This window comes from Hordeum vulgare, chromosome 2H (assembly GCF_904849725.1).
Source record: "Hordeum vulgare subsp. vulgare chromosome 2H, MorexV3_pseudomolecules_assembly, whole genome shotgun sequence".
NCBI classification, from domain to species: Eukaryota; Viridiplantae; Streptophyta; class Magnoliopsida; order Poales; family Poaceae; genus Hordeum; species Hordeum vulgare.
Genome location: NC_058519.1, coordinates 658,944,419 through 659,016,507, shown reverse-complemented (window position 1 = coordinate 659,016,507; position 72,089 = coordinate 658,944,419). Strand labels below are relative to the sequence as shown.

At 45.3% G+C, this 72,089-nt stretch overlaps 2 protein-coding genes and 2 pseudogenes across 3 annotated transcripts; 3 read left to right on the top strand and 1 right to left on the bottom strand.

Moving 5' to 3' along the window:
- Positions 1 to 23,430: 23,430 nt before the first annotated feature.
- Positions 23,431 to 25,485, top strand: LOC123428524. Its single transcript, XM_045112749.1, has 3 exons — positions 23,431 to 24,546; positions 24,681 to 24,866; positions 24,951 to 25,485. The coding sequence occupies exons 1-3, from the start codon at positions 24,025 to 24,027 to the stop codon at positions 25,251 to 25,253; spliced, it is 1,011 nt and encodes a 336-aa protein (XP_044968684.1). The 5' UTR covers positions 23,431 to 24,024; the 3' UTR covers positions 25,254 to 25,485.
- Positions 25,486 to 35,326: 9,841 nt separating this feature from the next.
- Positions 35,327 to 37,539, top strand: LOC123428953 (annotated as a pseudogene).
- A 13,170-nt stretch (positions 37,540 to 50,709) lies between these two features.
- Positions 50,710 to 53,599, top strand: LOC123428952 (annotated as a pseudogene). Its single transcript, XR_006622605.1, has 4 exons — positions 50,710 to 50,725; positions 51,581 to 52,135; positions 52,484 to 52,722; positions 52,817 to 53,599. The product of XR_006622605.1 is annotated as an uncharacterized LOC123428952 (transcript).
- Positions 53,600 to 61,589: 7,990 nt separating this feature from the next.
- Positions 61,590 to 66,570, bottom strand: LOC123428520 (probable receptor-like protein kinase At1g49730). Its single transcript, XM_045112742.1, has 9 exons — positions 66,441 to 66,570; positions 65,371 to 65,922; positions 64,976 to 65,266; positions 64,253 to 64,514; positions 64,117 to 64,169; positions 63,944 to 64,011; positions 62,617 to 62,706; positions 62,438 to 62,522; positions 61,590 to 62,323 (listed from the first exon to the last, which is right to left on the bottom strand). The coding sequence occupies exons 1-9, from the start codon at positions 66,550 to 66,552 to the stop codon at positions 61,782 to 61,784; spliced, it is 2,055 nt and encodes a 684-aa protein (XP_044968677.1). The 5' UTR covers positions 66,553 to 66,570; the 3' UTR covers positions 61,590 to 61,781.
- Positions 66,571 to 72,089: the final 5,519 nt, after the last annotated feature.

Sequence of the window (72,089 nt, the reverse complement as noted above, 5' to 3'; positions counted from 1 at the left end):
AAGTCTTCTGTGGCTTGAACAACACTTTCCATAATTTCTCGTGGGTAATGCGGAAAAAGTTCCACACAGTGGCCGGATCGTCCGGAATGTAAGTCCACATCAGGGTGGTCCGATGTTGACATGGGAGGAGGCAGCGGTGTAGCATTACCTGGACTACATTGGTGAGCTCGATCTTATTCTCCATTCATATGGAGAAGTTCTTTGTTAGCGCCATCACCTCTACGACCTCTCTCCATTCTAGGGCTTTTCCGTCCAGGACACAAGTCGGGCGAGGGTACCAATTCTGAATGCAGGAGGATCTGGCCCTTCCTCGTCATGTGGCTCGGTGATATAAAACCACTCTTTCTCCCATGCCTTAACGGTGTCTATGAATGTACCATTCTGCCATTGGACCCAGGCAAGCTTGCTAAACATTGCTCCCGTGTAGTCTGCCTGCTCCCCATTGACCACCTTCGGCTTAATGTTGAGGACCTTTAGCCATAGGCCGAAGGGTGGATCTGCAAGAACGCCTCACATACAATGATGAAGGCTGAGATGCGCAAGAAGGAATTTGTGGGAAGATCATGGAAATCTAACCCATAATAAAACATTATGCCCCGAACGAAGGGGTGGATGGGGAAAGCTAGGCCCCAAAGAAAATGGGGAATGAAAACCACCCTCTCTCCGTATTTTGGCATGGGGATGACTTGGCCCTTCTCTGGAGCATGGTGGGCTATGTTTTCTGGCAGATAGCGGGTGCTCTTCAGCTCCTGGATATCCTTTTCGGTGCTGCAGGAGACCTCCCACTTACCTTTCGAGACCGAGATGGCCACGGCCGGACTATGAGAAAGGTTTGAGGAAGTGGAGTGAAGAAGAGAACTTGAGGGATGGACCTTTGGAGGCTGGGAATGGCAACGGTGTTGCGAGATCTGAAGTGCTTGAGGAGGCCGTGGTGACGGTTTTTCCTTTTATAAACTGCTGAAATACCAAGAGCCCCGCTACTGCATCGTGAACTTCACCATTTCCAAATAAAATTGTGCGGTTATACGCGCTTGGGATAACCCAAATCATAAACCATATCCCTAGAAAAGAGGGACATGATCTCTGTTATGAGACGTGTCAGTAAAGATTGTCTCGAACCACGTTTTCATAATAGGTCATTAGCCTTGACCAGCCTTGACCTTTCGTTACAAAGGGTGTGAGGAAAAAACATTATTTGCGGTCGAGCGGTTGGCTTGGAAATTGAATTTCATCTTTATATATATGTATATATTGTTTGAAAGAGGGAAAGTCATCGATAACCGAACTATTATCGGTTGAGTATAAGAAGGGGAGAACTCACCCCGCAAACCAAAGACTTTGGACACATAGAGCAACTAGAGGTCAAGACTACGATGTTCAAGGCGAGTTCGGGGGTACCGAGGGAGTCTGTGACTAAGGGGTCCTCGGGCCACTTGCTTATTTCCATGGGCCGGATTCCTGGGCCGTTCTATCATCACTATTGGACTACAGATAAATCAAGTGATGATGTATTCAAGATGGACCCTTCCGAAGACTTAGCGTGAACTACATGGTTAGGTAGTAATCGGCATATTCCTTCCTTGATGTATAGACAACATTGTGTAACCCTAGTAACCCTGGTATCTATATAATCAGAGGGTTTTAGTCTGTAAGGCAGATTAAGCTCATTACTCCTAGGGTTTAGACCACAACATACGATCTCGAGGTAGATCAAATTTGTACTTTGTACCACACCATCATTATAACAAGAGTGGGACGTAGGGTTTTACCTCCATCAAGAGGGCCCAAACCTGGGTAAACATCGTCCCCCTTGTCTCTTGTTAACCATCGATCCAAGATCCACAGTTCAGACCCCCACTCAAAATCATGTGGTTTTGACAACTTCCAAGAAATAGCGCCACCATCATGAGTGAATACATATCCTCTCGTGACCTTTATCTCATCAGCATGAGAGATCCAGTTTGAGTCACTATACCCTTCAAGTACCTTTGGGTACCCAGTGTAGTGAATTCCATAACTCGTAGTGCCCTTTAAATAGCACACAACTTTTTCTAGAGCTTTCCAATGATCATCTCCTGGTTTTAAGACAAACCGACTCAATTTGCTACAAGCAAAAGAGATGTCGGGTCTCATAGCGCTCGCTAAATACATAAGCAAGCCAATTATCTGAGAGTATTTTAATTGGTCTCTAGCAATTCTTTGATTCTTTTTAAGCAACACGTTAGCATCATAAGGTGTTGGAGAGGGCTTGCAGTCCCTATAACCAAAGCGACTCAAGATCTTTTCCACATAGTAAGATCGAAGCAATGTAATCCCACCATCATCATTTCTCAATAGTTTGATATTCAGAATAACATCAGCTACTCCTAAATCCTTCATATCAAAATAACGAGATAGGAAATCCTTGACCTCCTTAATAACATTCATATTTGTTCCAAAAATCAATATATCATCAACATATAAGCGAAGGATAACTCCCTCACCCCCACCATGGAGATACTACATAAATTTGTCACCTTTGTTTACAACAAATCCTGGAGCAGGTAAAGTTCTTTCAAACTTCTCATGCCACTGCTTAAGTCCATACAAAGAATTCAACAATTTGCACACCTTTCCTTCGTGACCGTCCAATCTAAACCCATCTGGTTGTTCCATGTAAATTTCCTTGTGGAACTCTCCATTTAGGAAAGCAGTCTTAACATCCATTTGATGAACAAAAAGACCATGTGAAGCAGCTAGTGGAAGTAGCAATCAAAGAAGTCTTCACCTTCCTTTTGGGTATAACCCTTGGCCATGAGACGTGCCTTGTACTTTTCAATAGTACCATCAGGCCTAAGCTTCTTCTTGACTATCCATTTGCACCCTATAGGTTTGCAACCATAAGGACGATGAGTCATCTCCCAAGTTTCATTTGCCAAGATGTAATCCAGCTCACTATGGACTGCTTCCTTCGAGTATTCAACATCTTTAGATGCACATGCCTCTCAAATAGAACTGAGAGTGTCATCTATGAGGTATACAAGAAAATAATCACCAAAGGACTTTGTAGTCCTCCGTCCCTTGATCCTTTTAGGAGTCTCATTATTGTTCTCCACGGGATCTTCAAGATGTTGTGTATGAATGTTAGGTTCAGAAATGCTAACTACATCTTGACTCGATGAACTAGGCTACTCCTAATTTAATGAGCTACACATATCCTTCATGGTAAAGATATCTTCAAAGAAAGTCGCATCATTCGACTCCACGATTGTACCGATGTGCATGTCTGATACCACCGATTTTGCAATCAAGAATCTATAACCAATCTTATGAAAAGCATAGCCGAGGAAAACACAGTCCATAGTTTTTGGACCAAGCTTGCGCTTCTTTGGAATTGGTATATTGACTTTGCCAAGCAGCCCCAAGTTCGTAGATAAGAGAGTTTTAACCTTTTTCTTCTATCATTCCTCGAATGGACTTATCTCTCTGCTCTTTGTGGGACTCGGTTTAGGACATGAAATGCAGTCAATATCGCCTCCCGCCACCATGCCTTGGAGAGACACGATGTTTCTAACATGGTGTTAACCAAATCAGTTAGAGTACTGTTCTTTCTTTCGCCTACCCCATTTTACCGAGGTGAATACGGAGACGTCCTCTAATGGATTATACCATGTTCCACACAAAGGGAAACAAAATCATTGGAAAAATACTCTCCACTATGATCAGACCTAAGCCTCTTGATTTTTCGATCAAGTTGGTTTTCCACTTCAGCTTTATAGATCTTGAAGAACTTTAAAGCCTCATCTTTTGATTTTAAAAGATACACATGACAGTATCTAGTAGAGTCATCGATTAACGTCAAAAAATATTTCTTTCCACCTTTCATCAAAACACCATTCATTTTGCAAAGATCTGAATGTCTGAGTTCTAGTGGCGCAAGATTTCTTGTTTCCACAATTGTATGAGACTTACGAGGTTGCTTAGCTAGCACACAAATTTGGCACTTATATCCCTTGACAACGGTGAAGTTGGGGATTAAGTTCAACTTGGCTAGTCACGTCAGACAACCAAAATTAAAATGCCAAAGATGTGAATGCCAGACATTTGATTCACTATTGTTGCAAAACTTGATTAACAACTATACTATAAACATTTGACAATGATCTTCTAAACAAGCCTCGTGACTCATAACCTTTACCAACAAAAGTTCCGTACTTGGATATTACAAATTTATTGGACTCAAAGACAAGCTTGTAACCATCTCTACACAAAATAGATCTGATAACAAGTTTTTTATTGACGAAGGGGACATAATGCTCGTTCTTCAGCCACACGATCTTCCCCGAAGTAAACTTCGGATCGACCGTGCCAACACCACAAATAGAATCACTTGAACGTTGCCCATCAGCATGGAAGTAGTCCATGTGGCCTGAGAAGAAGAAAACATGGAAATATCACCACATACATGCACATTAGCACCCGTATCAATCAGTCAATCAAGGAAATGACATACTGAGAGAATAGTGGGAAGTATACCGTACCCAACATCCTTCATCTCAGTGTCACCAATCACAACATTGGTGATCTTATCGCCTTTCCCATGTTGACCCTTGTCATAACGGTTACGACAACTAGGTGCCCAATGATCAAGATCTCCGCAAACATGACAAACACATTTCTTTATGCCAGTCTTCTTCTTGAAGTTGGTGTGCTGCGAAGTCTTGTTCTTACCATCAAACTTTCCCTTGTTCTTGAACTTGTGGGGCCGGAAGTTTTTCTTCTATACGAGATTGGCAATGGAACCTCCCTCAATACCTCGAGCATGTATGTCTTTTGCTCTCGCATTTTATTCAACATCAAGAGTACCAGTGAGATCCGAAACGGGAAACTCTTGCCTCTAATGCTTTAGAGAGGTAGCAAAGTTCCTCCATGAGGGAGGAAGCTTAGTGATGATACCTCCGACAACAAACTTATCTGGTAACGTCCAATTGAAGTGCTCAAGTTCTCTAGGAAATGATTGTATCTCATGAGCTTGCTCAACCATGGAGCGCTCGTCAGTCATCTTGTAATCATAGAATTGTTCCATGATATACAGCTCACTGTCGGCATCCAAGACCCCAAACTTGGCATCTAGTGCATCCCACATATCTTTTCCATTGTCAATTGATGCATAAGCATCAACTATGTTCTCATCAAGAACATTCAAGAGAGCGGTCTTAAACAAGGTATGAGTTTACTGAAAAGCTTGTTCCTGCTACGGATCAAGAATTCCTTCAGGTTTGCCAAGAGTGGCTTCATAGCAGCTCATGGTTTGAAACCATAGAACGACCCTCACAAGCCACCTCTTATAGTGCACACCCTCAAACATAGGAGGCCTCATGGAAGCAGCAAAACTACTCGGGGTAAATTTCCTATAATAAGATTTTTGAATTGTTGGATATATGTGCGATTTACCACATAATTTTATTAACAAAAATAATACATAAATCTTGATTGTCATATCAGTTACAAGACAAGTCATGCAATCGTACAGAGAGTATGCAAATAGCATATGAAATGGTGAGTATGAACGGAACATATCTAGAATAGAAACTAGAACATACTTGAAGTGGTGAGTATGCCGGCACACATAATTACAAGAATAAATAAGGATCAGTCAAACCTCTGAAAGAATTTCGAAAACAAAATCACAACTTTGAAGATAATTATTCCGTTGTTGGTCCATCATAGTCACACCCATTGCATTTTTTTTTATAATTGTATAACATGGATATAAAAAAGCAAGAAAACCTAAAAGAAAAGGGAAATGTTTCAAAGTCACCGAACATCACATTGGCCGCACATGTGGCAATTGGACTGAAATATCTGTTTCTACTGCGTGCTTATGATTACCCTCACGAAAGTCATTGACTCACTGTGCACCACTCGCCTTCTATCTCTCTCTCTTTTTCAAGCCTCCTCACTTCGGCCGCGGCACCATCGCCCCTCTTCTTCTTGTTTGTGCGCCAGCACCGTCGTGCTGGTTCGGCAATTTGGTCGACCACTCATGGAAGTCCTTTTTTCTCTAGCGATAAACAACCGAGGTTGCGCGATTGTTTAGGAAATCGACTCGTCACGCCGGTCGCTTCATTGACCTTGAGCATGGCCGTTTGGTCGAGTTCTAGAATCTTTCGAGGAGGTGACAATATGTTGTGAGCTGGATGCCCAGGCAACAGGCTGCAGGGGATTCTCCAAGCCGTGTTGCAGCCTGGAGCAGTGGCGATGACCACAACGACAACCATGTAGCAACCTCAAAACGGTTATGAAAACGTAATGAGAGTGACATCTGCGACGTTCGTGATGTTGCGACAATGGCTGCAACAATGACCATGTTGCAACCTATATGAAACAAATTGACGATGCACTAGATAACATCAACATCTGGACAACCGCAACATTGGCCATGTTGCAAATCTACTGAGCACAACATGGTTCATGTTGCAAATCTACCGAGCACAACATGGTTAATGTTGCAAATCACTTGTTGTGTAAATCTCCGAGCTAACATGAACCATGTTGCAAACCTCTGAGCGCAACATTAATCATGTTACAAACCTCGTGAGTTGGATCGCTAGTCTTCCCTACATTGGATTTTTTAACACAGTACAGACGCAGGCGCTCATACATACACACATAAACTCACTCATATGAACGCATGCACACATACCCTACCCTATGAGTACCTTCAAGAGATTGGACCGGTACATCATCTTGAGATTAACAAAGTCGTTGCAGACACATTTGCAATCGACGAGAAGGACTCCTTCCACTTAAGCACATCGCTATATAGTCTCATATAAATTCAGAAAAATACGAACATCAACGTCAAGTCTGTGACTTGGTAGGCTGGGGATACCAGGATACTTGAACCGAGATAAGCTGAGAATAATATTGTCTTCCTAACTATCCAACCAGAGATTGGTTTGCATCCTAAAGTGGATTTGGTGGCTAAAGACACACCTACTTATTTCAAATCATCAAGAGGCTGATGCGTAGCATCGCCCTTAATTTAACTGATTAGTCATTCAATTTGATTACTTAATCCAATGGTCGATAATTAATACGAGCAGATCTTCTCCCTTATGACAAACTCTCATAGCTTCAAAATGCATTTTGAACACAACATCCAATTGATGGAAATTCTTATTTGAAGCATTAAGTGTCAAAATTTCCACCCTTCGCACATGCAACGGATGAGCGACCGAGATATTGGACAAGCACATTTCAATAGGTCAAAATAGGTCAAAAAGTAAGCGACTCATAGAATGGCAGAGGCAAATCGAGCTCTTGCACATTTTTGTTAACCCATGAACATGATCTATGTATGTAGACGCATGGATCCGTACATCTCGATCGAAAAAGAACCAATAAAAAGAGAATCGGACAATATCTTTCTTAAAACAAAGCAAAAGGAAAAGAAAGAGAGTAGAAAGCATACTCCCAGTTTAAGGAACCTTCTACTAGGTTCTTGTCTGGTTTTATCGGTATTGGGGACTTCCAAGACCGTTTTCCTTTTTTCTGTGAGTCTCTTACAAGGTTTTCTTTTCCCATTTTTTCTTGGGTTTTAAATGCAAAGTTCAAAATATGTTCAAAATATTTCATGTCTTCTTCCTTTTAAAACTATTTGAATTTGAAACTCAAAATTCAAAAATATGTGGATTTTTAAAAAAGTTCTTGAAATCAAAAAATAAAATTGTTTAAAAAGGTCTTAAAGTTAAAGAAATATGTGTGGTAATTTCATAAAATTGTTCGTAATTTGTAACAAAATGTTCTCGACTTTTATAAAATAAATATAGTTTTTAAATAAAAAAGTTTGCATACTATTTTAAAAACAAAAGTAAAAAATAAAAACTGTTACAAGCAGTACAATGGGAATGAAATCTCAGCGCTACTGGGGATCTACAATACTATGGAAAAGGGTAGGCCGAGCATTTGATAGGCACCATATTCATTTAACGATCTATGAAATACTCCAACAAAGGCAGGACTAGTGTTGTTACGCACCCATCAGCAAGCATCCCTCCCTTAGGATATACTAAAGAAATATAAGAGCGTTTAGATAACTAAAATAATGATCTAAACGCTCTTATATTTCTTTACAAACGAAGTACATAAGAAGCAGCCTACCCTTTCACGTAGGAGGGGTACTGTTATTTATTCCTAGGTCAATGGATAGAGAAAACCCTATTTGTCGCTCTGTGCGAAGCAGTGTCGGGGCTTCGCACATAGCGGGAGGGGAGTCGATATCAAATGAGCTAACGCATTTAGCGGGGTTGCAGCACCCGGTTTTGAAAACCTTCAAGAGATTTTTACCCGGTTTTGGGAAAATTTTAGAAGGTTTCCTGAACCTGTTTTTTTATTAGTATTTTCTATTTGTTTGTTTTTTTTTATGTTTCTGTGCGAAAAATTCATTCAGATTTAAAAATAATGTTTTTTTCACTTTCAAAATACATTCTCTATTTAAACAAATGTTCTATATTTTCGAAAAAATGTTCTATATTTTCGAAAAAATGTTTTAGGTTTCAAAATTTGTTCTTGGTTTCAAAATTTCTTCTTAAAATACAAAAAAGGTTCGTTCTTTAAAATTGTTCAGGATTTTTGGAATTCGTTCAGGATTTTTCAAAATTGTTTTCAGTTTCAAAATTTCTCCTGAAAATTCAAAAAATGTTCGTGCCTCCAAATTTGATTGGGTTTTTTTCAAAATGTTATTCTCAAGATTTAAAAAATGTTTAAGCTTTAAGAATTGTGTTCGTGCTTCCAAATGTTTTACGATTTTTCAGAATTCTTCTCTGTTCCAAATTTAAAAAAAATGTGTTTTACAAATTTGTTCGCGCTTCCAAATTTGTTCGGGGTTTCTCAAAATTTTCTCCTTTTTAAAATTTTGATCTCATGATTCAAAAAAAGTTCATGCGTTAAAAATTTATTTGCGCTTCGAAATTTGTTTACGATCTTTCAAAATTGTTATTAAAATTCCAAAAATGTTTTTGCTTCAAATACAAAAAGAAACTTAAAAAGGATATAATAAACGAAAAAAAAATTGTTCTCATTTCCAAAAAGAATTCTCATGATTCAAAAAATGTTCATGATTTTAAAAATTGTTCACTCTTCCAAATTGGTTCGGGGGTTCCAAAATTGTTCTCCGTTTCAAAATGTTGTTCTCAAGATTCAAAAAAATACGTGCTTTAAAAAATTGTTCGCGGTCCCAAATATTTTCAGTATTTTCCAAAATTGTTGTTGGTTTTAAAAAAAATCTAAAAATTTAAAAAATGTTTGTGCTTTGAAAAATTATTCGCCTTTGAAATTTGTTCTCTTGTTTAGACAACGTTCATGTTTTCAAAAAATAATTTGAGAGATTCGACGTTTGTTTGGTTTGATAAAAAAATAAAAAAGGAAAACGGGAAGAAAAACAAGACAAAAAAGAAAAAAGTAAATAAGCAGAAAATAAAAAAAGAAACAGAAATGAAAAGACAAAAAAAGAAACTATCAAAATTTTCTGGAAAAAAAAGCGGGGCCGGACCAGCCAGGGGTCCTATGTGTATTGGAGCGCACCCCTGACGCAGCGATTCAACACAGAAAGTTCACGATGGATAGCGCTATAACACGTATCTGTGAATTCCTGGGCCAAGCGAAACACACAAGACCGGATTAGATTTTTATTTTCTGAGTTCTTATATTCGCATTTTCTTAGGTTTTATTTTGATTTTCCCTTTGCTAGTTTATTTATTAGGTTTATTTTATGTTTATCCAAATTAATACATTTATTTTGTTTCATGTTCAAATGAAGAAAATCATTTCAATTTTCGACCTTTTCTAAATTACGTGAACATTCTATTGAAATGCGGGTACACTTTATAAACCGTTGAACATTCCTTATTTTAGGAACAGTTTTCACAATTTACGAAAAATATTCAAATACGAACTTTGTTTAATAATTGAATAAAATTTCGATAATTCGAATAATGTTTGAATATATTGAACATTTTCGAAAATACAGAACATTTTCTTAATATACCGACATTTAAAACAAATGATCATTTTTTGCAACTCCTCAACATTTTTCAAAGTTATGAATAGTTTTGAAAAAGTGATCTATTTGAAATTTAGAACATCTCTTAGAAAAACGAAAAATGTTTTTCGAATCTGAAGAACAATTTTTGAAAATCTTGAACATTTTTCGAATTTATGATCCATGTTTGAAAACAACAATTCTTTGAAACATAGAATATTTTCTAAAAGAAAAAAATGTTTTTTGAAAATTTAAAACAATTTTCAAACAAAAACTTAATTTCAAAATTGAACATATGTTGATATTCCAAACATTTTTTGAAATTCCCAAATATTTTGATCAAATAGACATTTGATTAAAATACTGCACGTTTTTTTGTAAATTCCAAACATTTTTGGAAATTATAAATCTTTTTCTAAACCGGCCAATACGTGAAATGAAGAACATTTCTTAGAAAAGAAAATTCATTTTTCAAATATGAAGAAGAATTTTCAACCATGAACTAATTTTAAGAAAGATAAAACAAACTTGGAAACAGTAATAAAAAAGAAACAGAAAAATAAAAAAATAAAAAGAAAAAAACATAAATAAAAAAGAAAACGGCTAAGGGAACCTCCTAGAAACCGGTGGCTAACCGGCCCAAATATCGTGTGTGGGGGGGGGGGGGGGTTCAGGGAGCGGCAGATTACGGGGAATAGTGTATTTCATGATAGTGAGCTCCTATGCGGCGCTGCAGACGTCCGTTAATGATCCGGCGCCTGCAGAGCTGGCATGGGCCGGTTCACTAGCGTGCTGTTCAGTTTTTTTTATCTGTTATTTTTCTGTTGATCGAGTAGAAAAAATGCCCAGATTTCTATTTGATTCGAAAATAGAAATATTAAATCAAAAAAGATGTAGATATTTCAATAAAAAGGTTCATCCATTTGTAAAAAAAGTTTCATCAATCTGAAAAAATGTTCAGCTTATTAATATTAGCTCTACTGTGACCAGCTTACCATATACGTCAACTTTATAGGTTGGACCAATGAACGTATTCTCTTGCAATTTGTTTGTGGTACCGCTTAATAAGTTGGATCAAACGCTTACCTTCACAGAACTATCAGCCGCACCAGAAACAATCAACCAACCATCATGAGTAAATCAAGCATATAAATCCTCTGCCTATGATCCTGATATGTGTGAAAGCATTTCTTCTTATGCATTGCATACCCTATATTTTCATGTTTTTACTGAAACAAAACCCAGACACCAAAAATTTCGCCAAATGGGTGCCCACAGCCGTCCTGAATCCTGATCGCTCATAGATAGCCACCAAACATCTACCTGCCTTTCTCTAGGCATCAGCGCAGCCAAGGCGTACACCGCCACGAACTCACAGTCTGACCACGCTCGAGGGCGCTTGCGCACGCCGCTCTTCCATTGACGCAAGCACCAGCCACACACCACGTCGCTAATCACTGATGAACTTCTTGGTTGTTTGCAGGAGTGTTGCGTCGAGATGGACAATTCATATATAGCTGTCAATTAACCAAAGAGTACAAATTATCACTGATGAGCAACATATAGGCAAAAATACATCGGTTCATGCAGGTGCTTGCAGTGAAGATTCTGAATTCTGAAACCATGTAGCTACTACACCCATGGCTTTATCATCTTAACAATCATAGTACCATCCGAATTCACATGTCCAAACAATGTATATACTCCAGTTAGTGCCTTTCTTGTCGATGCACTGGTCGTGGTCGCGGTCGCGTCTCGTTGCAGCCTCACAAGGGTCCTCCCCCTCGCAGTCGCAAGGCTGCTATCCTTTCGCGTCTCCACCAAGTTCAGAGCCGCTGCGGGATCGGCGTCGGCTGGACTTGGTTAAGCTGTGTAGTGAGAAATAAAGTAAATGTTCTTTTTTTTTTTGCTTTGGAGAAGATCCTTTTGTTTGCTACCGTAAATCGGATGTTACTGAAAACACAACTGAACAAATCAATTACCTCACAACCATGTTTTATCTTCAGGGCCTGCTGAGCTTCTAGGAGGAGGACGAAGCGAGCTTATGAGGTGAGTGGCCGTGCTCGGGATCGACGCTGACGGCGTCGAGTTTGAGTTTGGACTCGTGCCTTGGCTGAGCTTGTTGGTACAGGTCATACCCTCCTTCGTCGCACCAACACACCGACGCCAGGCACGTCGTTGTCGTCCGCTCCATTGTTGCATCTGCTATCGATGCGAGATGAAGACGACAGGGGGGTGACCAGATGAGTGAAAGAAAGAGGAGAAGAGTCGAGGAGATTGGCGGGAGAAGAGGCGTCGCAGCAGACGGGGAAGCAGATCTGCCTCCACGGGAAGGGGAGAGCTGGAACGCGGGGTTTTGGGTTAGCACTAATTTTGTGGTGGGATTGGGCGGGAGGTTTGCGTTAATTGAGGGTGGGATCAAGTGCCCGCCGAATGAATATTTCGTCTCCTCGATGGCAGAGTTTTCTTCCGCTGCTTAAATTTGCTAAACACACTTTTATTTAGGGTCAGTTGTTATCTTCACGGTTAGATTTAAATGAGTCAGTGGATCGTGAGGCTCCAATTGTTTTCGTTTGCTCAGTGTACACTAGATGTGATGAACTTAGCGATGATATGTTTGCTTATTTAATAGTAGTAGTACATAAATAGTACTGTCACAGCATCAGCATGCAAGGAAGCAAGAATGTTTTGATCTTCCTCGGTCGCAAAAGGAAAAATAAGTGTATGCGGGTGATTTTACTTTACATATTCAGGTTCATAGGACAGCCACACTATTAAGATGGGTTGCATCTGGAAAACACAGTGGGAATCAACTCGATGTACACCAAAAAATTATCCACTAAAATCATAGTCATTTTACCGAGGAAAAGAGCTCTAATTCCCATTGGTACCACGTTTCTGGTTACCACAAAACTTTCGGGGCAAGGTCCAGCTTCCGGGGAGGTCAGAAAGATTGCACATTGTGTGCAAAGTCTAGAAATCTCAGAACATGTCCGGTGCTTCCAGGGGTTTGAACTTTCGGGGTGCTCGAAACTTTCGCAGGCTGCAACTTTTGTGGCTAGGTTTGGCCAGCTTCCACGACATCCAAAGCTTACATATTTGTTTGAACTCTTTGGAAATCCCAGAACCTGCCAGAATTTCCGGGGTCGCATAATACACAAGATAATGGTTGGATTTGAGGTAAGGCTATAAATAGTCGTCTTCTTCCCATGAAGAACTTGACGACTCCATTCCCCTCCCCTCCATTTTTAGAACTTGATTTCTTGGAGATCTTCCTCCCTAGCCACCCAAAGATCTTAACGTTTTGGGTAGTGAAGAGGTACGCATTCACCAAAGCAAAGTTCATTCCCCCCTTTTCCCGTGATGCTTCTTGTTAGTCTTGGAGGTTAAAGACTCTTAGGCGGTAGGGCTGCTCCATCGAGGAATCAGTTGTTGTGATTCATCATGAAAAGTTTGTCAAGGTTTGAAGGCCGCTCCATGGTCTATCACTAGTGGCTAAAAATCACATTCATTGTGTTTCTCAAAGAGAACAGGGTGAGCCTTCGTGGTAACAACCATCCCTCCAACGGTGACTAGAGTCTCTTCAAGTGAACCTTAGGATATATCCTCGTCTCCGGAGTTTCGGGTATCCCTAACCCTAACTCCTTATTATTTGTCGTCACTTTGTCATATTGTTCATAACTTGCTATATTATATTGTGTTGTTTAGTTTCTACATACTATTGTTACCATCCTTGTTAGAAATTGGACCCCCTTTGTAATTTTTAGGCACACATTTATATTCTTTGTTTTTTTTCTAAAGTTAAGAATTAATTATTAAAATTTGTAAGTATATATCCAGCCACCACCCCTGTAGGTCCATCTCGATCTGTTCAACTGGCAGTCTCTGATAGACCATGATGCTACACCTATGACACATTTTACAAAAACATTGTTTTAGACTAGCCATAGTGGGAAGTAACTAAGTAGTAACATCAACGCCACGTAGGTAAAAAATCTGACGTGGCAAGTAATTAATACGGAGAGAGATGGTGGTAGTAACATAGCTAGTTACCATCACATCATATATTTCAATGCATTATGTGTCTATAACCTAATAAATGCTAGTTTGCATGACACCACATGTATGTTACTCCCCACTATGGAGGTAGTAACATAGAGTAGTAACAACATTATGTTACTACTCCTAGTTACTCCCCATTATGAGCAGCCTTAGAGAAAAGACGCAGTCGAGCCCGAGTAGGGCGCTAGCCTAGTCTGACTTTGAATTAACAAAGCCATCAACCAGCCAGGATCCAACTGTAGAGTACAACAAAGAGCTAGAACAATACAAGCAGCATGATATAGAGGCGCTCGAAAGCGGCTAACAAAGCCTCAAGCACTTCACGCAGGACAGATATACAATGGGAGACAAGCTGAAGAAATTGAGGTCCTCCACCGCGACTACACATAGTCGGAAGCAATGTTGGCTCCGCCAAGGGAATGAAGTTGTACATATATGGCCTGCCATCACCAGACCCTAAGGACCTCGGCACGACACAACCATCCAACCCCGTCTTCGAAGGAGGCCACAATCTCCTCGCCTGGACCGCAATGTGAAGAACGCGGAGTTCCCCATGAGCACGGATGACAGCCTTCGTGTAATCCCAAGAAGCGGATCAGAGCACCCAGATGTGCCTTGAGACTTGCCCGACGCCAGCCTTGTGCGGCAACAATGAGGGAGGAGGGGCTACACCAGCGGGGGGGAGGGGAGCGCCCCCGAATCGCCCACGCGGGCGACGTGGGAGGGAGGGGAACTATTTTTTTGGGGTATCATCGCCCATCCTTACAAGACCATTGTTACAGATGGATGTATCAATTTATGATTGGAGATTAGAAGGAGAATGGCCCGTGAGTGAAAATTAAGGGGTTGTGGTAATTGATGCGAGTGTTTCCCGTAAGGCCAATCCGAAGATAATTGTCCGTGAATGTATCATTTTTGTCGACTGGCAGGTGTATACATGCAGCGTGAGTATTGGTCAAGGGAGGGAAAGTTCAAGTGCACTGTGGTGTGGGTGTGTTGGCAGGAATGGTTTTAGACTTTTAGGGTGTGTTTGGTTGCTGTCATGGGCTGGAATGTCACGGGTCGGACCCGTTCCTAGTCCTCGTTCCTGCGTTTGGTTTACCAACCGGAACAGAACCCACTCATTCCACTTTAGGGAATATTCCACTCAGATCCGGAACGTGCTAGCACCAGGAAACCGACGGAATCACACGGAACGAGCCTCTCCTCTCGCGCAACCCAATCCTCGTCTCCTCCTTCCCCAGTTGCGCCGCTCGAGCTCCTCCTTCCCCAGGTGCGCCGCCGGCCCTCTCTCCCTCTCTGCCGCGCCGTCGGCCCTCTCCCTGCCGCGCCGCTAGCCCTCTCCCTCCCTCTCTGCTGCGTCGCCGCGCCACCGGCCCCCTCCCTCTCTGTTGCGTTGCCGCGCCGCGCCGCTGGCCTCCTCCCTCTCTGCTGTCGCGCCGCGCCGCCGGCCCCCTCCCTCTCTGCTGCTGCGTCGCCGGCTCCCTCCCTCCCTCTCTGCTGATTCCTGCCATGTCTTGATCTGCAGGTAGAAGGTGAAGAAGGTGCTACTCCGGCGCGGCGACATATATTGTTGTGTTGTTTATCATCAAAATACAAACGAAATGCTGCTGAAATTTCAAATTTTTGTTATTTCATTCTTTATTCCATGCCTCCCAACCAAACACTGAAACGGTACCATCCCGTTTCACTTTTTTGCTCGTACCAAACACAGGAACGGAACCAACCCATTCCTCTGAAATGGAACCATTCCATTCCATGACAGTTGGTTCTCCAACCAAACACACCCTTAGTGACACGAGGCCTTGCGTGGTAGCAGGTGGGAAGAATAGAAAACCAATCAATCAGCTGGACAACGTGGCTTGAGATTCCACTTCCACCCCTGCTGACAGTGCAATGCGCTCTCTCGTTTCTTTTATTCTATTTATTCCGCCTTTTGATTTCGTTATATATATTCAGTGCTCGATGGTGATAGCTGCCAACTCTGTAATTCGGTGGTAGTACTGTTAAGCACATTTGTTCCATGCGGTGGTTGTTGCTCGTATCCTCTGCTCCTAATTCAAGTCTAAAACCCATTCTGTCGGTTCCTTCCTCTTCTATTCTAATGACTGTTTTGAAGTCTGAATCTACGCTAATCCTGCCCGGTTGTTGTTGGTCAAAACCGTGCATACATCGATGATTAGTGAACGTGGTAGCAAAAATACCCCAGCATATACTCTGAGATCATGACGCTTACTTCTGCTGTTTTGCTAATCATCAAGTGCCTGAATTTGTTCTCCCGAGCCAGTCGATTTTGACAAAAATCGAAGACAGGAGCGGCGCGACTAGCGGCAGTGAGGAGCGTCGATCCCGGCGAGTCCGAAACAGGAACTCGTTGGAAATGGGGGCGTCGCTGCGAGCGTTAGCTAGTTGCAGCATCGTCGGAGTTGACATGGAATAGTAATGATTGGTATTGAGTATACGTGTTATGTGTATATTGTGTATTTAGCTCATCTTTTAGTATTGTATAGTTGAGGTCGTGGTCCATCTTGTATATCATATATATCTGCAGTTGCATCTGATCAATACATCGTGTAATTCCATCATCATACGTGGTATCAGTTTTTTGGTTTCAACCTAGCTTTCGCCCGCCGCCGCATCTCTCTTCAGATCGCGCCGCCACCACCCGCCGGCGCCACCGTGTGTCTCTCCAGATTGGGCCGCCACCACCCACCTCATGTCATCCACGACCAGCTCCAACCCGTTCGCCGACGCCAACCCACCCGACGCCGCTGACATCCGCAACCTCAACATCCACGAGCGGGTTCCTGTCCGTCTTGCCCAAACCGACTCCTCCTACTACGTTTGGAAGTCCTATTTCTTCCTTGTGTTTCGGGAGTACAACCTCCTCGGCCACGTGGGTGGCTCCGTCGACTCCAACCTCGTGCCCAACCATCATGAGTGGTCCACCATCGACGCTACGCTTATCCGCTAGTTCTTCATCACCATCTCGCCTGACCTCTTTCATACGGTCGTGCATGATGGTGACGATGTCTGTGTCGTCTGGACCAAGTTGAACGGGCTCTTCACCGACAATCACCTTCAGCGTCGCGTTTTTCTGCAACAAGAGTTCTTTGGGTGCCACCAGGACAACTCTTCCGTCGATGATTACTGTCTCTGACTCAAGACTCTTGCACACGAGCTCTTCAATATTGGTGCGAAAATTGATGACGATACCCTTCTCAGCACGCTCACAGCCGGCCTCAACGAGAACTTCGGCAATGCCACGGCCAACCTCTCCCTCATCATCGAGCCCTCCTTCGCCAAGTTTGTGGCCTATCTCCGGCTTGAGGAACGCCAGATGAAGCACGTGAAGAGTCGGGCCATGCATGTCGCTCTCACCGCCGGCACCACCCGCGATGGCCCTCCTCCATCGTCGGTTGCTCCACAACAGCAGCGGGACCCCGCACCCTCGCTGCAACCGCCATTGCTGCCCCTGCCGCAAACAGCCTACGGAGCGTCCCCGCCACCTCCCGTGCCCAACAACGGGCGGCGTCGCCGCGGTCGTCGTCAGCAGCAGCAGGCGGGTGGCGTACCCCGTCCGCAACAGCAACAACAACAGCCCACCCCGCCATGGGTCGGTGGCTACAACCCCTGGATGGGTGTCGTGCACGCATACTCGATGTCGGTCCGTCAGGCACCGGCGCAGTCGTTCCCCGTGCCGTGAACCCCGGCGCATCAGGCGTATTTCGCTGCGCCGTAGCCGTACGCGGGGTACGCCCCTGCACTACCCCAGCTCACCGGTGCCTACAAATTTCCCATGGCGACTCCTCCACCGTCGGCCGCGCTTCCTCCAGCACCATGGGATCCGTCAATCCTCGGTGCGCTGCACAACACGCCTTCGCCCAACACTTATACCGGTGGCGGTGATTGGTACCTGGACATTGGGGCTACTACTCACATGTTCGCGGATACTTCTAATCTTACCTCCTTCTCTCCCAACAACACCACCACCCATATCACTGTCGGTGACGGCTCCACCCTCCCGATCACTCATATCGGGCACACTTCGTTTCCCTCCACTTCCACGCCATCGTCTTTACCTAACATTCTTGTTTCACCCGACCTCATTAAAAATCTTGTTTCTGTTCGCTATCTCGCTCGTGAAAATCCTGTGACTATTGAGTTTGACCAGTTTGGTTTTTGTGTCAAGGACGCTCGAACCAGGATGGTACTCCACCGGTGTGATAGCCCCGACGAGGATCTCTATTCGATCCACCCGAAGTCCTCCACCACCACTGCTCCAGTTGCTCTCTTCGCCGGCGTCAATCTTTGGCATGCTCATCTGGGTCATCATACAATTGGTGTGGTTGGGGAGGGTTGCCGTTGTCGGAGAAGAACATAGGATGGGGAGGTGGGTTTAGAGAAATGACCTGGGCAGCCACAACACATTGTTCAACGACGGTTCAGGGGATGGCTTGGAGGTGAGGCACAAACAGAAGCGCCACCGGCCAAGGAGGGTGAGAGCAAACAATCCGGCCGACGGTGTTTGGCGGCACGGGAAATGAAGAAATGGAGTCGTGGGCAGGCTACGGTGTCACTTGAATGAAGATCAGATTCGATGGGCCAAACAAGCACGATTAAAGTTGTCCTCACAAACTTTTGTCTTATAACCACATCAATCCTTCACTATTTGTGCCTACGTTGGAGGGGCCACCGTCTGCTTTTGCCCGAACGTAATTCCGCCCTGAATTTGATGGTCCGCGTTGAAGATGCCCTAAGCTAAACATATATGCTACTTGTCAGCTGAAAATAGTGGACAGACGGATATAATTTCTCCATGCCACTGTCTTGGACAGACAAGGTGTAGGTACAATCTGGCCAAACGGGCCGTGCCTGGCGGGCCGGCACGGCTGCCCGCGGGCCAGGCACGAGTCAGGCCCAGCCCGACACGGGCTAATCATGCCTGGGCCAGGCACGAGCACGCCATGGGCCGTGCCCGGACCGCCACCCCAAGCCCACGTGCCGGCACGGCACGACATCCCGCCAGCACGGCTGCATCAGGCGATGGGGGAGCGTCTGGCAGGGGCGCGAGCTGGCCTGGGGCGGCCGACCGTTGCGCGGGGCGGGGCGCGGCCGAGCCCGACCGTTGGCGCCAGCTGGCTGGGTGGGTGGTGGCGCCTGGTGCGGGGTAGCCGTTGGGAGGGATTAGGGATGGGTTTAGGAGGGATTTGGAGGGTTTTTTATACATAATTCATATTTTCGAATATGTGACCGTTGGAGGGTCAAATTAGTCCAAAAATTGATTTTCCCCCTATAAATAGGGGTGCCTAGCTCACATATTTCACACACTCAAACATGGACAACCAAGACAATTTGCAAGACAATACCAACTTCACAATAGCTGATTTTGGTCTTGATGACTTTGATATTACCATGCCTCCACCCATGCCTTCACCCATGCCTCCACCCATGCAACCACCCTATACCGACCATCCCTCTCTCGACGCCCTTCCCGATTACCAAGCCGATGGTCAAGGAAATTCTAGTAGTGGGACGGGTTCCTCCACCAGCATGGGTGTGAGAAGAACTCGTCGTAGAACCTCCGAGGTGTAGGAATTTTTTGATGAATAAATATCCATGGTGGGCGGTGGGCGGAAGGTGTCCGCACGGTGCAAAAGGTGCCAGAAGGAGCTAACCGGAGATGCCAAGGGAGGAATCGGACACCCGAAGAGGCATTTGGCTTCCCACAAGAAGGCAGATGCATCGAGCGCGTCAACCTCGGTCGTGCAAACTCATCTCAAGTTCAACACCGACGGTACGGTAAGCAATTTCGTTTACGATCCCCAACGAGCGCGAGAAGGTCTATGTCGTTTTATTGCTTCTAATGATTTACCACTTGACATTGGTGAATCTGACGGTTTCGTAGAACTTATTCAATCTTGTCATATTCCTAATTATAGACCAGTTTCTAGACAAACTACAAGTAGGGATCTTAAAAAGCTTTACCACACTGGTAAAGATAAAATAAAAGAAGAATTTTCTACGTGCACTTTTTTTGTGTTGTTAACATCTGATATATGGACTGGTCGTGCAAAGCAAGACTATATTAGTGTGGTAACACATTATGTTAACGAACATTAGCAGCTACAAAAAAGAGTCATAGGATTTGAACTAATAGATGTATCACATAATGGTCCAAACATTGCCGAAGCTATACTAAAAGTTGTAAATGATTTTTCTCTTGCAGACAAAGTTTTCGCAATAACTTTGGATAATGCTTCAGCAAACACGAATGCAATGAACACTCTGACTCCTATATTCTCCACATATGCTGCATCTTTTTTAATGCATCAACGTTGTGCTTGCCATATCATTAATCTTATTGCTAAAGGTGCTTTAGATATATGTGAACCATACGTTGAATGCATACGCACTGCAATATCTTATCTTTCGCATTCAACTCAACGAATTGCAAACTATAGGATATTGCATTGCCATAGGTGCAACTCCTCATAAGTATAATTCAGACATGCTTGTGAGATGGAACTCTACATATTTGATGCTTAAGGCAGTTATTCGAGATAGAGTTTCGTTCAATGGTTTTATTAATGCAAATTATGGGGTTGAACCTCTAATCACCGATGAAACTTGGCATATTATTACAACATTGTCTGCATTTCTTGAGTTGTTCTATGATGCAACAATTACTTTGTCTGGGGTTTATTATCCCACATCTCCTTTGATGGTGCATACCATATTAGACATTGCTAGTCATTTGAAAGCATATGAAGGTGATGGATTATTACTTAATGTTGTTGCTGACATGAAAATAAAGTATTTAAAATATTAGAAATATGTTCCACTTTTGTATGCATTTGCATTTATCTTGGATCTCACAGCTAAACTTGAAGGGTATCGTAGTGCACTCAATGTACTATCTGCATCCCTAAACTCCTAAGTTTAGATTATACTGATGACTTTAACATGGCTCGTGACAAGCTATATGAAGTTTATGCTAAGTATGAGCAAAAATATTCCGGAGTTCGAATGCAGCGACCTCCACCAGCACCTACTACAGGTAAAAAGAGAGGAGCATGGAGCAAGATCTTTGCTTCTTCTTCGTCGTCCTCCTCTACCGCCGGAAGCTCTTCTACTTCAGCATCTTCGATTCAAGTTGTCGGGGAGTTATCGAAGTACCTCAACAGTGACAAAGTCATGTTCGATTTAGATAGTGAGGAAGAGTTCAACATACTGCAGTGGTGGTAAGAACACAAACGTACATTTCCGGTGCTTTCCATATTAGCACGCGACGTGTTATCGGTGCCCGTCTCTACGGTGTCATCAGAGTCTGCTTTCAGCCTTGCTGGAAGAATAATTGAGGATAGAAGAACTAGTCTCACCCCTGATATGGTGAGAACACTGATGTCCGTGAAAGATGGGGAGCTATCAAGAAGGAGAGCCCAACACACTGCAGAAAACATGGAACTAATAGGCATGTTTGAGGACATGTGCTTTGACGAAGACTCGGCATCGTACCTATCGGTAGGTTAGTCATTAGTCGTGTAGTGTACTCCTTTTCTATTTCTTTTGTAATTTTCTTATCTTTTTGTAATTTTCTTTCCTTTTTGTAATTCTAGAACATGGCTTTGTACTCTTTTACTTCCCAGGGATGGAAGATTTTAATGAGGCAGTCACTAATAAAGCTCAAGATTTCTCCCACATGCCACATTGTCTATCGTGTCTATCGTGTCTATCGCGCCTATCGTGCCTACCGTGCCTATCGTGCCTATTTTTTGGCTATAAAAAGGGATGCCAAGTTTCTCATTTCTAACTTCATCTCATTTCTAACTCCATCTCATTCTAGATTCTACACACACAAACATGGCTGGTGTAAATTCAGGAAGGCGTCGGCACATAATTTGGAATCCTATATTCTACGATGAATAAAGAGCTATAGATGAGGATGGTATCCCCCAGATTTATGCAAAGTGCAAACAATGCGGTAAGAAGATGTTCGTCAAGCAAAATGCGAAAACCGACCACCTGCGTAGGCACGTAACGGCACACGAGAGGGCGAATGCGGACGCGGCAACGCGGCGGCTCTAGGTGCAGGTGCAGGCAATGCAAGGCAAGGTTGAAGGATTTCTATAAAATCCAAAGCATGTCATGTAATGTAGTATTTTTTTATTTTTTTTCCCTTTCTCTATCTTTTCTTCTTTTTCTATTTCTACTTTTCTAAAAAATGACTTGTACTCTTTTACTTTTTTGGGATGGAAGGTTTTAATGAGGTAGGCGCTAATAAAACTCTAGAATTATTCCATATAAGACTGTGTCAAAAGGTATATACATTTTTAATTTTTTTCAAATCTGTAAAAAAAACGTGTCGCGGGCCGCCATGCCTTAGCGTGCCGCGGGCCGGCCCGAATATACCACGTGCCGTGCTTGGGCCCGGGAGGCCGGCACGCGGGCCGGCATGACACGACTCGTATATTAATCGGGCCCAGACAGGCCGTGCCGTGCCTGGCCGGGCCAGCCCGTTTGGCCAGGTTTGTGTAGGTATGACTGTATATGCAGGAGGCCTTGCAATGGTTGGTTGTGGAGCTGGAGATTCCATCCTTGTTGGTGGCTTCTTGTTTCTTTCTGCTACACGGAGTTTTGGAATGCTTTTCCGGTAGGCGTTGCCGTTTCTTTTTCATCCATCCGTTCATGTGGATTGCTCACCAACCAGCTACCTAGGTAATTCTGTACTAGTACTAGTATTATCAAAGCTCATACCACATATGTTCCATGTGGTGGTTGGTGCTGGGTGGATCAAATATACGCTGACCGGCCATGCTCCTGCTCCCAACTCCAAAACCGATTCCGTCGGTCCATTTCTCTTCCGCTCTGTTCTGTTCTGCTATGTGATCTGAGCCCTCAAATCATGGCATCGCTGTTGGTTAACCGTGCGCGTCGAACGATTATCTAGTGTGAAAAATATTTTTATATTATATTTTTATATTATGAAAAGGATGTATACCTGGACATATATCGGGTGGGGCCTGGCTTCGAGCCGGATCAAAAAATGTCTGGTGCTGAAAATTCAAGCCCAAGCCTGGTCCGACCATCGTGCGTAATAAATCAAGCCAAGACTGGCCCAAGCCCGAAATTATCCGATGCAGCCCGGTTCGGCTACGGTCAAAATTTGGCTTTACGTAAACCCGAGGCTCACCCGACCCGATGATCGGGCTCGATTTCCAAGCCCAAGCCCGGCCTGATGACATGATCAGGCCCGGCCCGGCCCGGGATTTTCGGGCCGGGTCGGGCCAGGTCATCCATGACCAGGTATAGACGGAGGGAGTACCACTTCTCATGTCAACTTGAGATTCAGGCCAGAGCCAAAAGAGGCTGTGAACAGTGGAGCGAGTGAGGGAGCTGCATCAGAGCATCAGCACCACCGGCATCTGCATGGAAGGAGACAGGCAGCCGCTGTCTATGGGCGCGTGAGCTGAGCTGGTGCGCACGCAATTGGGCGTCGGTGTCCGTCCACCTCCAATGCCAGCCCCGCACCCCCTGTCCCGTCTTCCTCCTCCCGCCGCAACCGCAACCGACGAATCCTCTCCCATCCCACATGGCCTCCCCCAATCTCTTTCCCTCTCACATGCACCTACCATAACTAATTAGCACCACTAATTAACCTCCCTCTCGGCCCTCGCCATCTCACTAATCATAGATTAAGTGAGTGAAAGTGAAGCCTCAACGCACCACGAGACGAGCCTCCCGGTAATAAGTCCACTGCACCGACGGTTTCATCCAATCCAACTACCGCGCACCCAGCCTCCTTTTCTTTAGTGAGCTGCCGTGCTACTTCACCACCCACACCTCCTCCCTCCTCCACTCTGCCCCGCTCCGCTCGCCCAAGCAAGCAGATCCAAGCAGAGTGAGCAGGTCGCCGGAGCCAAGAAAAGGCGGCCAGGATGCACGCCAAGACGGACTCGGAGGTGACCAGCCTGGCGCCCTCCTCGCCGGCGCGCTCCCCGCCGCGGGCGGCCGCCAACAACAACGCCGGCTCCGGCGGGGGCGTCATGCGCGGCGCGGTGTACTACGTGCAGAGCCCGTCGCGGGACTCGCACGACGGGGAGACCACCACCAAGGGGGCCACCTCGGTGCACTCCACCCCCGCGCTCAGCCCCATGGCGTCCCCCCGCCACTCCCACTCCTCCGTCGGCCGCGACTCCTCCTCCAGCCGCTTCTCCCGCGGCCACCACCACAAGGACAAGTCCGCCGGCCGCAAGGGCGCGCCGGCCGGGAAGGGGTGGCAGGAGATCGGGGTCATCGAGGAGGAGGGGTTGCTCGACGAGGAGGACCAGCGCCGCCCCATGCCCAAGCGCTGCAAGTACTGCCTCATCTTCGTCGGCGGCTTCGCCGTCCTCTTCACCTTCTTCGCCCTCGTGCTCTGGGGCGCCAGCCGCTCCCAGAAGCCGCAGATCGCCATGAAGGTACCTTCCTCACTTCTTGCTTGCTTGCTCGCTCGATCTGTTCATGGACATGAGTTCTTGCTCTTGGTTGATGCGTTTGGATCTGGAGCTGACGGTTGATTCTGGTGGAATGAAACAAAACGAAACAAAAACAGAGCATCACGTTCGAGAACTTCATCATCCAGGCGGGCACGGACGCGTCGCTGGTGCCGACGGACATGGCCACCACCAACGCCACCGTCAAGTTCACCTACAAGAACACCGGCACCTTCTTCGGCATCCACGTCACCGCCGACCCATTCACGCTCTCCTACTCCCAGCTCAACCTCGCCGCCGGAGACGTAAGCATTCCTTCCCCTCCCATCTGGATCTGCTTCTCCAGATCCAAGAAGAACCTGACCAACCAAAGATGTGTACGTGTGCAGCTGAAGAAGTTCTACCAGGGGCGGAGCGGGCGGCGGACGGCGAGCGTGAACGTGAAGGGGAACAAGGTGCCGCTGTACGGCAGCGGGCCGACGCTGATGGCGCAGCCGGCGGGGGGCAAGGGCGGCGCCGGCAAGGTGATCCCGGTGCCGATGGTGCTGCGGACGACGGTGCGGTCGCAGGCCTACGTGCTGGGCGCGTTGGTGAAGCCCAGGTTCACCAAGGAGGTGGAGTGCAAGGTGGTGATGAACCCCGCCAAGCTCAACAAGCCCGTCTCACTCGAGAAGGCATGCAAATACTCATGATCCAGACGTTCGTTCGTTGGTTGATGATTGATCGGTTGATTGAGTAATCGAATCAGTTGGTTGATCAGTTGAGTAAATTATTTTCTTCTTCTTCTTTTGCTCCTGTGCATTTTTCTCACGTATGGCTTCTTTTTGTGTACCTATATATGTGACCACTATAAATTATTAAGTTTTGTAATCGCCGTGGTGGCTGTGACAGTGATGGACCAACGACAGTGGAGTGATTCTTTTACGGCGTTGCATTTGATCCTTACTTACTTATTTGTTCATGTAATTATATGTGGTTTGCCAATGCAAAGCAAACCAATGGTCACAACTATTTGTTGCGAGTTTTTCCTCCTTTTCTATCCAACATGTTGTTATTCCATTTGCAGTCATCAAGAGAGAAAAAACATGTTGCTACGTTTATTAACCAGAAATGCTAGTAATAACTCTTCAAGCTTGATGGACTCTGCACCGGGGGAATGCAGCTCTTGACGATACCATTTCTGTTAAGCAAGCTTTCAGTCATGCGGACCTGCTCAACCTTCGTCGCCCCTAGGACTTGTTTGTTTGAGCTACTGTTTTGGTCCAACCTTGATCAAGGATGGCCCTGTCGTCGATTATGTTCATCGTCATCCTTCATGAGCAGCCGTTGTTCGTCTTCAGTCTTCAGACTAAACACTGTAGGCATGATGGAGAAATGCTTCCTGAAGTCCAGAGATAAAGACATAGCCTCCAACTTCGAAGTAAAGATCATCTGAAAGAAATGGGTTGGTCCTGCCACCTCATGAAAGTGTCCGTAGTTCCACCGTTTAGGATGATCATGCACCAGCACATCCATCAATGGTGGCAACACCTCCTTATCCTTCACCAATGGTGGCACCACCTCCTTACCCTTGTCCATCTGCATTAGGAACATCATGCAGTTTAAAGGTTAGCATCATTCCGATCGGCCTAACGCTCCTATATTTACCCACACTTTTTTACCAAGCACCGCACTCGAACCCTCTCTTATTTTCATCTTTCTCTCTGTTTCACCATCACTCCCTTACCATGAAATCTAACCCCAACTCTTTCCCCTAAGACATGAGATGGAGGGCATTCTTCCTCGGGTACCGCGCTAAGTTCGAAGACAATGAAAGTGTGCTCGAACTTCACTGGCATGGACAAAGTGCACAAGGAGGCCGATGTTGTGGTGAAGAAGACGATGGCGAAGGAGCTGAAGACGTTGATTCCTGACCTAGTGAAGGGTGCCATGTGAGTCGGCATCCTTCGTTGGGCCATGAATCAGCCCAACTCCGGCAACGCTCGACAGAGGGCCAAGTGGGCCAAGTACAGGGAATACAAGCATCCAAATGACAACTGTGCCGCGGTGTACTGGACGACAATAATTTTCGTCGATCCGGCGGAGGAGGAGGACGATGTGCAGATGGTAGCTAGGGCGTGAGTGGCAGGCAACCGTGCAAGAATAATCGTTCTTGACGGTGACAATGAGGAAGAAGATAAAGATGAAGAAGATAACGTAGAGGAAGAAAAGAAGAAGCCTACGCCCCATCGCCGCTCGACGCGACTCCAGGGTCGCCGCGGCTAGACAAGTATGTTGTACCCCAAATCCCCACCCACGATGTAATCGACAAATTAGCCAAGAACTAAAGATTAGGGTGGTGTTGAATCCAATCCCCCCACCGTCGATGTGTTCAATTCCCTCCCTAACCCCAAATCTTGTGCTTCAAATAAATCTAGCCCGAGTCAATTGAGGTAATGTAGAGAGGCAAGAGGACATACCGCCATGGCCGATGCACTCTGATCGAGGTAAACAGTCGCTACGGTGGTCGTCACCGTCTTGGATCTCCGTGTTGTCGCTCCGGTGTTCGTCGCCGCTGGTGTGACTGGGCAAGAGGGGAGAGAGCGGTGAGGAAGGAAGGTCGCTTCAGAAAACAACGTGATGTCTCGAGACTGCTTCCACACATGCAGCCGCCCAGTCCCACATGCCTAGGATTGCACTGCGTGGGTCTGGCTCCACAAAAACGGCCCATTTGAGTATTCCTATGGATGTAGACCCAAAAGAGCTTTAATGTTCGTGCTATGCATGCTAACCAGTCAATGCAGCCAACCAAATGACCCATTTTCTTTTTGCACAAGCTTGGCCGAAGTATATGCCGACAACCAAATGCGTCCATAGTGTATCCAGGGCATCTTCAAGTCCCTTGCAGCCCCGGTCTGCGTTGTGTCATTGTTTCTCTCGGACGCGATCTCCTTGCACAAATTGGTGTGTTTTACACAAGCGGTGACCTAGGTCCATTCCTTTGCAGGGAACCTACGGCCTTTTTCTTATGTTCTTCCTCTTTTTTGCCAGATGTGCCTGGTTTTACAGGTTTTCCCTTCTTCCTGGACTTTGATTTTATTTTTACCTTGATCACCTATACATAAATTTTGTCCCCCCCTTATATTGTACGATATATATCCTACCTTCCATGACAAGAAAACATATCACTTGGGAATTCAAATTAGGGGCACACAAATTAGGGGGTTATAAACTAGGAAAAAGTCCATTTCAAACCTTAAACTTGTAGAGGTTGGACGGTTTAAACCCTAAACTCGAAATCCCTGTTGTCGTTTATACCCTAAATTTATGAATCCTGGTCTATTCCAAATCCTGGACCATTTTTCCACTACAGAAGAAAAAACTCAAACGAAATAATTGCCTTGTCCCACTGACTAAGATGGCCACATGTCATATGTATCTTCTACCTCACCTCTCTCTATCCAATCTTGGACCGTCGGAAATTTCGTCCGCCATCGCCCTTGCACCTGCTCTCTCCACTCCCATTTAGCCACCAGGATATAGCCTAGTTCCGGATGCCCCCTTTCTCGATCTACTTGTTGTGGCGGATGATGGTCGAAGGTGCCCACCATAACCGCTCGCTCAATTTCTTCTCTGAAATCTTGGCATGGGTATGTTGTGTAATTTCATCCGCCATCGAGATCGAGCCCCATCATCACATGTTGATGCTTCACCGCCCATGTCACAGTCGCTCCATGTCCACCACCTTAATGTTGATGGGCCACCCCTACACCTGCGCCTGCGCCTAGAGCTGCAGGTCGGTGAGTAGGGCATGTAGAGTGCACGTCGCCCTCTTTGCCGCTCCTCTCCTTGCACACTCTTTTTGCAGGGCGGCGGGAGGGGCAGCAGCAGGCCGACTATCTTGTCGGTGGCCTTGCGGAGGCGGCGCTGGAGCCGCTCGGGGTAGGATGTGGCCAACAGTCGCACCTCACCACTACGCTCTGTCGCCGAGGGATCCGTTGCGTCCACGTCGGGTGCCGGCGTGATCTCCTACACCATGTTGCACATCTATTTGCATCTGTCAAATTGAGGAAGAAGGATCAAACACGTAGGGTCCACGTGGCACTGAGAGTAGCCTGCTATCCCAGCGTGAGTTTTCGCATTCCTAGTGCACCAAACATGTCTAGGGTTCGATTTAGACCGGGATTCACAAGTTTAGGGTACAAACGGCAGGGATTTCGAGTTCAGGGTTTAAACCGCCTAACCTCTACGAGTTTAAGGTTTAAAATGGACGTTTTCCTATAAACTAATCGATTCCGAACATATCATGTTAGCCTTGACTTGAGCTCGATAGAAGCTCGAGCGATCCAAGTTAGTATTTCAAATTTATGCTACGATCGGCCATGCCTCGAGCACGGTAGAATCTAGAGCGAGTCTAAGTTGGTTTTCGATCTCGGATTGAGAAAGATTAGTAACTAAATAGAATCAACATTTACTCATATATAACATTGTAAGATCGACGATACTCAGATGGGTCGAACTTGGATCCACCAAGTGAGCCTCCACTAGAAAGACATAATGTTCAAGTATATGAAAATAGAGTAACTTTAAGAAATATTGAGTAAGCTAAACCTTAGTTCGACAAAATTACAAAGATGCATATATAAACAAGCCTTATATAAACATTCATGCTCGAGACTCGTAAGCTCGCGAGCTTGATTTCAGGCTCGAGCTCAGCTCGTTTAGGGCTCAGGTTGAGCTCGAACTGTTGGGGAATGTTGCATGGGAAACAAAAAATTCCCTACGTACACGAAGATCTATCATAGTGATGTTTATCTACGAGAGGGAGATCGGATCCACATACCCTTGTAGATCGCTAAGTGGGAAGCGTTAAGAAACGCGGTTCATGTAGTGGAACAACTTCGTGATTCAAATCACCGTCGTCCCATGATCCGTTCCGATCTAGCACCGAACGGACGACACCTCCGTGTTCAGCACACGTACAGCTCGATGACGATCTCCACCTTCTTGATCCAACAAGAGAGACGGGGAAGTAGATGAGTTCTCCGGCAGCGTGGCGGCGCACCGGTGATGGTGATGATCTATTCCTACAAGGCTCCGCCCGAGCTCCGCAGAAAACCGATCTAGAGGAAGAACTACGAAGTAGAGGTTTAGGGTTGCACGTGACAAAGTTGTGTCGCAAAAACCCTAAAACCTCTAGTATATATAGGAGGAGGGGAGGGGCTAGCCTTGGGGCTCAAGAGAGCCCCTGGGGCGTCGGCCGAGTGGAGGAGGAGGGACTCCCACTCCAATTCGGTTTGGGAAGGAGGAGTCCCTTCCTTCCTTCCCACCTCCCTCTTTTTTTTCTCCTTTGATTTTTCCCTTAGCCCAAATAGCCCTATTGGGCTGGCCTCACCAGCCCACCAAGGGCTGGTGCGCCACCCATGGGCTATTAGGTTCTCTCCCGGGTGGGTGGCCCCCTCCTGGTAAAAACCCGGAACCCATTCGTCACTCCTGGTACACAGCCGGCAATGCCCAAAATCTTTCCGGAGGCCAAATGAAACAATCCTATATATCAATCTTCGTTTCCGGACCATTCCAGAAACCCTCGTGACGTCCATGATCTCATCCAGGACTCCGAACAAACCTTCGGTCACCAACACCTATAACTCAACTATACCGAAACGTCACCGAACCTTAAGTGTGCAGACCCTCCGGGTTCGAGAACTATGCAGACATGACCTGAGACACTCCCCGGTCAATATCCAACAACAGGACCTGGATGTCCATATTGGATCCTACATATTCTACGAAGATCTTATCGGTTGAACCTCTGTGCCAAGGATTCATATAATCCCGTATACCATTCCCTTTGTCCTTCGGTATGTTACTTGCCCGAGATTCGATCATTGGTATCCCTATACCTATTTCAATCTCGTTACCGGCAAGTCTCTTTACTTGTTCTGTAATACAAGATCCCGTGACTAACACTTTATTCACATTGCTTGCAAGGCTTGTATGTGATGTTGTATTACCGAGTGGGCCCCGAGATACCTCTCCGTCACACGGAGTGACAAATCCCAGTCTTGATCCATGCTAACTCAACGGACACCTTCGGAGATACCTGTAGATCACCTTCATAGTCACCCAGTAACGTAACGACGTTTGATAGACACAAGGCATTCCTCCGGTGTCAGTGAGTTACATGATCTCATGGTCAGAGGAATGAATACTTGACACGCGGAAAACAATAGCAAGAAAATGACACGATCACATGCTATGTTTATAGTTTGGGTCTTGTCCATCACATCATTCTCCCAGTGATGTGATCCAGTCATCAAGTTACAATACTTGCATATGGTCAGAAAACATTAACCATCCTTGATCAACTAGCTCGTCAACTAGAGGCTTACTAGGGACATAGTTTTGTCTATATATCCACACATGCATTTATGTTTTCATTCAATACAATTATAGCATGGATAATAAACGATTATCTTAAAACAGGAAATATAATAATAACTATTTTATCATTGCCTCTAGGGCATATTTCAACACGAACCCACCCCAAATCGAGCATAACTCGAATGGCTCAAACATATCATACGACAATATACTAAGGGTGGGTGCTCATAAGGCTTTTCAAAATGACTAAGGTGAGTTAACCTTGTGCAAATTTGGTATTATGCAATATCTTCAAGGGTCAAGTGGAACCTTTGAGATCTAAAAGTTATAGTTTGAGATAACAACTTAATTAGACTAACCTTGATTTGTCTTTTACTTTTATAATGTATATGTTGTTTATTTTTGTGTCATTTCGGTAACCGTATGTACTTTGCTTTCTTAATCAATAAAGTATGTTCTTTTTCTCAAAAGGTTCTATAATCTTTAAGTGCAATATGCAACTTTGTAAATTAGTTTATGAATTACAAAGCCTCAGTCATTTTGAAAAGCCTTATATGCAACTTTGCCGGCGAGGTTGGTTTCTATGGGATTGATGTCGAGTCAGTTAAGGAGAGGCTAAGTGATTGGTATCTTCGGAACGAGCTACATCTACGGGCAGTTTGTTATGTATCTTACGTAAAGAATGGTTTGGCATCACTTAATTATATATTAGTGAGGGCGCAGGCCCCACCCTGAAATTCGGGTTGGGGTAGTTTTAGGATTTTTGCTCTGGAATATATAGGTACAAAGTTTATACTGGTTGCATTGTTTTTTCAGATGAAAAAATGTAATGAAAATCTCTATAACCAAGATTGGAATATGGTGGATTCAAGGACAGACTACTGGTTCACAATTTATGCAATCTGGAAGTTTCATTTTATTCACAATTTATGCAATATAAAGTCGATAGTCTTGTACTCAAGAATTCTTAGACAATTTATTTGCAAGATATATATATTCTAAGACTCTAACAAGATTTATAAATCTCCAGTGATATTATGAGAAAAGATACAAACATACACACAATGTGATAAATATTGGCTTGTTGTGATTTACAACAAAATACAATAAAACTTTAGAGTATTTTAGACTTCCGAAAGTAAAATAATAAATGTGTGCACTATAATATAGTTCCATTTTAGCACCAGAATATATATTTATAGTGAAAAATATTAAAATGGCATATAAGTATGTATGTAATATAAATTAGTGTGTTAACATTGTTCATTCTTCTTATTATACATAAGACTATAGTACGTATTCGAGATATTATATTGAATTGCGTATAGCAATAAAAAATAAAATATCGTTAGCACGAGATGAGTTATTACAAAGTAAAAATGTTAGGTATAAATATGTGATGTATGTTGGGCAATAAGCCGTGGCGGGGCTTAGTCGTGTGCGCGTACGCGCGCGTTGGGCGCGCGTTGGGCGCGTCGGGTCCCTGCCACGGCAAGACTCGGGTAAGTGCGTCCATGCCGAGGGTAGGTGTGCGTGTGTTAGGCGTGCGTGTGTGCATGCGTCGGGTAGCCTGCGCGATTGTAGGGTTGAGATGGTCGCGTGTGCCGGTACTTGGCTGTGTCGTCCGCGTGAGTTCGTGGCGGGAGCACGAGCCTGGGAGGTGTGGTGTGCGACGAGTGGGGGCATGGGTGCGGCAAGACGCGTGCGGGCGCGAGCGTATAAAGCCCACCCCCCGGCCGTTGTAATCGTTGTACCAATAGCTATGTTTTTTGATGTCTCTCTCGTGTTCTTGAGATCTGGATGTATCACAGACTTTGTTAATATAGTTAAATCATATGTTGTTCGTCTGTTGTTGTCTTGATGTGATGAATTGAATCTTTCTCTTTCAAATTTTGTTACGTTAGATTGAATATTGGATTTGTGATCACTTGATATATAGTTTGGTACTCAACTTGCGGATTCCGGTTGTAACAACGGGGTAAGCTATGTATAGGGGTTGATACACATTCTTGTTCTACTTTCTCCGATAAAAATCTTGTGGTACTCTTTAAAGTTCTTTGTGTTGGATTGAATATCATGAATCTCAAATTGTTTTATGCAGGTCGAATAATTAATCTACGGATACTTGTGGTGACATTGGAGTTCTAGATGACATTAGGGTTGATTTATATGTATCATAGGTGTTATTCAAGTACGAACTCTACAATTTTCTGTGACACTTATAGGAATAACACAATAGATCGATCAGAAATAATAGCTCTGAGGTGGTTCTACTACCTACAACAATTTCATCTTATGTTGTCCGCTATTTACCAACTTTGGAGTGATTCTTTGTCGCATGTTGAGGATGGTCATATGGTTCTCTTACGTTAGCATTGTTGAGAGATTGTACTGATGAAAATATGAACCCTAGGCCTTATTTCCAAGCATTTATATAACGTTTTGCTTACTATTTGCCACTTGCGACCTTGCTGTTTTTTATATTTTCACATTACAAAAATTAATATCTACTATTCATACTACACTTGTATCGTCATCTCTTTACCGAACTAATGCACCTATACAATTTATCATTGTATTGGGTGTGTTGGGGACACAAGAGATTTCTTGTATTTAATTGCAGGGTTGTTTGAGAGAGACCATCTTCATCCTACACCTCCCACGGATTGATAAATCTTAGGTCATTCACTTGAGAGAAGTTTGATGTTGTTCTATAAAATTCTGCACTTAAAGGCCTAACAATATCTATAAGAATAAAGTTGCATACTAGACATCACACACCAACCAAAGAAGATACATAAGCAAGATTTCTTTAATTTTCTTCTTTCTAAAGGAACATTACCAACTTTTACCCAAGCCATTTCCATCACTTCCTTGGCCCCAACATTGGCTGACCAGGGACCAATTTTAATAACCACACCACATGATGTGAGAGTCATTCTGCCATTATAGGATGCTTTTTCCACATCTCGTGATTAGGGAATTGCATCACATAGGTATCAGGACCTATAGAGTGAGCAATATAGTGCCACATATCTTTATCTTTACCTACTAATAGAGGGAGGAGTGTTTCTTCCCTTCATCATCCAAATTGCATCTGAAGTTGTAAAATATTACCCATCAATACAACCTATAAGTCAATAAAAATATTTCACACATAAGACTCTCTTCCTGGGCCGGCCCATGTAGTAAGAAACTCCTATACTGTGCTCTGAAATTGCATCGAATGTGCTTTTTAAAATGTTTGCAAATGGCATAAGATTTTCATGAATTAAAAAATATTCATGATTTTAGAAAATGTTCATGATTTCTAATATGTTCATGAGTTTAAAAAATGTTCATGATTTTCAAAAATTGTCACTATTTCACGAAAATGAGAGTAATAGTGTATCTCGGTAATGCAGCAAAATGTGGTCGTGGCCATTGAAGATTATGATAAAAAAATCCATTGCAACGCACGGGGTGTTTTGCTTATTAGTACCTATGTTATCAGAGAAAGCATCCTCTAGCTCCTTGACACTGGCATCTCCCTCAACAACAGTGATAACCACAGTGTGGTAGCTCTCTTTTTTAGTTGTTTAGTAGTACAAGAATCAGGAATGTAAACAAAAGTACAAAACCTTGGCCCTTGGCCTGAAACGCACACATAGGGGCAACGCATTCCCATGGCAAAAAGCAGTGCAAACCGACGCCAAGTGACCCATCTTACTACATCTCCCACAAAATGCTTGTAGAGAGCTAGCAGGAGTATGGCTAGTGGATTTGCAAATCAAGCATAGGTCATATGTATTTGATTTGCAAATATGATTGGACGAGCCTGCATGCGGTGCAGGGTTGTAATTTTGCTTCTTATACTGTAGTTGTTAACCGTAATTCGAATCCTACACTAACTCTTGCATGTATGTACTGAGCCGCAGACGGACACGTGCTGCCGTACGCGTTTAATTCCAACAACAAATACGTGTTTTTTCTATTATAAAACCTAATAGGGTGGTTGCTAAAAGTAGTGGGACTAAAACTTGCTAGGCTCACCCATGCTTGGATCCAAATATTAAAGAGACTAAAATCAAGTTAATGAGTATTTATTATCCTTCAAACTCTTCAATCCAGAACTCGCCTGTGTTAAATGAGAGGAGTTAAATGAGGAGAGAGAGGACTAATCCATATTTTAGTAGGGGTACCCCTGACTAAAAAAAATTAGTCTCAAGACTAGTTTTAGCCCCTCTTTAATCAGGGGTGCTTGAAACTTTAGCCTCTTAAAGAGACTATTTTTAGTCAGACTAGTTTTAGTCCCTTGGATCCAATCACCCTCTAAGCAATCGCTAACCCCAACCCAAACACGACTACGGCGTCGGCGTTCAAGGACAAGTCGTCGGAGCAACAAGACCCAGAGGGACAAGACATGGACGTGGCCAAATCAAGCTCCATCCCCGAGCAGCAAGAGGGCGAGATGGACGGCAGCAAATCCCACCCCGTGGTCTCCGAGCAGCAGACTAACACCTACACGACGACTCACGATGATGACGAGGAGGAGGACGAGCTGTCCGACGACTCGGAGGAGGATGAAACTCCGGGAGTCGGGGCGGAATCCATCTCCAAGCCGCAGATCCAGAAGCTCCGCAGTGATTTGCAGGCGGCGTTGGATTACCTGAGACTCGACATCGAGCCGGCAGCGCCGCTCCGGGAGACGATAACGGAGGACGGCGATGATGACAAGCCGAAGCCGGCGCCGGTGATCCCCGGCCTCCTAGAGCAGTTCAAGGATCTGTGCCGCCGCATGAGCAGGCTGAGATGGAAGCTGGTGCCTTTCAAGCAGAGGTACGAGGAGGAGCAGTCTAGGCCGGTCACTTACGAGGGTCTGGACGAGGAAGAGAAGGCGAGGAAGATTATGGAGGAGGAGGAGAAGTTCTTCGACAGCTACCGCCAAAGTACCGAGTTCTCTTCCCGCCGCGTCACCTTGGACAAGGAGAGTAAGCCCCTGTTTGGAACCATCCAGATTATATAATCCAATTTTTATAATCTATTATGTCTTTAAACAGGACATATTATATTGTAGATTGTAAAAACTAGATGAACAGATTATTAAAAACTCATAATCTACTCTACACCAGCTAAAATCAGATTATGGATTGCTAATGACCCATTATCCTTGTAAAGTTGAAGATAATTACATTCCTACTACCGTCACCCTCCTTTAAAAAAAAGGACAGACAGGTCATTATGCAATGTAAAACCTGGATTACAGTTTATATAATCTGGCCTCCAAACATGTCCACCTAGATTATTTTTATAAAACCAGATTATATAATCTATCTTCATAATTCAGATTATCATAATCTATCGTGGTCCCAAACATGGCCTAAGTCGACGCTAAACACCATAATAGTATATGTGCAACTAATTAATTAGATTCTAAAAAAATAATAAAAAAATTGTTCTAATAGCTTTGCAACATAATGTATGCAACCAACATTTATATTGTATTTTTTTAAACACAATATAAATGCAGACGCTCAATGGTTAAAGTGGATTGGTTTGGTTTATTGTGGAGCTACATTGAGCCCCATGTACTTTACCCATTGCACGCGCGGACTCCCCCTACCCTACAATGCCGAGACGGAGGAGGGGATCAGTGTGCAGGTCTACTCTTTCAAGATCACCGAGATCATGAGCGGCCTGCGGTAGCCGCTCCACGTGTATGGCGTCGTCGCCGCGCAAGACAACTCGGACCGCAAGCGCAACATCATCTTTGATCGGCCGAGGCACGAATGCCAGACGCTCACCGCAGATGTATGCTCGCTCTACTCCGTTTTCAACCTATTTATTCTCCTCGTTGTTGCGTGTGTCTTTGTTGATACGTCGATCGGTTTCACGTTTCCAATCAAGGATGTGTAGTAACGATGTTGTTGTTGTTGTTGTTGCTGTTTTTGCCTGAGGATCCCTTTTTGCGCTTGTGCGACCCGTCTCGAGCGATTATGGCTCTGAGCCCCGTCGACTTTGAGGTCCAGCTGAAACTCAAGGGCGCTACAGAGTGTGAAGACAGATCACTGATGAACTGTAGAGAACACTACATCGGTTGTAGCAGTGCCGATTGCTTAGAAACCGTCACCTTTGAAAACTACCTCTGCACGGCGGAGCTAAGCGTGGAGGAAATTTCCGGCTCTATCCAGGCCACTTTCTTGGGCATCCGCGTAGCAGAGCCGGTGCATGCCCTTTCGAACACGGAGGCCGGGTCACCTGCTCCTCGCCGATTCACGAAGTTGTGGTCATGGATCCTCAAGGCGCCATCAGGGAGGTTATCGACCCCCATCCACCCAAGTCGTGTTGCTCGACTCTCGTGAGTGCGTTCCCGGGAGAATGCCAATGGGCAAAGCCGGTTACCTCAATCTGTCAAGGCGCGTTGTTTCTGTTCAAGTGCGCAAAGAGAACTCCCGGCAATACAAAGAAGGCCTCAAAGTTGTCTTTGAAGCCTACTCGGCGTCGGGCGGTGTTGCGGCGCAAGCTCATGTCAAAATCAGGCCCAGGATTTGCAACATAAGTAAGCACAATTGCGACCTTGGTGGGTCTATGGTGGAGATTAAAGTTGCTTGGTCGGCCATTGTTAGGACCGGCTGATGTTAGTAAATGTTCGATGTTTGTTTTTGTTCCAAGTATCTGTGTATCCCATTCCAACTATTTTGCGCATAAAATTACGTTGTTTCGAGTTATGTTTTTTTTTTGAAAGAAAGGGGTTTTCCCCCTGCCCCATTTTATTGAAGCAGAGCAAAACAAAACAAACACCGCATCGAAAATGATATGTCTTTGACCGTGCAAATCATCCTCCTACCACCTTTTAAAAAAGGAGACAAGAAATCATCGCCCAGCTACAAATTTAAACCATCGAACATCTCTTTTATATTACAGCCACACAAAGAAGAGAAGAACTAGCTTCGATCCCTACTCCAGGCAATCCTCAGAAGCTCTCCCCGACGCCTCTCCGGCACCGTGACAAAGTTCTTCAGTATATCCACTTGAGCAGCGTCGCAAAGAGCCGACCATTGTTGCAAAATCCCTCTTAACTTGACAAGGACGCAACCTAGACCTCTCCAAGTGCGCCCCTGGAAGCAAAATTCATTTCTTAAAGTCCAAACACTCCATAAGGAGGCAGCAATAATCATATTGAGCAAATTTTTCTTCTTATTCAGTTTTCAAAGGGAAGCTACATCATGAAAACAAATCATTCTATTGCAATGAAAAAAATCAGATATAGTTGTCCAAATAACACCAACATTAATGCACTCAAAGAAAATGTGTTGTATAGATTCTGGTTCATTGCAAAACAAACACGTCAAATCATCAAGATGTTTCCTTTTAGCAACATTGTCTCTGGTTAGTATTTTATTATACAAACATAGCCAAAGGAACACATGAATATTTTGAGGGCTCAAAGTTTTCCACAAGCTATCTCCAAAAGGAGAAACCACACCACCAAAGTTTATAAACTTGTAGAAGGAACGTACAGAGTAGACCCCATTGGATTCTAACTCCCAGATTGGTTTATCATGTAAATCAGTTATGCAAAAACCTTTAATAAAGTCAATGAGATTATTCCAATCATCCATGCCATTATTGTCTACACACCTTCTAAAGGACAACCTAAGATATGTCCCATTCCAAACCTGGGAAACTGTACACTCCTGTTGATTACATATCTCAAATAGCTTCCAAAATCTCACTTTCACAGAACAATCTCCAGCCCAGATGTCATGCCAAAAACTAATATTATCACCATTACCAATTTTCCATCTATATAAGGTTCTAGTGGCATTCAAAGCCCAGGTTACACTCTTCCAAAAGGGAGAGCCTCCCTGGTGTCTAGACCAAAGTATATTTGGGTTAGACACATTGTACTTATATCTCAGAATCTTCTTCCAATCACTGTCTACATCATTAAAAAATCTCTTCCCCCATGAAGCTAGCAATGCCATATTAAATTCTCTAATGTTGGGTATCCCCAAACCACCAAACTCTTTCTTCCTAGAAACCAGGCCCCAATGGGCTAGGTGATACTTATGTTGTTCCCCCATGTTACCCCATAAGAAGTGAGACATCTGGGAATTAATAGCTTTAATATCCCATTTTGGAAATTTCATAACTGCCATTAGATAGGCCGGAATACTCACAATACAAGCACACAACAGGATAATCTTGCCTCTATATGTTAAGTATCTACCCTACCAGCCAGATATACCTTTAATGATTCTGTCAATCAAAGGTTGGAGGTCCTCTTTTCTCAATTTATCATAATGTAAAGGGACTCCCAAGTATTTAATAGGAAAAGATCCCAAATTGCAACAGAAAATCTGGGCAAAAACCCTAGCTCTATCCTCAGCCACGTTAATAGTAATGAGATCACTTTTATGAAAGTTGATTTTCATCCCCGACAAATTTTCAAAACAGGATAAGATTCATTTAAAATTTCTAGCTTTATCATATGAATCCTCTAGAAAGAGGAGAGTATCATCTGCATATTGGAGACTAACAACTCCCCCCGGAATGATATAGTAGGAAGCTTTAATAAGCATTTTAGAAAATACATCAGCAACCAGATTGAACAGTATAGGGGAGATAGGATCACCTTGTTTAAGACCTTTACCTCCAACAAAGTAAGGACCATTAGTATCATTGATCCGCACACTAAAGGTGCTTTGAAGTAGCAGGCATTTAATCCAAGAGATCCACTTAGTACCAAAACCACGGGACTCCAGCATCTCAAACAGAAATTCCCAACTAACTATATCATATGCTTTCTCATAGTCTAATTTGAGCACAAGCCCAGGCATCTCAGATTTTTTAACCTCGTGGATTACTTCATGAGCTAACACCACACTCTCAAGGATATATATCCCTTTAATAAAATCAGTTTGATTAGGAGATATTAATCTATCACTAATAGGAGACAATCTGTTGGTAAGAATCTTAGAGAAAATTTTAACCGCACAGTTACTCAAGCTGATTGGTCTAAATTTCTTCATAGTATTGGCTCCAGGCTCTTTAGGAATCAAAACAATCAACGCAAAATTGAGTCTATGAATATCTAAACTACCAGCTTCAAACTCTTTAACCAGAGCCATAAAGTCAGTTTTTAAAAGCTCCCAAAATGTTTGATAAAATAGAAAGGAATACCCATCACGGCCAGGAGCACCATTACCATAAGAGTCAAAGATGGCATCTTTTACTTCCAACTCAGAGATATTTTTCTGAAGATTCTCATTTTCTACTTCAGAAATCAATTCCTCCTCCTTCCAAAAGGAAGGCCCCAAATGAATGTTATGTCTCTCTTCATGGCTAAATAAATCTTTATAAAAAGAAGTCGCCACATCTATCATCTCCCCCGTGGTGTGCACAGTCCCATGATCTCCAACTAACTCTGTTAAGTGATTCTTGCGATGCCTATGATTAGCCAAAGCGTGGAAATACGCATTATTCTTGTCACCATCTTTAATTCTACGATCTCTAGATCTCTGCCACAAGGCAGTCTCTTCTTTCCTCATAATACTTTCTAGTTCCACTTTGATTTCTTTCATCCTAGTTTTATCCTCCGCAGAACTGCGATCATTCTCAGCAAACACATCTAAAATGTCAAACTCTTGAATCAGGTATTTCTTTTTCCTCTTAATGGCAGAGTCGACATTGATACTCCAACCTTTAATCTTTTTTCTAAGACGTTTAGATTTACACATCCAAACTTCTATAACACCTCTCACAGAAACTAGGGCTTTCCACGAGTTCTCAACTATGTTTTTAAAATTAGGTTGATCTAACCACCACTTCTCAAATCTGAATAATTTTGGAGATGTATTTCTCCTAGCCAATGTATCAATCAGAAGAGGGGTGTGGTCACTTCCAATTCTCGGTAGGGCTTTCAAAGTCGATAAAGGAAAAAGAGTATCCCAGGAAGGGGATACAAAGACTCTATCAATAGTAGCATAAATGGGATCCTCCTGGTTGTTGCTCCAGGTAAATTTCCTATTAGCAACATTAATCTCCATAAGACCCCATTTATTGACCCAATCATTGAAAAGAAAAGCAATAGATTGGTTAATATTGCCACTGCTCTTATCAGCAGCAGATCTGATGAGATTAAAATCTCCTCCCACAATAACTGGATAAGAAACTATGCCAAGCACTTCATGAAGCTCATCAATAAATACGGTCTTCCTATCATTATAGGCAGTCCCATACACAGCAACAAAATGCCAGACACAATTATCAGTTTTGTTCCTAATAGTAGTTAGCACACAGAATTCTCTATCAATAAAACCAATAATCTCAAATATATCATTATCGATGCCCACAAGGACACCACCAACTGAACCATGCGCAGGTAAGTGATGCGACATCATATTCCTATTACCCGCAATTTTTTTCAAACTATTATTATCTATAACTTCTCTTTTGGTTTCAAAGAAACCAACAAAATCCACTGCGTTATCTCTAATAAACTAGATCACTGATGGCGCGCGTTGCTGCGCCCGTCTATTTATAGAATGAAATGGTATTAATTTTGATAAATATATTATCACATGGAATATATTGAATTTTCCTAAACATAATAATACATTACTCGGTAATCCAAGGAATCTCATATATACTCTATGAAAGCAAGGTTACATATACAAATTGTCATGGTGTAACAACACACACAACATTGTAAAATAGAACTAATAAGTAAAGACAATAGACAATAATAAATAAATTGTATACACGGTGCATAAAAAAATCTTCACATGCCTCTACCAAAGGGCCAAACGTTAGAAACAAAGAAGAATTATGTCAGCCTAATGCACTTAGCCGTTGCTTGCGGGGGGCATCACATTCATAGGAACAAGAGTCCTAACAAGGATTAAATTAGTTGCAATATCAAATAACGATATACTCCCTCCGTACGGAAATACTTGTCCTAAAAATGCATATAATGAATGTATCTACAATTAAAATAAGTCTAGATACATCCATCTCTAGGACAAGTATTTCCGGACAGAGGTAGTACTAAGTACTATCATAGGAGCAGCAACGCGTATATGTGGTACTCATATTTTTCAATTTTTTTCGCTGGCTTTTTGTTAAAGAGCAACCAGCGTGAAAGCTATATGTAAGAAAGTGGTAGACGGGCAATTCGATTTTATACATGAAAACTCTTACCAAAAAAAACCTGCATGAAAAATGGTGTCGCTCACTTGCATGAATTAAGTAAGGTCCAAATTGAAATGTCCACCAATCAGCAACCACCTATATTGCATACAGTAAAAAAGAACTTCCCGGTCAAGAGAAGTAGCTGATATAGCAAGTAACGTTATGTATAAGATGAAAGACAGAGAGTATTGATAACAGAAATAAATGCAAATTATGTGTAAGATGTCAGTACACCTAGCACGTATCCAGTGCGCCGTACTTGAGCTGCTCAAGCTAGATATCATTACTTAGTTACGCATTAGTACAGAAATACATTTCACCAAAGATTCAATCAAATTTTATTTCATGAGTATGTACATACATAGAAGAGGAAACTTGAATCCTCGTTGAAAACATAACATCTGTTGAATTGGCAATAATCAGGTTTACTGCAACACTACTGAAAAAGTTGAGCATTAACAGTCTACCCTTGATTGGCATGCTCGTTTCTTGTATTTATTTCATTTGACACAGAACTATTGCAAGTTTGAAGTTTGAACTATCGCTACCACTGTTGTGAAACCTTGTTCGACAACTAAAAAATAATTTCATAAATTTAGACCCCAGCTAGATTAGGTGGTTTTATCTCTAGGAAAGACAAATACAGGAATATGTAGCAAACATTGCTTTCTTTGCTTTCTTTTGCATACCTTGGAACTGTAATAAACAAAACGAGTATTTATGAGGATGAGGAAAAATAAAATGAACATATCTTTGTGTTCTTGAGTCCAGCTTATAAGGTTCAATCATATTCGCTGCACGGTGTACGTGCCATCACATGGTAAAAATTAGATACTAAGTCTATACTCAGGTACTTGTGAATTAGAGAGCAAAAACTATCTAACGTAATTTATAATCTTCATGTTATACTACTGCAACTCATAATTGAAAAAAGACCACATGATTTGGATAAAGATAATCTATAGAATGTGTAAAAGTAAATTTCCTTCATAAACATTTCCATTTCCACATATCAGAACATTTTGACCTGCAACTGGCTCTATCAGTTCACGAGAAAATTCACAGACTCGATGAAATATTGTACGAGGGTGAGTGCATGATTTGAGAGAAACAAAGCTTGTAAATTTGTATGGAAATGATTGTCTGGTTACCTTGGAGATGCGGAATTGACATCAACATCCAAAGGAGGAGAGGATATATTGCATAATGACAGATCTCTCAACAGGTGCACATTATTTTGAAGGTTATAATATATGCTCCGCTTATAGATATCAATGCAAGATTTCATTGCTCTGGACGACAGCAGTGTCCTCAAGCAGCACTATGTCAGACTCGATGGTCATCACCTGCTCCACAAACTCCGTTGTGCTGGATGAACCTGCCAACAATAAGAAATCACCAAAATGAGCCGACACCACCGTTGTCATGGGAAACCGGCAAACAGACACACGACGACCGACAAATAGACGACGAACCTCACGAGTCACGACGATGACCTTGGTGAACGATGGTGTACCATCCTTCGGATCCGGCTGGAGTTGGATGGTGTAGCCTCCCTTGGCAATCTACTCCTGGTTTGCCTTGGGGTTGCCACGAAGAGGTTGGGCAAGACGGAGGTGATCTTGATCTCCTTCCTCTCATTTGCTTCCACAACCAAATCAAACCTACACAATACGAACATGGGGAGAAACATAAAAATCATTGTAATGTGCTGCAGCTGCTGCCAACACACAAACACACAAAAAGGCATAATATATGAACATGATTTCGTAACCTCTGCTAGTAGCTGCTCATTAACAAACTACACTTTTGATAACCTAAATATACCATGATTTTGTACCAACCTCTGTAAAGATGATAATTGACGTCAGGATCAATTGCAAAAAAAATGAAAATAAAAAGGTATTTAAATAACAGAGGGAGAATGAAAAGAGAAAAATATATTATTTCCATGGTACATCACATACGACAGTTGGGCACACATATTCCTCGTTCACCTATGCTCACACAATCTTGATGTAACAAGTATAGCTCCTCTATCCAACAGTGGCTGCTGACCACTGCGTCCATAGGTGGGGTATATGTTGTCCTGTACTTTTTTGGGGGTGGCGGCTGGGTAACATACAACTTGAGGTAGGGACTGGATGGTTCGCCACGGATCTGAATGGTTGCAACGCCTTCCTCTCGCCCATATGATCTTCCTTGTTCGGTGATGCAAAATGGCGATGGCTGGACAACAGGATGCATCTCCACACCTTAGCCGCGTCCCTCCAAGCCAAGCCCCGTCGCTGGCACAAACCTCAAGCCCTCCTCGCCTCTGTCCAAGGTGGTAGTGCCTCCGGTTTATTCACTATACAATGACACAAACAGTCTCTGTTAGCGTCGCTGAGCCCCAAGCCGGCTTGGTTAGTGCCGCCAGCGTCGAAGCAGGCGGGAGCTGCCGGCCTTCGGCCCCGTCGGCGAAGCCTGCACACAAGCACCCTTCGCTAGTTCCCTGACCAAGGAGAAGCCGAAGTATCGGATTGCGTTGGAGGTTGTCCAGAACTCCAGATCATCAAGTGTGGCGAGGAGCCGCCCGCTCCGGGCCAGACTCCTTCACCCGCCGCGGTAACTATCTCGGCCCGGGCGCAAGCCCCACCGGCGGTCAAGCGCGTGGTCTCCTTCCCCAGCGGCAGGACCTGTCGCAGTCCGGGCGCAAACCCTGCAGGCGCATAGAAAGAGGAATAGATTAAGGATAGGAGGAGTCGAGGCGGAGAGATTTGCAACGACGAATCGGCAGAAGAAATGGGCTAGAAACTAAATATCAGCCCAGTTAACCACGATGGGCCAAAAAAGCTACCGGAATAGTTGCCCTTTAGGACAGCCAGCCCATGTCCCGAAAAAAGTGTTTACGGAAGATCTAACGGCCACCAATGTTCAACATATGGAATCCAACGGCAAAAAATGTTGAAGGCTTGAGAGGGCTGGGATTAGGTGCAGTTTTACTGTCCTAAATTCCTGCAGACGCTGAGTTTTCCCTGGTTGACCAAGCTCACGAATGTTCCAGAAGGAACCTATCATGATATTTTAAAAGGGTGAGACAGGCTACAAAGCCTCTTTGATTGCTTAATATCTAGGCAAGAGTTATCTAAACTAGCAGCATCACCTAGTTTGAGATTAACTTTAGCACCAAAATCAGAGCAAACATTCTCAATCCCATGGGGAGGAGTATCTAAATTTTCTGGCAAAACAATTTATGGGTTGGAATCAGAAAAATCTAGACATCTAATGTTTTCTCTCAGAATTAAGTCTTGGACTATATCTTTCTGTTCACTATAGTTATCTCCTATGATAATATCAATACTGGAAACTTGTGCAGCAAGCAGATTAGTATCAATGCTAACAAAAGATTTACCTTGGAAAGAAGCAGGAATCTCCAGGTTCTTCTTTTTCAGGTAAGCAGTAGCTTTCTCCATGATCTTCACATTCCCATGTTGTCTTGTAATTGGTCTGGTAGCTAGTACAGGCCCCCATTTCTTGTTCAAGGTAAGATCTCCCTTCTTAGCATTGCTTCTCTCAGCTTCTTCCATTGTTTCAATCAGAGACCTCTTGACAGAGCCAATCTTTGTTGCAACCTCCAAAGGCAGGCACACCATCTCAGGCAGGTTAATCTCCTCTTCCTCTTCATCAACATCCATCTCAAAATTCTTGAGTTGGGCAGAGCAATACTCCGTATGAGACTGGATGTCAAAGTCATCTTTGTCTGGGGTCATTCCATCATATGTTTCCTCTATCTGGACATAAGACTTCCTACTTTCAGCTTCTCCAATAAACTGTTCATGCACCTCATTAACTAGCAGCCTGGGATGGAACATAGTTGCACAAACAGATGTTTCATCCTTCTTACTTCCAGATCCAGATTTCTGAGATTTAGAGAAATTAGCCTCATCTAATTCATCAATAGGTTCACAGTCTCCATCTATAAAATCTTTGTTCACATCAGTATCATCCTCAGACTTGTCCTCATCCTCAATGTCTAAATCTGGGTCATCACCATCCTCATCAAGACCATCACCAATCTGATCAAAACCCTCCACAGTGAAGGCCAGAATATACATCTTCTTTTTCATCTCCACCAGCCTTTCAAATGGAATTTTGGCTGGATATCTACAAGCCACCTTTATTCTATTTTTTTCATAGAAACTCTTAAATATCCCATTCCAATCCACATTTACCAATATTCCAAAACATGAAGCAACTTGAGCAAACACTTTCCAAGCACACCATTTAGGAGGTATCCCTTCCACTTGAATCCAGACCTCTTTTAGTTCTCCATAAGATTCAATCATCCCAGCCCATTCACAGAACTTCACAGAAACTCCATCAATTGGGAGATCAAATGCTGGGAATTCAATTAAATCCTCAACTTTTTTCCAAGGTGGAAATCTCAGCAAAAATTTCTTCTCTTCCAATTCACTGATTTTCCATGGCCACTCCTTGCCTTTGAAGAAAATCCCATTCAATTGAATAATCAAATCAGAAGTAGAAACTTCTCCTTTCAACACCTTAAGAATTGCACAGTTTTTTAAATTCATCCAGTTAGATTTAGCAGAAACAGGGATATCAATGTGATAAAATCCCAAACCTACTGTTGCACTTCCAAAATATTCAGCTGTAGGTTGTAGCTTGGCCCGTGCCACACAATTGTGTTGGAAATATGCCCTAGAGGCAATAATAAAATGGTTATTATCATATTTCCTTGTTCATGATAATAGTCTATTGTTCATGCTATAATTGTATTAACAGGAAACAGTAATACATGTGTGAATAAGTAGATCACAATGTGTCCCTAGCAAGCCTCTAGTTGGCTAGCTCGTTGATCAATAGGTGATCATGGTTCCTGATCATGGGCATTAGATGTCATTGATAACAGGATCACATCATTGGGAGAATGATGTGATCGACAAGACCCAATCCTGAGTATAGCACTAGATCGTATTGTTCGTATGCTAAAGCTTTTCTAATGTCAAGTGTCTTTTCCTTCGATCGTGAGATTGTGCAACTCCCGGATACCGTAGGAGTGCTTTGGGTGTATCAAACGTCACAACGTAACTGGGTGACTTTAAAGGTGCACTACGGGTATCTCTGAAAGTGTCTGTTGGGTTGGTACGAATCGAGATCGGGATTTGTCACTCCGTGTGACGGAGAGGTATCTCTGGGCCCACTCGGTAGAACATCATCATGAGCTCAATGGGACTAAGGAGTTAGTCACACGATGACGTGCTACGGAACGAGTAAAGAGACTTACCGGTAACGAGATTGAATAATGTATTGGTATACCGACGATCGAATCTCGGGCAAGTTCTATACCGACAGACAAAGGGAATTGTATACGGGATTGATTGAATCCTTGACATCGTGGTTCATCCGATGAGATCATCGTGGAGCAAGTGGGAGCCACCATGGGTATCTAGACCCCGCTGATAGTTATTGGCCGAAGAGGTGTCTCGGTCATGTTTGCGTGTCTCCCGAACCCGTAGGGTCTACACACTTAAGGTTCGGTGATGCTAGGGTTATAGGGAATTGTTATACGAGGTTACCGAAAGTTGTTCGGAGTCCCGGATGAGATCTCGGACGTCACGAGGAGCTCCGGAATGGTCCGGAGGTAAAGACTGATATATAGGACGGATGGTTTCGGACACCGGAAGTGTTTCGGGCATCACCGGTAACGTACCGGGACCACGGGAGGTGGCCCCGGGGGTCCACCGAAAGGAGGCAACGACCCCGGGAGGTAAGATGGGCCAAGTGGGGGAGGGAACCAGCCCCTAGGTTGGCTGGTGCGCCTCCCCACTCAGCCCAATGCGCACGGGAGAGAAAAGGGGGGGCAAACCCTAAGCTAGGTGGGCCTAAGGCCCACCAGGGGTGCGCCACACCCCTCCTCCCCCCTTGGCCGCCGCGCCAGCACCCATCTAGGGCTGCCGCCCCCCCCCCCCCCTAGGAGGGGGAAACCCTCAAGGGGCACAGCCCCTCCCTTCCCCTATATATACCGGGCACTTTTGGCCATTGGGAGATAGACTTTTGCCTCTCCCTCAGCGCAGCCCTGCCCTTCTTCCTCCTCCTCTCTGTCGGTGCTTGGCGAAGCCCTGCCGGGAGACCTCGTCTCTCCGCCGACACCACGCCGTCATGCTGCTGGAGTTCTTCCCCAACCTCTCCCTCCTCCTTGCTGGATCAAGGTGCGGGAGACGTCACCGGGCTGCACGTGTGTTGAACGTGGAGGTGCCGTAGTTCGGCACTAGATCGGAATCACACCGCGATCCGAATCGCTGCGAGTACGACTCCATCAACCGCGTTCTAGTAACGCTTCCGCTTAGCGATCTTCAAAGGTATGAAGATGCTCTTACCGCTCTCTCGTTGCTGGTCTCTCCATAGGAAGATCTGAATATGCGTAGGAAAATTTTGAATTTATGCTACGTTACCCAACAAATTGTTCACATTGTGATTGCCAGAACATATGAAGCATTTTTTGGCTTCAACATAGTTCCCCACATAGTGACCAGGCCAACTACAGTTGAAGCAGATCATGTATTTGTATCTAGGATCAAGGGGGTGTACGGTAGGACCTGGAGGAGGTGCAGGGGCTGTCACCTGATTGTTGTTAGTTGGACCTCCATTAGTAGCATTACCTGGGTTGGCTTTGGTTGCTGCTGGTACACCCACAACCACAGGGCCTGCAGGGTGTGTGGGAGGAGCACCCTGACCCCCCCCCTTCTTAACAGGTTGCTTCTTAGGTCACTGTTGAGCCCGTAGATCCATGTTCTTCTTCACCACGGCTGCAAAAGATTCACCACCAGCACCACTCCTCTCACAGATCTTGAACTTGGTGGGGATGGGATCAAACCTTCCAGGGCGAAGGATGGGGAAATAGTCTTCTACTGAGAAGCACCCGGACTGGAAGAGTTCCTTCCGGATCCAGAACAGGTGGCTGCCCTGAGTCGATCTAGGTTTAGGTGGAGGAGGGGGGTGGGGGAGAAGTGGCCACGATATTTGTGGCGGCGGCTGGGGGAGGGAACAACCCACAGCTGACCATAAAATTTCTCCACCTCCTTCTCGTTACTGTTATACGGCCTAGAAAGCGCCTTTCTCTTTTCTGTTTTCTTCTTCACCACAGATCCATAAATCAACGGTCGTGGTCCATTCTGACAGCCCAAAGAGGGCCACACCTCATCCACATCTCCCCTCGCTGTTCCCGCACAAGCAGTGTTACCACACATATTGCTATCCTTCAGACCCTCATTATTTTTAGCTCCTAACCCACAAAGTGCTAGACTGTCAACTCTCTTAATCTCTTCATGAATAACCCTAATCTCCTTCTCATCTGTCCTAATCTCAAAATCACCTGTAGGTTTAGACTTCATAGCAACTACAACAAGATCACCTTCTCTAGTTACTTCTCCTACACAAGCAGGTTCATCAACTAGCTTGTAATCCATTTGTTGGGATACATTTTTGTGACTAAAGGATTTGCCAACCCGATCACTGCATGATCCTACTAAATCAACAACAATTACAGGAGTAGAAACTCCATTTCTACTTCCTCTATCAGCTTGTCCAGAGCCATTTGACAAATTTGCAGTGTCAGGAGTAGAAACTCCATGCTTAACACTGTCTACCAAATCCCTTGTATTCGACAAAAATCGAATCTCACCAGCATCTCGGACTGGAATCCTAACATTGGGCTCGGCTTTTTTTGACAGAATTACAGGCAACACCTCACAAACCGAAACCTCCCTATCCCTATCCCTATTCCAACTAGGGCCCCGAGAGCCATGAACAGCATGAACAGACGCACGAACAGATTCAGGAAGATGAGCACGTACCTTATTACGCGGATGAACCTCCCCTCGATCTCCTGGCCATGGCGGCGGTTCGAAGCGATTGCGCAGCTCCTTCCCCACCTGACGTCCTCGCCGCGAAGTGGTCCGCCGCGAAGCACGTCCGCCAGGAGCCCGCGGAATCAACTAGCTTGAGGAGGGTCGACCACTGGCGGCAGCTCCTCGCGAGGGATCTGGGATAGCTCCAACACCGACGGCAGATTGATGTTGAGGAGGAACGGAATCGACGATTTGAATCGACTCCACTTCCTCGCCACTCCTGGATCCGAGACCTCTGCCTCCCGCATCGCCCAATATACGAGCTCAAAGTTCATGCCTCCATCGTTGCCGCAGAAGCGAGCTCGCTCCGCGAAGGTCGCCATGCGGATTATCTCCACCATAATCCCCGGCCAACTCGCTCGATCCGGGAACTTCCCCCGAACCACCCGCAGCATCTCCGCACGAGCCTCCGCCGAACGAAGCTCTGCTGATGGCAGAAGCATCATCGGAGTTGGAGCGCCGAGGCCCCGCGGTGGCGACACCATCTCCGCACGGATTCGCCGCACTCGGATCCTTCTTCTCTCTCCCACCATCGAGATGAGGAAGAGAAGAGGCCGAGGGAGAGGAAGAGCACCCGAGGTCTGGTGGATGGGGTTCGTCGCCGCGCGACGCCTTGGAATGGAGGAGAGGCCCGAGGCCAAGCGGTGACGGGAGGGATTTGTGGTCGAGGGCGGGCGGTGGGTGGCAGTAATTGCCATTAATGACGGTAGGTGGAGGTTCGCTTGTCGGTGCGCCCGAGCGGGCAGGTGGAGCGGTGGGTTTCATTTTCTATTTCGAGAGCGCCGTTTCGAGTTATGTTGTATGGAGTAAGAGGGTGCTTGGATCCAAGAGACTAAAACTAGTCTCTTTAAGAGGCTAAAGTTTCAAGCACCCCTGACTAAAGAGAGGCTAAAACTAGTTTTGAAGCTAAAATCTTTTAGTCAGGGGTACCCCTACTAAAATGTGCATTAGTCCTCTCTCTCCTCATCTAACTCCTCAGGCAAGTTCTGGATTGGAAGGTTTGAAAGATAATAAGTGTTCATTAACTTGATTTTAGTCTCTTTAGTATTTGGATTGAAGCATGGGTGAGGCTACCAAGTTGTAGTCTCATTACTTTTAGTCATGAGACTAAAACGTATCAAGCACCCTCTAAGTATTCTGCCAACACACTCACAAGAAAAACAAAGCAGCATCATGCATGCATAGCACAACACAGTAATTCAAGAATGTATCTTTCTTTGTATGAACCAACCACGATGCGTCCACAAAACCAATCTTCAGCACCACATCATCTAACCGATAACGCCTGCGGCTGCGAGCTCCAACGTCGCCTCACCAATCGACCACGCAAATCAAAGTTTTATAGTGCGGAGGAGCAAAGAATTCCTCTTCTGAAATCGCAGTAGCGGCACTCTGTAGGAGACGATTTCCGGAATCGCAGGCAGGGAGGGTAGTACTTCTCGTACTATATAATCGTAGTTGGATTGCCTAAAATAAATAAATAATCGTAGCTGGAAACGGATACGCGATTCCACATCCGAGTTGGGAGTTTTGTGCCTCACGCAACCCATCACCGGTGTTTATATACGCAGGCAGGCAAGCAGGCTTCGATTGGCGATTGCTAGACACAATACAAATCTTGGAGGAAGAAAAGTAAATCGAGGACAAGAAGGAGATGCAAGGGACCCTGTCGACACACGGCGAGTATGATGAGGTGCTGACTCATGAGCACTATGAGGAGAGCGAGGTGTCTGATGAGGAGGAGCATGACGAGACCATCATCTCCAAGCGGCAGATCCAGAAGCTCCGCAGTGATTTGCAGGCGACGTTGGATTACCTGAGACTGGACATCGAGCCGGCAGCGCCGCTCCGGGAGACGATAACGGAGGACGGCGACGACGAAAAGAAGGTGATCCCCGGCCTCGTAGAGCAGTTCAAGGATCTGCGCCGCCGCATGAGCAGGCTGAGATGGAAGCTGCTGCCTTTCTATGAAAGGTACGAGGAGGAGCAGGCTAAGCCGGTCACTTACGAGGGTCTGAACGAGGAAGAGAAGGCGAGGAAGATTATGGAGGAGGAGGAGACGTTCTTCCACAGCTACCGCCAAAGCACCGAGTTCTCGTCCAGCCGCGTCTTCTTCGAGCAGAAGAGTAAGTCTTTCAACGCTCTCAACACCATAATACATACATAGTTACATACTTATATAATACGAGTTACATACTTATATACTACTCGTATGCAACGTACTACTTCTTTTTATACAATAATACTCCCTCCGTCCTGAAATAAGTATAAAGTTAAGACATTTATTTTGGAACGGAGGGATAACAAATATTTAGAAACGGAGGGAGTAATTAATTACGAGAGAATGATTGTTGTCTGTTCTATAATACCTTTGCAACGTGCTACTCCACTGTGATTTTTTTATTGAAAAACACAGTACAACAACAATTAACACTAGTTTAATTGGTTTGATTTGATTATAATTGATTGTGCAGCTACATTGAGCCCCATGTATTTCACCCATTGCACGCCCGGACTCCCCTTACCCTACAATGCCGAGACGGACGAGGGGATCAGCTTGCAGGTCTACACTTTCAAGATCAGCGACATCATGGGCGGCCTGTGTTGGCCGCTCCAAGTGTATGGCGTCGTCGCCGCCCGAGACAACTCGGACCGCAAGCGCAACATCATCTTTGATCGCCCGAGGCACGACTGCCAGACTCTCACCGCAGATGTATGTGCCCGCTCTACTCTGTTTTCAACCCCTCGCAGTTTTTTCTATGCGTTAATGTTTGCTTGCGATTAATAAGGATGTGTAATAATTGCAGGATCCCTTTCTGCGTTTGACCGGCCCGTCTCGAGCGATTATGGCTCTGAGCCCAGTTGACTTTGAGGTCCAGCTGAAACTTAAGGGCGTGACGCAATCAACAGACAAATCACTGATGAACCGTAGAGAACATTACGTGGGTGGCTTAGAAACTCTCACCTTTGAAAACTGCCTTTGCACCGCGGAGTTAAGAGTGAAGAGAATTTGTGGTTCGGTTCAGGCCACTTTTGTGAGTGTCCGCGTTGTGCGTGGAGGTCCATGGCCTTTTGAATACGGAGGACGAATTGCTTGCTCATCGCCACCTCAAGAAGTTATATGCGTGGATCCTCAAGGCATTGCACAAGTTGTTGATGATTCTTCATGCTTGCAACTTGTGCTGCTCGATTCTCGTGACTCTGTGTGTGGAAAAATGCCAGTTGGCAAATACGGTTACCTCCATCTGTCAAGGCGCGTTGTTTCCGTCCAACTACGGAAAGAGAACTCCCGACAATACCAAGAAGGCATCAAGGTTGTCTTTGAAGCCTACTCGGAGTCGGGCGGCATTGCGGCGCAAGCTCATGTCAAGATCAGGCCCAGGATTTGTAACATAAGTAAGCACACTTGCGACCTCGGTGGCTCTAAGGTGGAGATTACCGTTGCTTGGTCAGCCATTGTTAGGACCGACTGATGTTAGTAACCGTTCGATGTTTGATGTTTGTTGCGCATAAGTTTGATGTTTGTTGCGCATAAAATTACGTTGTGTGGTTATGTTGTGTGGAGCATTTGTATCTGAATTTTCGACTTTTCGCGTACTTAAAGAATTGTTGGTAGCAAAGAACAGCACCTGATAGAAAGGATGCTAACCAAGCCTCTTCTGTTTAAGCAAGGCTAAGCCAGAATAAGGGATACAGTAGGCTGATGACCCTGACGATAGCACTAAGACTGCCTCGGGAATCTCCTCAATCGTTGAAGAGTGCCTCGGGAATTGAATAAAAGCACTGATATCCATATAATCCTACAATTATGCTCTATTCTCTTGAAGAGAAGACACTTGAACTTTGTTTCCTAGAATCCTAAAAGGGGTGCTTGTTTTCCTCGTCCGGGCTCTCCTCTCCCCTTTCTGTCCCAACCTTCATTCCTGCTTTTCCGCCAATTCACTAATTTCAATAGTTCAGATCCAGCACTTATATAGACTAGTGATAGGTGGTCCCGCGGAGCTTTCGGAGAAGGGTAGCCTAGTGTGTAAGCACAGCAATGAACCGCGGCGAACCCTCAGACGACCCTTCTAAGATAAGGGGGGAGATCCTCAGTAGTGGTGACCCTTTAACTCTTCCACTGACTTATATATGTACCGAATGCTCATACGGGAAAGTGAACTCCTAGGTCTGGAACCTGGGGGGTTGCTCCGAGAAAAAATCCTTTCTTTCTCGTCCACTCTAGGGGGTGCGGACACACCTGCGCGGATTACAGGTGACGGTTACAAGAATGGCGGGGAAGTGAAGAGTACCCGACGACAAGTTTGTTCTTGACGATCCCCACAAGCTTCTCTTATCTACTTGAATGCAAATCTGAAAAGAGGAAGTCGCAATGCATTTTCTTTTTCTAAAGAATAAAAGACACGTGGATGGTATCGATCAAGAGACATGGCTAAAGGATGGAAGTGAATTAGAATCAGACGGTCGTCGAACGAATTCCCAATAAATGGAAGATCTACGTGCAACAACGAATTTCGTATAAAAAGTAAAGTAGGCGATTTCACCGAGAGGCCTATTGAACTAGCTGCCATGCATGGATCTGCATACATAATTTATCTCTCTAAGGTCTGATTCCACTTCATTTACGTGGCTATCATCAGGCGTCGCTTCTCGATTTCCTGTCCTCGAAGAACTATTTGCTGAGAAATCCCGTGTTGCAAGAGATTCTGGCGATCGAGGCATCTCTTCAAAATTGGATTGGTCCCCGATGCAAGTACATAACATGATGGCAGCCATTTTCTGCTTTGCGGATACTTTCACTTAATTTAGATTAAAAATGTCATCTCTGTCTGAAGATCTTCCCTTCGTTCTTGCTTTCCGTTTCCTACTATTTTCAAGTTTCAATTTCGAAAGAGAGACATAAAGTGTCAATTTACTTTCTTTTCATAAAGTCAATAAATAGTAGTAATTCTTGCTTTTGAAAAAGCATACGAAGACAGCCTGCACCACCATTTTCTTTTACGACATATGACATTGCACAAAAAGCTGCAAAAGGACATAGTTTCGTCGATTCACCGGGAAGGTCTTCTTCGCTATAGACGCCACCAAGAACAAGAAAGGGGCGCTCCGCTCCTAGTCACTAAGCAGCTATTCTGTCCGACGGCGGACTCCATCAATCTGAGGTTCTTTCTCTCACGTAATTTCGCCCGCCCGTTAAGATGTTTGCGATCCCTTGCCCGCTCAATTAAAGAAAGTGGGATCTGGCCTTGCATTTTTTAGATAGGACTCCCTCACGGCATTCTTGCTCTTGCATTTGAAAGTCGAATCAGGATTCCATCTAGAGAAAGGTTCCGAATGGAATTAGTGAATGTGTATGCCGAACGTAGGCAGGTATACCTGACCTTTGATATTAAGCTATGATCTCTCTTCTCTCTCTTGAAGTTCCCACTCAACAAGGGAAGCACCAGCCTTTTCTTTTTCTTCTTGTTCCCAATTCACTACTAAGCAAGTTCTAACAAATTGACTATTTGTGTGATAAATTCTTTGAGTTAACTTGCTATTTTCATGATAAATAAAATTGACAAGTCGAATTTGGAGATTATTTTCTTATTGCAAGAGATCCTGCGGGAAACGTGTTGCTAAATTTCTTCCTTCGTCCATTTCATATGCCACTGTAGGGCGAACGGAAACAAAATACTTTTCCTTGCTTGATAATGAAGCCGAGATCAGGTAGGCATACTTCAGTGAGTTAGGCAACTAAAGAGGTAGACAACTAAAGCGCGGTTCGCGTTTGACTGTTGATATGACAATGACTCCTGCTTTCCCATAAGCTTCAATTGAGCGAGGTACCATCCATTAGAGACCATAGCCCTGGATATTCTGTTGAATCAGACTTTTCTGGCTAGGGAAACAAGATGATCTACTCGTGCGAGAAAACTAGAGACTTTCTGCTCCTTGAGCCAGGAATACCCACATCTCTTCTTTGGGAGAGAGGGGGAGATCTATGCAGGACACTTAACCCGTGCCGGAGGACTGCACACAACTGGTACAACCTCGTGTGGTACATTTTACATGTTCTTACAAGTCCGATGGTACAGTTGACCTAGTATCGAATTATTATAGATTCCGTTGGCAGCCATTGCCCCCCTGCATGTCGTCTGACACGACCGAAACGAAACTTTACACCCCCTAGCAGCCCCCTGTCGGCATCGAAAACGGAGGGAAGTGCGCGTGCTGATGTTTAATCATGCGATGCCAATGATGTAAGCACGGGCCCGCACGTGCAGACAGGTTCGTCGGGGGCAAGCTTCAGAGGTGGGGGGTACGATTGTGGAAGATTGCGTGGAGGCAGGGGTTGGAGATGTGATGCAAGGGTGCGGGGAATTGGGTGGAAGGACAGTCGTTAATGTGGAGTCAGGACGGGCGTGAGGCAAGAAGTGGAGGGAAGTGGGATCTAGATTAGAAGAGATAAATACGATATTCCTGATACCCGCGGACGATCCCTAGCCTAGCTTGGCAATCCCTTGAAAATGCAATGCATTTTCCCTTGAGATGAAATTTCTTTTTCGGTGGCAACTTGTCTCCACAAGCCTATAGCCCTCGTTTGAGCAAGATGCGTTCGGTTCGCGCCATTGACTACATCATATTCATATAGAAGGAGTCGAGAAAGAATCAATCACAAGCGGTCTTTACTGAAGGAAACCCCCAATCTGCGGAATGCGACTCGAATAGTTCGGTCGAGCACTGGGCTCCTTGCCCTTAATGCTTATACTTATGCTGGGGCCCACGATGAACGGCGCGTCAACGAGTCCTTCCAAACTACGCCACGGACCGGGCGTGGGGCTGTGGTGGGGCCCACTATGCCAGTGTGGACAAGTTCAAATGGAGCAAACCCGCAAGAGCATGGAGCATAGGATTTGAATTAGCCCAGGAGGCGCGGGCGAGCAACTAAAGCCGACTTCCTTCCTCTGATTGGAATTGGTTGAAAGGAAACCGGAACTGGAAGATTGACTCGGGGAAACAGGAAATCCCAGAAACAGAGGATAGGATTCGAAAAGTCAACCGGAAACCGTGCCCTAATCTTTAATTGAGTTCAATACCCCTACTACTAGTATTGGCGTGGGTTAGTATGTATACATTCGTATTGGCTTAGCGGTGCACTTCGTATCCCGCCACATCCGATCCTTTGCTTTGCTTCCTTCTTACTTTTATGATTTTATTGACTACTCTTGTGCAGCTGGGATATAGTGAGTTGAGAAAGGAGATAGTGAAACTTAACTAGTCTTTGTCATGGAAGGGAGCAACTTCTCTCGAGTACGTACAGTACTGAGGATTTACGAATACCATGCTTGCTTAAGCCAATCCATAGGTTCAAGCGAAAGAACACTTATTCACAACAATATCTAGCTAGACCTGATGAAGATGACTACTAGTCAAATACCTAAATCCTTTGGAATTCATTAGTCAACTATTTTAAGAGTCATTAAAAACGAGCAACACCACGTAGGGCAGCGTCCACGCGAACTAGCCTCTTCCTTAGCAAGTCAGTGGGAGAACGCCATCGGTCAAGAGAAATGGAATCCGTTGTTAAGGGGATACCGGACCCGGTAGAATTGGCATCACTTCCTTCAGTCGTGCGTTCCCCTTCGGTTGGTGGCGGCGGTGATGTTGTTGGTGTTGTGTGGATGAGGGTTTCATAGGTTAAGTTGTCGTGCATGGTCACTTACTGCTGGGTCAGTCAAGGATTTTTTGGACCCAGCTGTCAGTGACACGTTGCCTTTGCAGTTCAGAATGGATTGGTGATTCAGGGGTTCTACTGTTTAAGATTAAAAAAACCGATATTAATTCTTCTGGAACTTCTATTTAAAAACAGATTAGCCATATTCATCTTCTCCAGTCTCCAGGTTCTTTTCTGATTACTGATTAATGATGGGTGGCGAAGCCGATCATTCCTTATATTTTGGATCTGTTTAGTTTATTTTTGAGTGCATTCCTCAGATTTCTTGTGCATCTTTTCCTTATATTCCATGAGGCGTGCTTTTCTTTCCCTAAGAGTCCTCGAGTACACACAGCTATTGCTCCGGATCCTTTGCGAGATCAGGATTTGGTATTTACCAATTTTAGACTAAGCATAAATTCATTTAGAAAGAAAAGGGAAATCCCCTGAAATAAAGGATTTTTACTACGTTACCCTCAAAAAGAAGAGGAAGACAAACTAGCCAAGAGAAAGAAAAAGGTAGAGACCAACCACCGAAACAAGGGAGTAAGGGCTAGGGGGATATGGGCCAAGAAAGGTCCGATGTATTGGTCAGCTATACCTAATCCTTCACTCAAAAACGCATCACACCCTTTGTAGGTTCAAGCCGAAGTCAAGCATGATCACCTACTGCAAACTCCAAATATCGTGGTCGGCGTACCTGGTCCTGAACTGCTTTTAATCTAGAATAAGTGGAATCTTCTCGGCACTCTCCTTCATCTTCTGTGGCCCCGTCGGTCGGTATGTGCCAACCCCAACAAATCGGGGTACGACAAAGGTTCCCGTAGAGTGCTTAAAGGTACCAAGGTAACCCTTAGAGTCAAAGCATTTTTAGCTATTAAGGACTTACTGAAAAAGGCTCAAAAAAACAGGAATCAGTTGGAGGAAACTAAGGACCAGGTTCACATTATCAGTGAGCGCGGATAAGAACGTTTCCTGGAATTCCACATCCCATATTGACTCTACCATCCCTAACGTTGGCCACTAAGTCCAATCTGACCTATCTCAAATAAGATCTTTTAGGATCAATTGGTTAGGCATCCCATATTTAACACATTTGAGTTTGTAGGAAGATTCCCCGCTCTGAAATTTTTTCTATTTGGAGCTTCTTCCAAAGAGGTTGGGATTCTAGTTTCAATTGGATGTGTCCCGGTAAGATCGTTAACGACTGATATACTGCCTGAGACAGGGCATGCTCTCCCCTCTGCGGATTGAGAGAAAGAAACAACTTCCTGATTCCAGTTTCTTTCATTTATACCTACGATATCCACGCTAAAGATGAAAACTTTAGCAGTTCATATCAGCCTGAATGACTGGATATGTCAGTGACTTTGCACGACAAAGCGTTCTCCGAGGGCATGGAATGTACCATTTTTTGGTAAGAATCTTGACAGTAATGTCTATGTTAGATTCTCCGGTCGAAATACGGGAAAACTCCATCAAATTCTTTATGGAAATGGAGTTTTGCGAATTCTCCCCGGAACTGGAAGATCATTTCGAGATCTTCGAGCATATTCGAGGGTTCAATGTGACTATTGTCACTTCGGCCAATACAAAAGATGAGACTTTACTACTGTGGAGCGGCTTTGTGATAATGGAACCAACCAGCAAAAAGCATTAACAGGCAACCCATTTGAGGAAGAACCGGACGGACCCCTGTGGAGATGGCTAGAACAATCCTCGATGAGGCACTGCGCAAGGTATCTTGCTTGGCTACCCTGGACACTCGTCTGGATATCCTTCCATGACAATTATGACCTTTAAAGGTATCCAGATAGTTACCAAATTCACCTGAACTTTCAGAGTTGGGACTGATTGGACATAGTAGTAGGTACCAAAACTCCACAGTCCCCGTTTCTGGCATGCTATAGTTCTTTTAGTCTCTCGACGACGGGAATGGGAGATGACCGGTAAGCCAGATGCTTCGCAAACCACCGGTACATTTCGTTGCACTTAAATCACCCTCGTTAAGAGGCGCACTCCGATACCATTGATGTCCAATAGCTTTGATAGTAATGGCTGGATCTACTAATACCCCGTCCATTGAGTATAACAGAGGCGAGCAAGGTATTTTTGAATTTCCTCAAATTGATGAATCAATGAAGTAGTTGAATTGAAGTAAATGTGCCTACGAAAGAAGAGAAGGCTGATACGGATATGCGAACAGGAAGAAAGCAAGCATATATTACTATTGCATTGGCAACGAACACCGTCAAACAAAGATAGCTGTTGAGGAGGAAGACCTGGATAGGGAGCCAAATAAGCAGCTTCTTGTTTAGGGCGGGCTATCTTGACTCTTGAGCCTGAGAGGGAGAAGGCTTCCCGCGTGGACGGATTAGCAATCCCTAGTCTTCCATAACGCGTATTGGACTTATGTTTCCTCCTCCTCGAAGATGATGGATCTATGGTTACGACCATTCTTTATGGCTCTGTACCAATAGTACAGATTCGATTTAGGCTCTTTAAAGAATCACCCATCAATCAAATCAATAAGCCATGAATGAAGAAGTAGTGGGCCTTTCGCCTTATTTCGTTTGACTCGTGGAGCTGAGAAATCTACTTCAAAGAGAGGGAAAGAGTGCTAGTCCGAAAGAACAAGCAAGGGATGAGCGCACGGGAGCGAAATCTGTTGCTTCCTAATGCTGGTGGCCCTAGCTAGTGGTGAGACGGGGCATATACTATTCTCGGTCTTATAACGAAGAGGTTGCCTAGTTTGAACCGAACACTGTACTTGATCTCTCGTCCTATCACAAACAAGTCTCTTCCCCCGAGTCCTAGTAGACTAGTCCAAGTAGTCCGGGACAATAGTGTCCCGTCTCTTCGCTGACCCCTGGCACACAATCACTATAAGACAAAGCAAGACAAACCTCTCTTATCCTTCTCGGCTAGAAGTTACAAGTTTCCTGTTCCGGTTTCGGCTTGAGGGAAGTGCCTGAAATCGATTCAATTCTTATCTCCGATTTCGAACTCCGGCTGGATTCCTATGACCAAGAGCTATTTTCTTGGTGAGAAGAATGGAAGGACAACGAGAAGATGGTTCGGTTGCTCCTGCTGGAATATTCCATTTATTTAATACTCCGACTCGCGTAACCCCGAATGGCAATGTTGTTATTGCGGTTGGTCAGATCAATAAGACAACAAGGGAGTCAGAATATTCTGATAATAGCAAACAGGGCTTTACCGAGTTTCAATGCAAAATGGCTCCCGCTTCTTCTGAAAGAAAACTGGGGAAAATCAATATGGAGCCGTCAGAGGCTTATCTGGCCGATATGACTTCCAGAAGTTCTTTCCTGATAAAAACCTAAAATGGAGGGGTTGGGGCTTTGGCTCCATGCTCAAACTGCTCAATGCTCTGCCAAAGAAAGTCATTTAGACCATTTCTGCGGGCAAGAATGCACAAAACAACGCAAGTAAATATCAAGCAAGGCATTGATTCACTCCTTCGGTTTGACCTTCTGTTTGAGGGTTCTTGCCTTGTCCGGGTCTTTTGTTTGAGACGACTAATTTGGGTTGTTCTCGGTCTGGAGGAGAAGACTCGCCTGCACTCAGGTACTTATACAACTCTTTTGGGGTCCAAAGATACTCTAAAATACTCATCAGGTTCGATACGATATTAATAGTGCTTAGCACTAACTTCCTTCGACCGGACACCACCACTGGCTTGTACTTAAGAATGGGTCTTGGCTGAAGGTATCGATATCCGGTGCGAATCAACTTGACACCATGGTTACGGTGAGGAAGGATCAAGTTTTATGCCGAGTTATGTTGTGTGGAGTAAAGCATTCTGCCAACACGCTCACAGGAAAAACAAAGCTGCATCAAGCATGCATAGCACAACACAGCAATTCAAGAATGTATCTTTCTTTGTATGAACCAACCACGATGCGTCCACAAAACCAATCTTCAGCACCACAACATCTAACCCATAACGCCTCCGGCTGCGAGCTCCAACGTCGCCTCGCCAATCGACCACGCAAATCGAAGTATTATCGTGCGGAGGAGCAAAAAATTCCTCTTCTGAAACAGAGTCTGGTCATTCAGAGGGTTTCAGGGGGAGAGTGAGCCTGGCCTCCTTCGAGCAACATGCTGCGGCTGCAGTAGGACCTTGTTGTGCTTGACGACGAGTGGAGGGACCGCATGTCGCCGCCGCAGGGGACGAGCTCGTTACGGTGGATGCCGGCGGCGCCGCCCCTGCTGCTCCGGCCCGGGTAGAAGCCGCCGTCGGCGTCGTCCATGCCCTCACCAAAGCTGCCATTGCCGGGGTCCAGCCGCTCGGAGAACATGCGCAACACCTGCCTGATGGACGGCCGCTGGCGCCCCTCCCGCTGCGTGCACCACTGGATGATGCCGACCGCCAGGTGCAGCTGGTCCATGTCAACCGAGTCACGGATCGTCGGGTCTACCAACTCCGGCAGGATCTCCCCAGACGACATGTACTCCTGTGCCCACTCCACCAGGTTCTTCTTGTCCTGGATCGCACGCCGCCCGGTGACCAGCTCCAGCAGCACCACGCCGTAGCTGTAGATGTCGCTCTTCTCCGTCAGCTCCTGGGTCACCACATACTCAGGATCCATGTACCCTGCAGTCGATTCATTAAGAGGGAGATGAGCAACAATGGTGTATGATCCATTTACTGAATATTAAGGTCTACATATGTAGTTTCACTAGCCGGTTCCTGTTGTGAAATTTGCACCTGGAGTTCCGCGTATATCTGTGTTCACAGCTTCAAAGCTGATAGCACCAGTTCTTGATGCATGTGCAAGGCCAAAATCAGCAACCTATGTACAAGATGGAGGAGAAAATTTCAGCATGAATCACAACCTAAATACGCCCACCAGCGCTAGAGGTCGCCGAAATATCACAAGAACGAACCTTGGCAACAAAGTTTTCATCCAAAAGAATGTTGCTCGACTTGATGTCTCTGTGGCAGAGTGGAGGGTTACAAAAGAAATGGAGGTACTCCTGCAAGAAAAAGAACAAGGACACATCTTAATCTCAAAATAAAAGAACAAGCACAGATCAGCATTCACCAGCACGCGGAAAAATGTAATATCAAGGTAAGTCATCTATACAGAGGTTGTGAAATGTCAGCTGAGCTGACTAAACATGCTGAAAACGTTTAATCCTGAATTCAAATCACTAGGCAAACAGACCACAAGTATATACTGGCTAGCAAACGAGCTTATCAACAGTGTCTGCCAGCCCCACCCACAAAACCGTAAGCAAGCACTGCCAAAGCCCCATGGTAACATGGTGGGTCCTGGTGGCTAGTGGTACCAAACCAAAGGCCCAGAATTATTTTGTTTGCTGAGCTATATAGATTTGGCCATGTATCATTGGTCAACTTGCCATCTCAATGGCTCAATGGCCTGAGGACAGAAAGTGCAAAAGGATATTTATGGAAATGTGGTGCCAAATGGGCCAAAATCAGGTCAACAGTGTCAAATAATACATAGCAGGACCACAGGCATGGGCATTCCCATACCTGTACAAATGCCTATACCCTATCTATATGTGCCAGCAATTTTCACATGCCAACAACCATGGTTGATCCTGATTCTTGAGTGCTACTGTTCAATGGCAAACCTTGAAAATAAACAGGGGGCCAAAATGCTGTGCTGCTCTACATCCAGACAGGGACCATCTCTCTCATAAGGGGGCAAAATGATATCATGTTGTAAATAAGATACTGCATGAATTCCCATAGAGGGGCCATCTCTCCAGGAAAAATGCAGAGAACTCTACGTGCAAATTGATAGGTATGTCTGAGTAAATAAAAGGCATTTCCAAAGGTTGGTCTAGATCTGAGGGGACAAGAGGGGAGAAGGGTGTCAGCTACAGTTTCTGCAGCTGAGGTGTGTCCGAGTAATTGATTGCCTTCATAATTGATTACCCTAATTCCTAACGGTATTCCAGCTTGATACTTTTCCTCCATACACTATACTGATTTTAAGAAGTGCATTTACAGAAATTAACAGATACAAGGATCCTACATTGATAAAACTGAAGAATGATGTTTTGAGCTTAACTATCACATAATATAGCTGCCAAGGAAAGGAGCCTACGGTATTTGTAATTCAACTTTATGCATGTATGTTTGATGAAGATTTTTTTCCCCATGTTTTGTCTTAACATATTAAAGAACTTGAGGAACTTCATAAGGGGAAGGAACCAGAGTTATTTACTGCAGTAAACCTACCAGAGCATTGGCCACATCCATAGCAATCTGTAGCCTTGTCTGCCAGCTTAATGCTTTTGTTCCAGATGCTGCAGGAATTCAAACGAGAGCACTTAGCACCAAGTCAAGATATACTTTAAAGGAGAAATGATTTTATCATATGTAGAGAAAATCTGAAATCGGCAGAATCTTACAGTGCAGGTGATCCTTTAGGCTTCCATTTTCCATGTACTCGTATACAAGAAACCTGAAAAACAGAAAGATAAGATGAAAAGTTGACTACCATGTATGAAGTATAGCAAAACTATGATGCAAATAAAGCACCATTACCTTTCTTTTCTTTCAACACAGAAGCCCTTTAGGTTCACAAGATGGCGATGATGCAACCTAGCCAGGAGCTCCATTTCCCGGCAGAACTCCTCTTCAGCTTGCCTTGAAACCTTGTCCATCCTTTTGACAGCAGCTATAGAGCCATCACTAAACTGAGCCTTGTAGACTGTTCCAAAACCTCCCTTTCCAATAACTGTGCTGAAATTGTTTGTCGCTTTTGTTGTTTCTTTGTAGCTATACCTCTGAAACATTGGTGACTGACCTGAAGAACAGAGTAAACAGAGTGGTTTCGATCAAACATAAAAGAACGGTTGGATGACATGTATCATTTTTCTTGTCATATCCATGCCAATGCACTAAAGTACTTCCTCCGTCCCAAAATAAGTGTCTCAACTTTGTACTAGCTCTAGTACAAAATTGTACTAAGCTTGAGACAGTTATTTTGGGACGGAGGGAGTAGAAAATAAGAGACTGGTCATTCTAGTATTTGTCCTTTGGTCACAATAAACCAGCAGCAAGGATGCACCAATGAGTTGGTTTTTATTATGCAAAACTTATTCATGTATCAACATAACATATGATTAGCCACACAATGTAGGAAGCAACAAAAAGTTTCTCATCCCTAGCGCCTTAAAGAATCTATGTTCATATGAACTACAGTGTTATTATTTCGAGAAAGGGGAACTAAAGTGTTATATCTGTACTCGAAACATATGCACTGACCTTCTGCGCATCTCCAGGAATGACCCTGGTGAAATGCATTGTCTGGACTCTGAGCAGACAGCTCAGCATCCCTCAGTTCCCTGTTCTTTCGACGAATGAGCACCACTAAGACGACCTGAAGAAGAATGGCAAGCAATATGACCCCAATCCCTATCCCCGGAACCACCGAAATGTGGTAAGGCTTCTGATGCTTCTGTGGCAGTGGAACATTTTTGGTCTTTGGCGCCGGAGAATCATTGGGTAGGGTGACATTCGGAGTAGAAGCCGGAGTCGACGTGACAGACACCGATCCTGATACACTCCCAAGCATTAGATACAGAGCTTCAGAACCGTCCGGTCATGTCATCACGCAAAATGTTAACAAACATAACTTAGTGCAGCAACTACTGAAATACCTGGAAAGGTGGTGATCCCCTGAACACCGAAGAAGCAGGTGAGGATATCGTCGTAGGAGAGCACGCCCTGCTGCGTCGCAAGCGTGACGAACACCGCGCTACGGCACACACTGAGCGCGACATTATCGTCCGACCCGATGAGCCGACGGAGGTACACGATGCCGTAGTTGAGGCATGTCTTGCAGGTGATGTCGAGGGACAGTGGCCCCCTGCAGCTGCCGATGACGTCGTTGAAGCTAGGGGACTGCATCATCTCCAGCACGGTGTCGCGGCCGGCGCACTGGTAGTTGACCCTGATCTTGGGCCCGAGGCCGCAGAAGACGGCGGCGTCGGTGGCGATGCCCCGCAGCCTGAAGGTGTCGGACACCGCGCTGAGGCACATCTCGGAGAATGCCGGCGGCACCCCGAGCCTGCCGGTGGCGTTGGCGTAGCGCGCGATGGAGGTGGCCACGAAGGCGTTGATGTACCGGCAGCACGCCGCCCGCTGCGCCCCGTCGGAGCACGCCGCCGCCGCCGTGGTGAAGTTGGCCCAGCTGAAGTCCAGCGGGCAGCCTGGGATGCAAGTAACATAGGAAGGCGACGCATTTTAGTGAAGATCCTGATGGAAATATCAATCTACGGGAGTACTGCTGGATGAATGCTCTCAAATTACTGCTCGCACTGAATCAGCCATACGAGCTACGGAAAATGTACCGACAAATGGTACTGGATGTCCCCAAATCATTGGTGCTACAATACTGGAATGTGTGGCTTTCTGGTACAATACCACAAAGGTGCGGGCTTCATCCGTGCACGGCGCGCACGGGAAGGCCGGAGCTTGGCAAGAAGTGACTCGGGGGGGATCGAATCGGGCGGCGGCGCTACTGAGATCACGGGCCACGGCGAAGCGCAGCGGATCACATTCGAGCTCCTGCTCGCTAGAATAACCGCCGCGTTCTGATCCCACGGGCAACAGGAAAACGGCGCTGTGGAGGAGGGACCGCTCCAGGAGCGGCGGCCAAGAACGAGCTAGGACCAGCTGCTAAGGGGGGGCAGGGGAAAGAAGTGGGCGAATGAGGGAGCGAGCTGACCTCCGACGGCGACCGCGGCGGGGTTCGGGGAGAACCAGTACGGGGCGGAGAGCGCCACGAGCAGGAGTGCCAGCTGAGCGAAGGCTGCGGCGGCGGCGGGGCGGCGGAGCATTGTGCGGGAGGGGAGTGGGGAGTGGGGAGTGAGTGGGGGGGAGTGGAGTGCGGAGGAAGACTTGGGATTTTGGGTGGGGGCTGATGAGGTGAGGGGTGCGATGCGACAATGATTTTCTTTCTTGGGTTTTGGCCCGTGACCAAAAGCCCTGGGGTTCGGGTCGGTTCCCCTCTTCCTCCGCCTCGCCCTCGCTTGCTGCCCACTCGTGTCCGGCTCCTCGTCCTCCTCCTCCTCCTGAGGTGGTACGAAAAATAGTTTCAGATATGGTCCTTCAATCAAGGGGGGGACATGTCTGTTATTGGTTCATGTTCAAATGCTGGTCTCTTTTTTTTTTTGACATGGTTTGAAAATTAAAATAGAACCCATATGGTATTTAGCGCGCAAACCCTTCGGTTGCCGCCTACTCCCATGGCACAAGCACCCACGTTGTCGTAGTGACCGCTCGGTCCGTTTCGACCCCTCGCCTCCTGTTCACAACATCGTTGAGGCTTTCTTCCTGCTCTAGATCAACTCTTAATATAGTTGTCGATGGCCAATGGCCAGAGGCGGATTCTTAACTTTCCTTTTGTTGACTGTAGCTACAGTGCTTGAAGGTGATCTGGGACGGCCTGGGTCTTGTCGTGACAATGGCTATACCTTGATCAAGAACTATTATAGAAAGCGGTGAGGGGGTCGTTTCGGTCATCATGGGTTACATATCGGCACCAGGATCGGTTGTGTGTGCGCCGAGAACGATCACGTTGATGTCGTCGCCGCGTTGCCAGTGGTGAGCCCCTTCCTCCTTTCGTGCTCCTCCTCTTTCCCCTCTTCCTCGTCCTTTCACTGCTCGTCTATGTTGCATCAATGGGTTATTAGTGTTGCAAGACCAAACTTCATATGAATGGTGGAGCCAGCTCAATAGAGCTCGGGCAACATCCTAAGGCTCCTGGTTGTTGGTTGTTCGCCCATGAAAAAAATTGGGTTAGTTATGTTGTTATTTCACGAAAGATACGGCGGGCAGAGCTCGAGCAACAACCTAGGGTGTCCGGACAATGGCTCCGCCACTGCTTCAAGCATCTTATGAATAAAAAATTCAATTAATTAATACAAAAGGAGGACAATGAACAATGAATTTGTAAGGACCCTGTACTAAAACATCATGTTTGTACTGCACGAAAGCTCAAAAGACCTGTATAAATCAGCCATTGTACTTTGAAGAAGTTTTATATTGCCATGGTCTAGGTTCGAATAACTTTTTGCAGTCTTTTCTTGTGTTGTTGTTGTGGTCTATCTAGTTGAAAAAAAGTCTTAAATCGTAGATTTCTTTCACAAACTTAGACTACAGATTATTATTTTATCTGCTTATTTAGCTCAAATTATCTCAAGATCATTTCGCGACTGTTACAGGACGAATACGAGCCACCTTGAACTCCATGTAGTTTGAGCTCACTCGATAGATAAGATGAGCCTAATCTAACCGTGTGAACTCGTATCGTTTCCATCCCTACGTGCTTTCGGGCGAACGAGGGGAACACAAGAAGGGGGTGTGGGGGCGCAAAAGTGTCCTTGTAATCCCGAGTGCACATTTTCTGCTATGAACAACAAAATAAAAAACAACAAAGAATTCTGTTTCTTTCTACGAACATTGTTTGTTTTTATTCCTTCACGGATTTTTGTGATGAAATAATTTCCGTGGAGGTTTGAGAGAAAAAAACAACAAAATCAGCAATCCAAATGCTTTCAAAATTAGTATTTTTAGAGCGTCATTTCTTTTCAGAGCATTAGGAATGTCTTTCTTAAAATAAAAATAGACGTTTGTAACACATTCGACAATGTTTGTTACCAAACCAAATTAGATTTTTTTGAAAAATATTTTTTATATTATTTCTGTTTACTGTGGATGCATTTAAGCTCCGGAGCGGAAATGTGAGTAGAGTACTGAACCTGTGCTAGTACCACAGGGTTTATAGGTGGTAGCTGACGTTAACTAACTGAACTTGTGCTAGGAGTACAGGGTTCATCTTGCAGAAATTAAGTAGGAACAGGTGTTGAATCCAAAAGGAGTACTTTGATACGGGCGAGGCCAAGGAGAGGGGGGTGTGAGGCAGGCAGGGTCAGGGATGTGGGGCGTGAGTGGAGTCAGCGGCGCCATGGCTGGTAGCCTGCTGCTAGTACCGCCTTCAATTATTTTTGCAAGTAAAAAATCAAATCAGCTGAAAAGGTGGAGGCAGTAAAGCCGGCCCATCCCGTTCCCCAAATTAATGCTGAGCTGCGCCACCGTTCCGGCCGCAGTCTACTCCCCCGCTCTCGGTTGGTGGTGCTCTACTCTTGGGAGCATATATCAATGCGCTCGCTCGCTCGCAGCTGCAACGTTGTAAGAGCATAGAACCCTCAAACCGTCAAACCCTTAAAAATAACCGCTTTTTTATAGTTTTCATCGAAAAAACGGCGTAAACTAGAACCCTTAAACTCTTAAACCCGTAAAAAAGTTTAGAGGTCGAACCCTCAAACCCCTTCCCAGCCTGTAGAAGTGAGGGTTGGGGGGGAAAACTGCCCCCCAACCCGTACTCCACTTCCCACCTCGCGCGGGAGGCAGTTGGTTCCCGCCCGCGCGAGGAAATTGCTCCGGCCGCCGCCGCCCCGCCGCCCCCCGCGCTCCGGCCGCCGCCCCGCCTCCCCCCGCGCTCCGGACGCCGCCCCGGCCCCGGCCCCGCCGCCCCTCTGCGCCCAGGCCCCGGCCCCGCGCTCCAGCCGCCGCCGTCGCGCCCGCCGCGCCCCCGCCCGCCGCCGTCGCGCCTGCCGCCGCCCCCCGCGCTCCAGCCGCCGCGCCTGCCGCCGCGCCCCCGCCCGCCGCCGCCGCCGCCGTCGCGCCTGCCGCGGCCGCCGCCGTCGCGCCTGCCGCGGCCGCCCGCCGAGAAGGGCCGCGGCGCCCGGCGGAGCTCCACCGCGCGGTACGCCAGGGAGACGACCTCGTCCAGGCAGCGCGAGCGCGAGCTCCTCCGCGGCTGAAGTCATTTTTGTATCCTCTGTTCCTCCGCGTGCATGTTCATAGTGTTCAAAACTAGGCTATAAGGGTTGGGTTTGAGGGTTCTAGTCTTTGCCTTTGTTTTTCAACCCTTAAAAGTGTCAAAAATGGCTAATTCTCAACCCTTAAAACTGATTTTGGATTTAAGGGTTTGAGGGTTCTACTAGAGATGCTCTAACCCCGCGCTTGTACGGTTGTACCGTAAACCTTTCGCATGAGTTTGGACACACGGATTCCGTTACCCAACACGATATCCATTTATCGATCCATGGTACCGTTTCAACATAGTTTTTTTCGTAAATCCAAGACAAACGTAAAGATTTACAAGGGTCTGGACACGCGACGATACCCCTTTTGACCGGAGCTTTGCTACACATACATGAGGGTTACGGAATAAGGGGATTAAAGGGTGTCATGGCAGGTTCTAATTGGTCAATAGCAGAGGCATTGACCAACCCCCGTTGAAATCAGGGGGCATGTTTTAAAGGTTTGAAAGGAACCTGTAGAACCCCCGTAAAAGTCTGTATGTCTAGCATTTTTGTTTTGACCGTCGTGGTCCATCCAAATCTTTCCTTCATCATGCGTACACTTTTATGTCTGATGCCAGCTGACCGCATTCACGCCCCCGTGGAGTGTGTCGCACTATATTGAATACGGCTCACGACAGACGTGGCTTCTAGTTGCGCGCATTAAAGCGATGCGCCGGTCGAGGACGCTGCACGCCCGGCTGAATACATCCGTTCGTCGCATTCAAACACCTTCATTAAACCACATGGAAGACGAGGAACCTACTTCGACCACACGCCCGTTCACGAGTGGGCCAACATTAAACGCAACTTTGGGAAATCTCCTCCCGTCCGCCCTCTATTTAAATGAGTCCACAAGCGAGGCATGAATCGCAGAACCAAGTCTGATCCCCACCTTTTCGATGCGATTCGATGAGCAGGAAGAGCAGTTCTCCAGCATAAAAGCTGGCTAGGTGACCTGCCGAGCTCGCAAGATACGAGCGAGGCAGCTCGCTACTCCACCTCCCGCGCTTGACCTGGCGGAGTAAGGTGCCGCCCCATGCCGTCACATGGTTCAGCACTCGTCTTTTCAAGCCAGCTCCGAAGCAGTAGCGAGTTGCTCCACACAAACACACGGGGGAGCACGACGGAACACACACCGTAGCTCGCATGGACGAGTCGATGGCCAATGCGTCTACGGCCTTCGACTACACTGAGGAAAATTAGAACACAGGAGGCCGCCGCCGCTTTTTGCCCAAGATGCCCACCTTAGACAAGTTGTTGACGTCCACGGCCGGTGTCTTGTCCTCTCTCGCCAGCCACCATCGTCCGCCGCCCTAAAAACAAGCATAGATCCGCGCTTCACAGAAGCCGATGCAAATCTTTCCCTCAGGCTGAAGCACCCCCTTTGCCACTCTGACGAGCGGCGTAGCCGGAGATGCGTAAAGGGAAGGAATATGCATAAGGGGCTCCGGACAGTGCGATGAGCAGGCTGTCGGACATGTGGAAGACAAAGGGATCTGCCGCGGCCGATCGTAGACTAGTGTAGTGTATCTGTGTCATAAGAGTGGAGCTCCGCAACCGTACATGTATATGAATTTCGTCCGATTTGTCTGAAATATGTCATGTTGATATCCATTCCGTTCATGTTTGCATGAATTTCATCTAGTTTATTAAAAAGTGTTTGCAATGTATGCCACTATGGTTGGATGGCGGCCTCCCACATATGTGTCCGCTGACTGGTTCCCCTGTCCGTGAATGGAAGCAAAAGAAATTTTGTGGGTCGGTGTTGGAGATGCCCTTAGACATCCTCATGATAGAGCAACCTTCCAATGTGCTTCCAATGTGGCATCTTGTAGCCATTTCCTCCTTGGTCTTTCATAATATGAGGTACATGCCTTCGGTTAGTTCCCGTGAGAGCCCTCACCGATGACATCATGGAGAGCCATGTCGTCCAAGCCTTCGGTGAGTCCCTGTGAAAGCACTCGCAGGTGACGCCACGGTTGGTCATGGCATCCTTGGTCGCGTTGTCCCCTTGTCCGACGCTGCCCTTGCTCTACCTTGTTGGGACATTCTTGTTGTCTTGGTCTCCCCCCCCCTCCACACCCACCCACCGGCCCTCTTCTCCCTCCGCAATCAAGAGATTCGACTGATCCTACTTCGGTTTGTAAGCAACTCATAAACAACAAATACGAAACAAGATAGATTTATGTACTCCTTCCGTTCCTAGATATTTGTCTTTGTAAAGATTTTGCTATAGACTAATACATAAAGACGTATATCAATATAATTTGAAGTGTAGATTCACTCATTTGATTTATATGTACTTCCTTCGTTCTAAAATAAGTGTTTTAACTTTATACTAGCTCTAGTACAAAGTTGTACTAAGTTTGAGACACTTACTTTAAAACTGTGTGAGTAGTTCATAGTTAAATATTTAAAAAGACAAATATTTAGGAACGGTTGAAGTATTTGTTTGAGACCGGAGAATATAATTTTATGACAAAGAAAATATATCAATATTATGA

What these genes read in the sequence shown, in the direction of transcription:
- LOC123428524 (XM_045112749.1), top strand. Translation starts at nt 24,025, where the DNA reads ATGCACGCCAAGACGGACTCGGAGGTGACCAGCCTGGCGCCCTCCTCG. An exon ending in AGCCGCAGATCGCCATGAAG is followed by an intron (nt 24,547 to 24,680) that starts GTACCTTCCTCA and finishes AAACAAAAACAG; the next exon opens with AGCATCACGTTCGAGAACTT. An exon ending in TCAACCTCGCCGCCGGAGAC is followed by an intron (nt 24,867 to 24,950) that starts GTAAGCATTCCT and finishes GTACGTGTGCAG; the next exon opens with CTGAAGAAGTTCTACCAGGG.
- LOC123428520 (XM_045112742.1), bottom strand. Translation starts at nt 66,552, where the DNA reads ATGCTCCGCCGCCCCGCCGCCGCCGCAGCCTTCGCTCAGCTGGCACTC. An exon ending in CGCCGCGGTCGCCGTCGGAG is followed by an intron (nt 65,923 to 66,440) that starts GTCAGCTCGCTC and finishes CTTGCATCCCAG; the next exon opens with GCTGCCCGCTGGACTTCAGC. An exon ending in TTCCTGGAGATGCGCAGAAG is followed by an intron (nt 64,515 to 64,975) that starts GTCAGTGCATAT and finishes TCTGTTCTTCAG; the next exon opens with GTCAGTCACCAATGTTTCAG.